This window comes from Ixodes scapularis, unplaced genomic scaffold (assembly GCF_016920785.2).
Source record: "Ixodes scapularis isolate PalLabHiFi unplaced genomic scaffold, ASM1692078v2 PGA_scaffold8__174_contigs__length_109621045, whole genome shotgun sequence".
NCBI lineage: Eukaryota > Metazoa > Arthropoda > Arachnida > Ixodida > Ixodidae > Ixodes > Ixodes scapularis.
In genome coordinates, this window is record NW_024609883.1 from 40,585,555 (window position 1) to 40,657,014 (window position 71,460).

At 46.2% G+C, this 71,460-nt stretch overlaps 2 protein-coding genes across 3 annotated transcripts; one reads left to right on the forward strand and one right to left on the reverse strand.

The window, feature by feature from the left end:
* Positions 1-5,872: 5,872 nt before the first annotated feature.
* LOC115318167 (cell growth-regulating nucleolar protein) lies at positions 5,873-32,422 on the reverse strand. Of its 2 annotated transcripts, none has more exons than XM_029977871.3 (7): positions 32,347-32,422; positions 31,669-31,812; positions 26,203-26,317; positions 22,153-22,260; positions 14,585-14,798; positions 12,456-12,559; positions 5,873-6,036 (listed from the first exon to the last, which is right to left on the reverse strand). In XM_029977871.3, exons 2-7 carry the CDS (start codon positions 31,791-31,793, stop codon positions 5,905-5,907), a joined length of 798 nt encoding a protein of 265 aa, XP_029833731.2. In that variant the 5' UTR covers positions 31,794-31,812; positions 32,347-32,422; the 3' UTR covers positions 5,873-5,904. The 2 variants fall into 2 exon arrangements, with proteins under 2 accessions (XP_029833731.2, XP_029833733.2); XM_029977873.3 differs by lacking the exon at positions 32,347-32,422 and adding an exon at positions 32,145-32,234.
* Positions 32,423-44,358: 11,936 nt separating this feature from the next.
* LOC121833375 lies at positions 44,359-50,276 on the forward strand. The gene is made up of 4 exons (XM_042286590.1): positions 44,359-44,430; positions 44,599-44,887; positions 47,867-47,980; positions 50,120-50,276. The coding sequence occupies exons 2-4, from the start codon at positions 44,599-44,601 to the stop codon at positions 50,191-50,193; spliced, it is 477 nt and encodes a 158-aa protein (XP_042142524.1). The 5' UTR covers positions 44,359-44,430; the 3' UTR covers positions 50,194-50,276.
* Positions 50,277-71,460: the final 21,184 nt, after the last annotated feature.

Consider the following 71,460-nt stretch of genomic DNA (forward strand, 5'->3'; position numbering starts at 1 on the left):
TTTCAATGGACAAAATTGCCAATGACGATAGCCTGTCATCTGCCATGGTTAGTCTTAGGTACACTCTCCGGCAATATGAAAGACCCACTGGGAGCGCGTGGCCGAGGCGGTGGCTGGCGGGGGCGCTGCGAGCCCTCCGGGCAATTCCATTCTGCTTCGAGGGGAGGACGCTCACTCGGGCTCAGATAAAGCGAAACGCGCTTATCAGTTTGTGCCGAGTGCCGAATGTGCGTCCTCCCCTCGAAGCAGAATGGAACTGCCCGGAGCGCTCGCAGCGCCCCCACCAGCCACCGCCTCGGCCACGCGCTCCCAGTGGGTCTTTCATATCGCCGGAGACTGTACGTCTTATTAAGCTTTATTTTTTAAAAACTCCTCCCAGCGGTGGCCACTGACGCTGGCAAAGGGAGGAGGATCCTCAATGACACCCATGTATAAGGGAAGTTGTCACGTAGGTGGTTGTCCAGAATGAACCGGAGGACGTCCTGGGGAGCACTGCATCCAGTGGGCAGCAGGCTGCATAGGTAGATCAGCTCCTCGCATAAATCTGTAACGTCGAAGTCTGCACTTCCTAGGTGTCTCAGAGCGCGGTCAAGGCCTTGGCACAGTTTAAGCAGTTCTGCTTTGTCAGGAAGTCGGGTGAGGTCGTAAAAGAACCCCCTGAGGCTCACGTGCCGCTCCGTCAGAGTGAAGCGTTCTTCAATCGACATCTTTACGGTGTCAATTATCTCGTAAAAAAACTCTCGCTCGAATTTTGTCTCGACATCAACCTCGTCTTGGCCATCATAACTGAATGGGCGCTTCTTCCGCCGCAGTCAAAGTGAAATATTCCCGTCGTGTTCAAAAATAGGTTGAATATGATCCACAATATCCGTAAATGATAATCGCACGTTTGTATTTTGAGCCTGGTGGCTGTATTTTTCGTTATAAACGGCCCACTCTGGCGAGCGCTCGGAGAAGGCCCAGCAGAAACCACGTGACATCCAACGCAATCGTGACGTAGGTCGTCTCAGGACGAGCATAGCTACGGCGAGGCTGACGTCGAGGGGATGGCCTAGTCGTTCCAGCCACCAAAGCGGCTGCTTTTGTACGAATTTTGAGTGACGGGTTAATCTGCTATAACCTTTTAGGGAGACAATAGCGAATTCTGCGACACACAAAAGGCATTCTCGGGGAAGAGGGGAGTTCCTTCTGCCTCTCTTCTCTCGTCGTGGCCGGAGGCGAGACAACCTCCGTCACTAGCTGTCAAGGTTCCTAGACGGGCATTACAAGCGAGGCGTTAGCGACATCGTGCTCTTTGCTAATCGTTTAATTTGTTTTAAAATTCCTTTTACGAGATTTTTTTAACAAGATATTGGTATGTTCGATGTGATGCTGTAGGGTGCCTTCATGTGCGCTTCACTTAGAGTGATGCCAACTGCCTGTTTCCCTTTCCCCCGCCGCCATTTTGTTCCTCATTCTTTCCCCGTGCGTTTAACGTGCGCCGGAAAGTGTCCTTTGTGTTTACCGGTCCCCCCATCCAAGGGGGGAAATGCTAATCCTCCCTCCGTGAGTTCCACAACGCTGCTCCGAACTTGTGGTGGCACCACCCTAGTAAAGCGCACATGAAGGCTCCCTATGATGCTGCTCCTTCGAACACATATAGACCAAAAATGAGCGCCGAAATTTCGTTGTAGTATCCCTTTAAGGTCCGTGAGCTCCCTTGGAAGAGTTCGAGCTTGATGTCGGATGTCAGGTTCTGTGTGCTGTGACTCGGCCAAACCAACAAAGGTGTCATGAAGTTCAGCTGTTTGGTGGCGGACGGGTTTCAGGCTGTTAACTCTGGATTTCCAGCGTGCGGATCCAAAGTTCGTTACACATATACTTTTCAGTCGGGTTGGAGCCTCTGGCCACAGAGGCTCACCGGATGCCGAGGAGGCGTCGGATCGTTTAGCCTACGGCTAGATACTCCACAGCCATTGGTTTTAAGGCCGAAATGCCAAACGGCGAGCGCCACTATTTTTTTCTACGTGTAAAGGGGTGTCTAAACAGGACACTACAAAAAGCACGACTCCGACAAATTGTGAAAACTGAAGCGGGCGCGTCCGCTTCAATTTTCACGATTTGCCGGAGTCGTGCGTTTTGTAATGTCCTGTTTGGACAGCCCTTAAAGGGGCGCCCTCCGCGATACGGTTGTTTTTTTGTTTTTATCCCCCAAAGGTTTGAGCCCTGCATGACCTGACAGCCCTTTCGGAGCCCCCATATAAATGGCGCCCTGTGTGGCTGCACAGGTCGCCCACCCCAAAGGCCGGTCCTGACTGGTTCCTCCAGATAGAAAGGGCGTTCGGGTGTCTTTCGATATTGTGAGGTCTATGCAGGCCGAGTGCATCTGGCACTGGCCAAATTTGCGGATGTCGCTTCAAACCGTCCAGCGACTACGCAAACCATCTGAAAATCACTTAAATGCAACAGGTCTTACATACAATTGGATACTCGTCTGCAAAGGCTTGCTGCCACTGCAGTGCACCATCGCTTGTTGATGTGAAATTCTGTACGAACTCGTAGCATGCGTCCAAAACCTGACTAAGGCCAGGTGATGGGAAAGCTCCTGCACTTGAAAGTACCCCGTGTGGTTGGTAGCAACCCCTGCTCAAATATGATCGTATGTGGCACTACTGTGTGGGATGGCCTCTGAATCTCGCGCGATTTTCATGCCATAAAAAGAAATCAAGACGACATTTGCAGTATTGAATCATTCACAACCAGCTAGAGCTTTGTAAGGAAACGGCAACTATTTTATAATAATAAAAAAACTGAGTCTTCCTCTTTGTTCCACAACACCCCGAGAGTATTCTGAAACAGTTTGAATTCAAGAGTAGTTTGGTACTACACAGTATTATGAAGCCAGTACAGTGCAAAGAAACCACAATTTGAATCCCCCTAGACAGATAATAATGCGAGCAACTATGTCTGAAAAAAGAAAAATAGAAAGATTCTTTGGCAATTGTCACTCTTGTGGCAGGCTAGTGCAAGACACCAGGGAAGGGAACCTTGAGCCAGGCCTGGAAACACACTGTAGACTATTTATAGATGTAGTGAAGGCATGTTTCTTCACTAATGCAGGCTGATGCATTATCTGGCAGGGTACACGAAATGATTTCCCGATGGGGAAACTCATTGTTGGTTGGCAAAACACCATTTCAAATTTGCAACTGCCTGTTCCTAGCCATCTTAACTTCCTTTTGTTATCGCAGGATGCATTTATATGCACAGATTCATTGAGTGAAAGTACACTGCTGCTAATTCCTGCAACGTCCAGATACTCACTTTTACAGAAAGCTTGAGACCTATTGTACAATTCGAAAATCTGCAGTTAAAGCATGAAAACAAAGATCAACTGAAGCACTTATCGAGAAGAGAGAGACAGCTCAGTTGCATCATGCTGTACACAGCAACTAAAAACACAATTTATGTGGATAAAAAACAAAAAAAGAACAGCTTTGTTGTTTTAACTTGCAGGTTGAAGGTTTGGGGAGAATATTCCATATTTTTCCATTCTTTGCCAGAAAGTTCAGAGTATTTTTTCAGTCTATATACAACTGAACAGACCTAACATCTTTTGGGAGGCTGTTGTGTGGAGTGGAGACACCGCAGAAACTTTCAAGCCTCTCTTCGGCACGCTATAGCAGTTAAACCTAGGCCACCATAGCTAGCGTAAAGATTTCAGGTTGTTGTGCCTAGCAGAAGAGCACGAGAGAACCATCGCACATCTTTTTTTTAGTGCTGTTGTGTGTGAAAGTGAAACTACCATGCCAACAAAAAGATTGAGGTACACCTAAGCACTAGTTATGAGTTGTGAATGTGAAAGCATGTACATTCTTATAATGCAATTAAATGCAAAGGTGCAAGCGAGCTGGACAATAATGACAAAAATAATCCCTGGAGAAGGGGAACAAGAAAAGGAACACGCGTGTTGGCGCGCCGACTGTCGCCGACATGGTGCTACATGTCCGGCGAATGGGATCCTGGTCGACGCGCGCTAGCCAATGGGATCGAAGCAGTGTAAAAGGTGCTGTGGCTAACCGGCGAATGGGAGCTGGCTTGACTTGGAGAAGGGTTTAAGAGCTGACAACGTCGGCTCGCTCCATGAGAGAGTTAATGCTTTCGCATTAAAAAAGTGTCTAGTTGTTTCTGGGGGCATCCTCAGTTCAACGGCTTTGCCAGAGAAGCTCCAGGGTTCGAGCAGCAGCAGGCGTTAGGCAGCGACACCTGCAGATCAGGGTTGTCTGTAGCGGTGTCTCAGTGACACATTTTGCAAAGCGTTCTGAAGCAGCGTTTGCATGGGTGCAAGCCAGTTCCTGTAGGCATTCAGAGTGCAGCATTGTTACAGCCAAAAGTCAAGTTGCAGGTGCACATGTGAAGCTGTGGTAGTTTAATGCTTTCCATAAGCAGCATCTGCAGGCGGGTTTGGGGCACACACCTATGGAGCAAGTGCTTTTACATGAATTTAAAGTTCCTCGACCCCTTACATAGGAAGTGACAGCTTGACCTGGTTGCTGCCATTTGCTGATACAAAGTCACCTTAACTGTGTTAGGGAGGAGTGTTTGTACATTCATGTGCATTTTTGTCGCCCGCTTCGTGTTTGCACAAAGATTAATATTTTTTATATGTAAACAGTATGCACAAAGTTTGAAGGATCTCTTTCAGTTAGGCCAGTGAAACCATGGTCATTCCTTGTTGACTTCAAAGGGCGATTCTCTATCTCTACTTTGTTTAGCCCCATCTGATGGAGTTGCAGGCAGCCCCTACTCAGTATTGAGCAAATTCTCCAGGCCCGTGTCTAGTTACAGTGTCTATTTTGTCTTTCATACTTGGGAAAATGATCCCTTTAAATCACCCATGGCCACTGGATCTAGCTCTGGCACGGCAATCAGCTCGCACAAAATTCTACCGGCTATTGATCTGCTGCTAAAGTAGGATTGAAAAAGATAGGAAAAGATAATGACTATCCTCAGCAGAATGCTCACTTGACCTTTTGCAAGGCATTATTTTAAAATATGCATAACTATTCTGGAGGCTTTCGAAATACGTCAGTGAGTAGACATGCGTTTTGTTTAAATCTCCTATTAGCTTAACATTCTTCCAACCCCAAGTAGGTTTCAAGCAGAACACAGTTCAAATTCATATGTGCACACAACTGGACTTGTTTTGCTCCGTTCAGCGGTGCACCTGCAGCAAAAACATTTTCTTCACTATAATTGTCTCGCTGATGTGTATGTTTCATGTCAGTCCATGCCAAAGATACATCCAGCTGCTGTGGTTCAGCCATGCCTGCAAGCTTTCATTTGTTTGGTCCACAGTATTGCAGACCTGCTGTATTAATATCACCACCCAGTTGTCTGGGTTACTTGCACAGTGGCAGTGTTGTGCATTTGTTGGTTTGCTAAGTATAGTGTATATTGGTGTTGTTTACTTGCTATATTTCTGTTGGGGGTGACACTACATCAGTACCACTTTTCTGGAAAAGGTGATGGCACTGTGGGGCAATTACAGGGGTGAGAATATTGCTGTGATTATGGGTGCATTGAGTGAGGACCCACAGACATGAGACTCTAAGGCAGGGAAGGGGTCTTTGCTCAATGCTCCCAATGATGAGCATGTATTGGGATATCCCTCCTCATAAGCTTCTCCGTTAGACTGCGAGGTTCTTGTGACATTCTTCAGTGTTTGTAACATGCCTTGTTGTTTGACTGTACACAGAGGCTACTGTGCAACATCCTTTGTAAATTCGATAGCTGCTGTTCAGATGGCTCAATAAACTGAGCAAAGTGCAATGAGGATGTTGTTTCTGGATGCCACCGATGTGACGCATGCAGTTGCAGAAAGCACACCTAGTGTGGTCAGTGTCAGTTTTAATATATATTCCCCTAAGAATGCACCAAGCGTACTTTGCCATCCATCTGCTCGAAGTATGAGGTGTTGCCCAAAACCTTGAAGAATTTCGCTTGCATTTCTTCTTCTACAAGTTGTCCACCTTGGCTGCGGTACTCGGCGAACACCTGCATAAGTAAAAGCAATCAGTTTTACATGCTCAGAAGCAGAGATTATTAGGCTGTCTGATGAGATCAGAAGCACAGGCTGTCTGAGATTTTTTTTTTTTTTTATCTATCTAATCTATTGGCATTATCTGAATGCTGGTGGCTTCCCAATTCCAAAACGTTATCTTGTATCCCCATATTCACTCTAGTAAATGAAAAAAGTCATCTTTTGCTCACTACCGAAACCGAAGCTTCGTTCTTCCTAGTTTTTCCCACCACCCAAACGTGGAGTCACCGGCAGGAAGCAAAGCGTACGGCCAACAATCAGGTACGCTTGCACCTGCCTTGTAGTGTCTAACAGTGAGACAACGGGGGTGATCATGCTATCTGAAGTTAATAATAATCCTGATTTGCACAAAGTCTGACCTTGACTTCAGGCTGAACTATGAGAAAAACACAAAAGCAATTGCGATTTCGAAAAAAATGTTTTTGCAACTCGGTACACTCGAGCTGTGGCTCGCTAGTTCCGCGAAATCGCTGGAGTAAATCCATTCTCCTTGCCTCACAAGCAAGCGATTACACTGGTAAAGAAAGGTAAAAGAGACTCACAATACATCTTTTGGCAAATTACACAAGCACCACGGACAATGTGGACACAGGTGCTGTACACGCTCGTCTTATCTGAATACATGTGCCATTTCTTTTAGATTTGCTTTAGAAAAGTTACCATGCCAGACTCTCGCACATATAACTACACTTGCAGCATGCATATGCTCCCTGGTGCTTGGGTAATTTAGCAAAACGCCCATAGACCATTTGAGAAAAGCGCTTCTGGTCATTGCCATTTTCAGCATCTGTGCATTTGGCATGTACTTTGCTTGCCTTCCAAAGCGACAACCATATGCGCCTGCTGGGCTGTGACCTAACACATGTGGACTTTGATTCCCATAAACATTGAACTGGTGTATAGGATGAAATTAACCGCATTCATTTGTACCAGGTACAGTACAGGACTGTACCATAAAATTGAAAATCCAGAACAAGGCAACAAAAAGTTCTCCAAAAGAAAACTCATATCCATGTATTTTTTCTTTTGCTCACTCTGAGTAGAATGGAATGTAATTAAACACTCCTTCACGACTGCACATGGGGAAAGAAAGTAATTCTACAGGCCAACGCACAGTTTACAAACAAGCCCTCATGAGGTGTGGGCAAACGCACAATTTCCACACGATGTGTGGGCACTGCGCAAATGCAGGAACCAGATTTGCGTGAAGTACAGCGGCTGCGCATGCGCCCTGCCAATAGTAGCGCCACCGTGGCGACACGACATCAGCGCCCGTGTGTTGGTGTATCTAAAATCTTAAGAAATTAATTCTTGGTTTTGCATAGCCTCTATAGTGGTAAATTTACACACCTCTCTCAAACAAAATTTTCAGTTCTAAAAATTTTGAACTCTATATAACATTTCTTTGCAATAGAAAAAAACAAAGATGCTTTCACCACCTGTTCCGCAAAGAAAAAATTGCATGCCAACAATTTGGCAAACGTACCAGGCAACAGCTCTACAGTATATATCAGAGCTCAACACCTGGTCTCTAAAACTCTAATACTACCAGGCATGAAGAGCAGTGTTACTAATTACTAAAGGTATAAGGATAAGTTACTAATTAACAGCTTAATATAGTAATTAGGTTAATACTCAAGTTACTTTCCCTGCAAAACATCTTGAGTAGAGTATGAGCACTTAAAAACTGTAATTCAATTACATTCAAGGACATTTCCACAGTATGTAATTGGTATGAACTTCACTGACATGGGAATACTTTACTTGCGAGCAACGGAAGCAGACGAAATAAAATCACAGTGCTATTTTATGCAGTCCCAGCAGATGGGGTGGCATCACTAGTGCATGTTACATAATAGTTTTAAGACAAATGAACAAAAAGAGGCCACATTGCTGAAAACCACACCTTTAGTAGTAATTTTATAATGCAGATCTTGGAGCATTGTTTTACTAAGCGCTGTAGATGCTATATCCGGAGTTCACATTAAACAAACTTTGGATGCATCAAGGAATGAGTGTGCGCCTTCCTCAAGTAGGTTACCCAAGCGCTGCATTTAGAGATGACTAAAGTCCAAAAAGAAGTGCACAAGACGACACACGGAAAAGCACTGCTTTCTTTCTGGCTTGTTTATAACGTTGACAAAAGTTTTTTGAGCCAAGAAAGAAAGGATAATGCACGAGAGAAACAGAAAATATGCCATCAAGTTTACACTGCTACCCAGTAGATGGCGCCAGTGTGTCCGCTCGTCCAGAGCCGTGTATTGGGAGAGTTTGGCCATACATTGCTTTGAATGGGCAAGCATCTCAGGGCCAACCACAGGCCACGATATAGCCCCTAGCGGTGATCCTGAGCTCTAAAAACGCGACTGAAAACTTGGCGCATATGAGGTTTTCGTCACGCCCATATCCAAGGGTAGAATAAACGAAAGTACGCTCCAAACCAGGGCTGACTTGCTAGAAACAGCGTCTTAGCTGAGACGAGGAAAGAGAGCACTGCCAAAGCCAGCGCACGAGCCGAGCGGGACTCCGTGTCTCAAGACGCTCGCGCGCCCCACACTTTGCACGGTTTTCTTTCAGCCAGTCTCAGCTGGGATGCTGTTCTAGCAAGCCGGCCCAGAGCAAGCTGTCACCGAGAAGCCGAGATTGAACGCTATTTCACACTTTAAATGTTGTTTCCAATATTGCGACGTCGCGGTGTGCTGATTGGTCGATGCTGTGTCGCACCTTTAGTTTACACTCTAACCGTGGGGGGAGTATTCGGCGCTGGCGGCGGCCTTTGCTCCACCCATCGGCCAAACTCTCCTAATATATGGCTCTGGGCAGTGTGCTTTGATGGGCTAGTTGGTTCATGACTAGATGGAACAGATGGAACAGCGCTCGTGTTGTCCTGTTCTTTCTGTCCTATGTTCCGCGCTGTTCCATCTAGATATGGCTCTGCTTTCATCGTCAGATATTAAGAGGTTGGAAGTGTGTGAATGGGCCTTAAGGCTCCAGGACGGCCGAATGTAGACTTTTTTTTAAAGAACAAGCAACCCGTTAGAAGAAGAAACACAACAATATCTCAAGCGGCCGGGGCACGGTTTATGCGAATGTGTGGAACTCGTAAGCCTGTGTGGCGACAGCAAACGGAACCCAAGCCTGTGTGGCCACCCCAACCATACTAATTAAACATTCCTTTTACCAATTTGAGTGTAAGCCCTTTCGATCTTCCGATATGGATTAACTACAAAGATAACATAAAGTACAGGTATCTATTTGGAATTGCAATAACATAATTATATATTTGTATACAGTGTAGACCGCATATAACGTATGTCACGGGAGTCGTGAAAATCCGCACTATAAGCGGTACCGCGCTATAACCAAAACATTAATTTTTCACGCCATAATGCATGCCATCAGACAACTTACCTTTGTAAAAGAATTTATTTTATGTTAGATGAAAAATAAAGCTTAGATTGAAGAGTCTTTATTTCATCAGACTAGTACACTTCTCTCTCAAGTGTGTCACACATTTTGAAAGAAATGAGCGACTTTTGCCTGGCGCAGCCTCTTAACGGCGTCGCGGGTTGCGGACGGACGTTGCGAGCGTTCAGGATTGCTAACCCTAATCACTTTTCTCTGGCGATGACAACGCGTGAAAATTCGTATCCTCTATACCAGTGGACGGCAACCAGCGGCCCGTGGGCCGGATCCGGCCCGCGAGGCATTATCATGCGGACCCTAGCCCCGCGTGCCCCCCCCCCCCCCCCTCCCCCAATGCGGTCAGCTAAAAAAGAAGCAAAAAAAAAAAGTCTAATTCGCTGCCCGTTGCCTGCCTTCACGAATATCTGACGAGAACCTCCAAAATGTTTTGCGACTCGCAGTTAGTAGCTTGAATGTGGATGTCCGTAGTTTGGCAAGTGCAGTTCAACACCACAAGTCTCACTGAGAGGAGTCTCTAGGTTTTTGTGGAAATGTTGTATCTCATGTCGTGTGTCGTGAAATGAAGAAACTGTTCATTTTCGATTTATGTACGTCAGTGTGAGTTCGTGCAAGTGTTCTTTTTTTAATTTTAACGCCCCCCCCCCCTTTCCCGGTGCTTGCCGTCCGGCCCGTTCCACCTTAGCTTCACGGCGACATGGCCCGCTGCGCCAAAAGGTTGCCGACCACTGCTTTATATGGTACGCACCAGTAATACCTTCAACTTGAGCACAGGCATGAAATGCTCCAAATAAGAAATCCGGGCGATGTTCGAAAACACATATGCTTAGAGAGCACCACTGTAGTCAAAGTAAACAAACACGACGACACGGGCGTTTCTGCCGTCTTGAGAGTGCCGCCACGACATCGCCGCACGAGTAGGTGGATCTTCCCTTCTAGTATGTGCTGGGTTATCATATCGACACACAACGAAAATTCACAGTCAAGGATAGCGCTTTTACGCGGAACGATGAGCTTCTACCACGCCGTCTACGTCGACGATCAAAACCGACGCTATGTTTGCGGATAGAAGCAGCCGGCCCGCGACCGGCATGCAACGAGCACGAGCACTTCTCCTCAACCTGCGATTGGTCTGTCGTTGCAGTTGTTTCCAAGGCAGCGGAGGGACGCACGCACGTGAACGACACGTGTGTGTGTCCCTCCGTCGCTATGGCAACTGAAGCCTCTCTCTTCGCTTCTCCCCGCTTCCTCGAGCAACCTCCTTGCCCCGCGAGTGCAACTTGCGGCTCGCGCCGTTATCTAGTGTCACACAGGGAAGCGTGCTCTCTGCGTCGGTCAGTCGGCGCGGTCGCCGGGCTGTTCCAAAAACCGCATTATAACCGGTATTTCCTTTCGCGCGCCTGCATTTTAGTCGGTATGTAATTACATGAAGTTCTATGGGAGGCGAACCGATGGTTTAAAAAAGCCGCGTTATACCCGGTCCTGCACTACAAGCGATTACATTGTAAGTGGTCTATACTGTACTTTAAATACTAAAGGGCTTCTAAAAAGAAGGCATCATACAAAGGAATAGTGTGCTTAAATCTGCACACAAAAAACTCTTTTCATGTAGTTGTTTCTGCCTCTGAACATAAAACTATAGAAGCTACATTAAAACTAATGGTTGTTTTAGAAAGAGAAGACAAAACTTTACAAGTAGATAAAGTTTCATTAGTTTAGAGCAAATATTAAAAAGAAAGTGCCTCCGACCCACATCTTCTTCGGAAATTGACAAGGTATTTATTGAACATGAACCATGATAGCCGAACCATCCAGAAAACTATTTGTGGTTCAAAATTAGCTTTCTCTCTGCCGAAAAACCGCCGGTCAAGACGTGGCCAGCTTGAGGCGCTCTCACTTTCTTTTGCAGGGCGCTTGCCATTCAAACTAGCATACCAAATACAGCCATGTCTCTTCCACCATGCAATTTTCCCATGCAACCTATCTTTTCCCATGCAATTTCGCCCCGTTAATATAAAAACCCTCTGTCCGGAATATGAACAGCTTTTTGGGAAGCACGAATTGGCTCAATGTGGGCATTTTCGTCTTATTATTATGGACACGAGTACCCCAGTATAAAACAAAAAGTCCTAAAACTCCCTCCACCCCCCAATCGCCCGCCCACCCTCGATGAACCTAATTGTTATAAAACAATTATCTGAGGCCGTTGTGAACAACAGACGTGACTTGCGCCAAATGTTGACTAGGGCTAGATGTGCCCTATTTTTCCCAATTTTATTAGCGCTTCTTTTTTGGATGGAGGTCGTGGTGGTACAGAGCTGGCTGAAGTCAGCAATTGCCACTTTTGAGGCTGTTCCAACTGCGGGATACTCAACTCTCAGCACTCGTCTGTACAGTATTCTGAGCACAGGCAAAAATGTTTCATGTGACACTGGTTCTCTCGGCACAAAGCTCGCACTATAACACCTTGATGCGACTCGCCCCCACTTCTGCCGGGGAGAGCACATTTTTTCTATGAAATCATGGGTAAAAAAGATATTTCTGGCACTGTTAGTGCCACCTATCGCCGAGCACAGATCTCTAGGCATTGCAGAGGTGCTTTCAACCTTCACAGCACTTTCAGAGGAAATTTCAACCTGAGCGACAAGAGAGCAAAGCGACCCAGAAAGCCGCAAAGTGGCTTACCGAGTTGCTTGTCCTCCCCTTTGCCCTCTGGTGACACAAATAGGGAAAAGCAGGAACCTCTCATTGCTGCCAGTAGAAAGTCGCCTCCTCTTAAAACTTGTGCGGCCAGCGTAAATTGAAAATTGATAACGTCACAAAAAATTTTTATTAAAAAAAAATATTTTGGCTAGCAGTTCAGAGAGGGTTATTGATGCAGTCTGCCAATATCCAGTCAAATCGAAGACTATAAAAAAAGATTGGCAGAGTTGCCTTTTAAAAAACATACCTTCTTCCTTAGCTTCTTCGGGGAGAGCTGCTGATCCTCTGCGTCTCGCAACACTGTCTTCAAGGTCTTCTTCCACTTGAACCGCTTGCTGTCAGAGTCTGCAGCTGTGATCCACAACATGTCCAGAGACACATGATCAAAACCAACTACGACCTTCTAATCTTTTTTTTTTTTAGAAACATCTCTCTTTCGTAAATTATTCTCCAGCACAATACATACAAATTAGCGGATGTTTCCTAATGTAAACAAGTTATACTTTGCAAATGGCCCTAATACTAGAGGCATATTTTCACTATGCCTCAACTCTGAGCCTGTTTATGAGGTTTGGAACAGCGTAACTGGTGCCTGCTTTTGAATCATTTTGTTTGCTCAAAAACAAAATGTTAGAATTTAAGAAAATTTTCTTTGCCTTTTGTATGCAGATGTTTGCTGTCGAATCTGTGGCTCATTAGGACCTATATCCTTGTGTTTTATTTAGAATTTTTTCGCGCCCAGAGCCCACCAGAGCTTTGCCCAGAGCACCACCAGAGCTTCGCCCCAATCAACATCATTCACCACGTGGAGATGCGGTTGTTTTTTTGTTTTTTTTTTTTTGCCCTACACGAGCACGGGAGCACATGAGCTCACGAGCAGGAGCAGGAGCACGTGAACCCGACGGCGGACGGACATACGGACATGGCTAGCCCCTAAGGAGCTTCGCCCCTAAAACAGGTTCAAAGATAGAGACATGCCCCTTTTGGGAAGAATTTTCTTCCCATTGAAGTGGTCGACGAAGGGTGCCTGTCGGCGAATTGTAAGCGATGGCTTCGCCCCAGAGAAAAAGAGAAGTCTTATCTGAATGTGTACTTATCAGACTCTTCAAACCGAGTTGTGATAAAATCATTCGGAATATGCGCTTATTGTAGGGCTTTCATTGGTCCACACAATGTAGTCTGCAAGAAAAAAGAGTCCACATGTTTTTCTACTGCCCTGAGATGAATAGGTAGTTTTATACATCTAAACACCTCTGTGCAAAATCTCACGGCGTAATTCCAACTCAAAATATAAAAAATGAAATTAATTTTGGCAAGAGAAACGCACCAAGAGCCAAGAGACATCCCGAAAGAGAAAACTGACGTCAAAACTCGCGCGCTTCGCATTCCACCATTGCACGACGGTTCGCTACCACCTAGGACTCGTTGGAAAGCTGTTTTCTTTGTCTACGTTTCGGCACCATCTAAAATGGCGTCGGCCTAGGGAAGCAGAGATATCGCAGTCTTTCCCGGGGAAGATACCACACTGGTTACCGAGCGCGGGTCACGGAGAGGACTGCTGCTATTGGCCGGAACAAGCGCCTCCTCTCCAATACTTAGTGGCCTTATCTCCCTCCTTCGCCCCCACGAACGGCGAAGGGGAGTTCGCCTGCTTGGCTTAGCTTCACATCTCTTTGGAGCCATCGTAATTGTTTGCGATTCTTAGCGACCTTTGTTTGAAGGGGTCTACGCAGGGTGCGTACAAAAAGCGGAAACGACGTGCGTGGAACAAAAGCTCGCTTGCATTGCTAGTCAGCGTTGCCCGCGGCGGACTCCCAAGAAGTTTTGCTACCAGCGGCTGCGTCGTTTTCGCCAGCTCCTGAGCCGGACACTGAAGTGGACACCACCATCGGCGGTGGTATGCCACGAGTTGACATGCATTTCTATTCGCCGGACGAAAACGCAGAATGCACGGCGCAGGAGGACAAGTGCAAGCAAGATTCAGCAGAAAAGTCCGCGACAGAACGGAAGTTTGATCGTCTGAATGTCACCCGCGAAAATGAAGTGGTCGATTCCGGTATTCAGTTTATCATTGTGGACCAGAAGGTGCTGAACACTTTCCTTTTGCACATGTTTTCCAAGTAAAGCCATTTGTTTTGAGGACAACACAGTCACCCCCCAGTGTCATAATCCGACTGTAGCTCAGCGTCTTTCTATTTTATTGAGTTCTGTGTCTTTGTTATCGGAAGAAAAGTCATCGGTTAAAACCAAACATCCTGCCACCAAGTTATGAATTTCAAAAAATTGCAGTGACTTCTCCACAATCTTTCTGGCTCTGTGTAGAGCTCAAGCTTAGCTTCCATACTCTAGAGTGACGGAATGGACGAGCACACTTACCGGGACCATTCTCTTCGTCTTGTGGCTTTGACTTCTTAGCTGGGCTTCCGTTGTCGGCGTTCTGTTTGGCACTGTTTGACACGGTTTCCTGACTGTCGTCACGTGGTCGCTTGGGCGGCTGCTCCTGCTTTGGCTGCTGTGCCTTCTGAATTGTCTGCCAGACTTCTTCTGCCAGTGCTTCACTTGATACAGACATGCTGGACTTGAGGAAATTCTGAAGAGATTAAAGAAAAAGTCTGAGAAGGTTTTACTTCTGTGTCCTCAACCCGCCTGTAACAATGGCGATGTGTTCGGGAAGAGTACAAGTGCTGCCCGTGACATAATAGTTGCTACATGAAAGTGGCACTAACAAAAATGGACAGATGTTTTTTAGACAGAAACGGGCGCCTAAGGGCGCCCGTTTCCGGCTTGAGCGGCGTCAACGTAACTGCGAGGTCACGTGACCCCCCCAAGGTCACCCCAAGGTCACGTGACTCACAAAGGTCACCCCAGGGTCACGTGACCCCCCCCCCCCCTTTCCAAAGGTCACGTGACCCCCCCCCCCCCCCCCCCCCCCGAGGTCACGTGACCCCCCAGAGCATATTCAAGAATGAGGGGAGGAGGAGGGGTCTACCCTCCCCTCAGTACCCTTCCCTCCTCCTCCTCAAGAGCTGCGCTCCAATTCGGCATTACAGGGAGTTGTAAACAGCTTTCACTTTTTTTATTCATGCACTGCACAATATTTCACCTTATGTGTGCAAGGCACCAGTAAAAATCTGTGCACAGTACCAGGCTCTCTGCTGAGGCATAGTTTAAGCACCACAAAGGACCGTGGTACCTTTTTGAAGCATGCAAACTACCATAATTACCAGGGACAGAATTTCTCCAGCTTCTTTGCCACGCCGCAAATCCTGGAGGTGCAAAATATCGACCAAGCAGCCACCCAAACTCTTAAGCTAACTGGGACAGAATTCGGTGTGGATGTTTGGTTGGTCCAAAGGTGCAAATGATTGGGAAATATAATATTTAACCCTAGGAGATGACAAGTGCTTTCTTGAGCATAAATGACATGCTTGATATCTTACAACAAAGGTGTTTCAAACACGAGGCAGAGGCAATATATTGCCACATCATTTTAGATGCTTGTTTAAGGGGCGACGTGAGTCTTTTTTAAAGTAAAAAAATGGCTAAAAATGTAATTTTTCAGAAATCACAATTTTGAAGCCCTCATGGCACAGAGTATACTCTCCCAAAATGTGAATGCTCGATTCGGTCTATAATATTTAAATAACGACAATCTGTAAGCATTGAAGAACACGATCACGGACCCGACCGGCACCGTCTCGGTCTTGTTTGAAAGCTGGTTTCCCACGCTTTGCTTCGGCGCGCCCCGAAGTGGCGTCCAAATCAAGGCGGCGACGTCATCTATGCTTTTCTGAAAGAGGTGAGCAGAGCTTGAGAAACGTTGACTGTTAAAAGCGCGCGCCCCCCCAGAAGCGCTGCTCTCCGATCGGCCGTGGCGTACACCTCCTCTCCTGGTTTCACTGGCCTGCTCTCTTGCACAGTGCTGTTAGCTTAGTGAAAAAGTCAGTAAATTTAGCGTGCTTTCAGCTGTCCAACGACAATGCTATCTTTTTGAAGTCTTGGCAACTTTTGGGTGGACTATTTTTTTGTTTTGTTTTTTATAGTTAGTTAAATTGTAGTTACTAGAGCTACCATAGACGGGTACTCGCTAAAGCCCATAAACGTGCAATTCCTGTATTAAAAAAAATTAAAAAGGGAAAACAAGTGAGTAGGATAGCTATCCGGCGGCTTCCAGGGGACAGCTCTGGATGTCAGTCATTTTTCTTCATCCTGTCGAGGGTGAGGGTGACGCAAGGCAGCGTTGGTTGACGCAAAGACGACGATATTCTCAAACCCTGAAGTCCTTCAGAACTACTTTCTTTTTCCAGGATTATCTAGCAGGTGTTCAGAAATTCCTTCGTGACCGTCACAAAAAAAAAAAAAAAGTTTTTTGAAGCGATTACTTTTGTTCGATAAGGATCAAGCAGATTTGTTCTACATGGTTAAAGTCAGCGAGCAATGTGAGGGAAATCGTAGAAGAATACAGGAGACAGGATAGACGCTGTCTATCCTGTCTCCCGTTTTCTTCTACAGTTTCCTCACGTTGCTCGCTGACTTTAACCATGTCTAATGCTTGCCAACTAGCCCAGCTCACCATCACCACTCTTCATCAAATTTGTTCCACTGAGGATGAAGACGTTTACAAAAAGGGTATGACGTCAATGCAGTCTTCCACTGTTTTGCTACTGGACCAGAATTTTTCTCGCCAATGCCTCGAGTCATTCAAGGTGTAGGCAAGCGCCTAGGGAATGGGACGGCCGGCTCCGACTGTTTACTTGACTTGTCACCACAGAAAGTAATTTAAAATATTGTGTCAAATAAAAAAAACCTTCATGTGTCTTATCCAATCAAAAAATAAAAAATTAAAAAAAAATTACAATCATCACTTAGCATCATCATCACTGGCAACTTTTAGGCCACGACTTGACGACTTCACCCAATATAAATTAACAGCACTTCTCTCGCATGCACTCAGTCGTCAGTTTTCTTTCGCTACGCCGTCCAAAATGCATGCTGCCTTTGCTCTTCTCCAGTTCCTATTTAATTATTGCTATCATTTGCTTTGTGCTTTCTAGTGCTTTTCGTGTCCCTCGTTTTCTCCTCATCTTTTGTGTAAATGTTTTGTCCCCGACTCGCTTTTCTTTTCAGCTTTTAATTTTTGTTTACATTAACCCACTTCGCATCATTGTTCTATTTCGTTTTGCTGATTTCGATGGCCAGTTTGAAAGTGAACATGCGAAAAGTGCACAGTAAATGTAGACGTGCTTGAAATAAGAACAGTACCACGTCGTTGAAAATGAGTGTCAACTTCGGTAGCACCACAAGTCATTTTACCACTTGTGAACGCGACTGCACCAACAACTTCAGTGACACCGCATTGGCACTTCACCGCTAGTGGATGAGGTCGAACCAAGCTCGAGCGCCGATCAGATTGATAAACGCAAAGAATCTGCAGAAGAAACAAAATCTTCATTGGCAAAGAAGTCGGTGACTTCGCCGAAGTTCGAGCTCCTCAACGCCAGCTTGGCAAGTGAAGATGACGATCGTGGCACAGATTATGTTAGTGATCATGAAAGTGCTGCAGAAGTGCTTCGCGTCCACATCATGCGGCAGGTATGGGATGTTCACTGTCAAACTTCCAAAGTGCGACGGGAGGCAGTACGGCCTAGCAGTGAAGCTAGTGCTCAAGTGCTCAATCTGCGAATTCACCAAACGCCACTTTTTGCCGCCATGAGTCGCCGGAGCAGCCAAGATCATGCCCTTTGGCATCAACTTGAGAGCAATGAAGGGGATCCTCAGCATAGGAAAGGAAGTGACTGCCCTCACTATCTTCTGTGCCACCCTGAACCTCTCCCACCGGGGACTTCACCACAAGACCTTTGGAAAACACATGGACACCATGGTGCAAGTCTGCCAGGTAGCAGCAAAAGTCGCAAAAACAGCAAGTGTGCAAGTGATGAAAGTCCTGACCAGAACTTCAACAACCCCATTGGAAAAGTGGACATCCTTTTTGATGGGATGCGGAAAACTCGTGGGTACAGCTCGAACATTGCAATGGAATACATTCTTGAGTTCTACTCTAGCCACGTTGTTTTCTCCAGGTACTGCTGTGGCTGGCAGAGGGCACCTCAACCAGGTGACAACGGCCATGGTGACTGGGTTATGAACCCCAAGTACCTCAAGAACATTGACTGCAACGCTGGACGAATGGAAGCCAAGACAGCCCCTATCCTGTTCAAGAGGTCTCTAGAGAAGAATGGACCACGTTACCCGACCATTCTTATTAACGGAGACAGCCGCACTTTCCACCCTTTGATGCAGGAGGGCATTTATGGCTGCCTTGAACCATGTGCACAAGCGAATGGGGGCAGCTCATCGCACCCTGGTAGAGAAGAAGAAGGTACAAAGGGAGTCTCTTGGAGGAAGAAGCTGAACCAGGCCAAAATTTAAAAAGACGTTTATAAATCTTTGTAATGCGAAATTAGAGCGGAGCTCTTGAGGAGGAGGAGGGGAGGGTATGCCTCACCTCCTCCTCTAATCCAGTTTGCCCGCTAAATTTAGCGGAGAAAATGATGTTACATGACTTAGTGTCACGTCACCTATGAACAAATTCAGTTTCTCCGCTAGATTTAGTGGAAAAATTGGTGTCACGTGACCTTAACACCAATTCAATTCCTCACAAAATATAGTGAAGAACTGAATTGATGTTGCGGTCACATGACATCAATTTTCCTGCTAAATCTAGTGGGCCGGTTATGCCGACGCCGCAAAACCTGGAAACGGGTGCCTAAGAGCTGCGCTCTAAAAAATTACAAACTACTACTATGGATACGCATTGAGGACACACAGGCACGACGTCCCAGGGATGAAAAAGAAGGTGCAGGCAACTTCGTTGCACACGACATTGACAGACGAAGCCCCAGGCCACAGTCACTGTCCTGAAGGTGACGAGATTCCTGGGCCGATTTGCTCATCTTGCGGCCGCGGACGCGGCTGCAGCCAGGAGGGATTTCTACGTCACGTGACCAGCTCCATGGGGACAAGGAAGTACCCAGCGTCCCTGCCTAATGGCGGAGAGATCCGCATCGCTTCAAGCACAAAAGCCTAATTTCGCTCGCAGAAACTGATTGCAGGGACTTTCAACTGGAGTCTAATTGACTGCCCCTTTATACTGTAGGAGCGGCAGGTAAAGTTACGGCCAGGGAGGGCAAATAGGAGCCGAAATAAAGAAAAAACCATACGAGATAAAAGCGGTAGCAGTATATTTATATACCTCCGCCGGCGCCGCGCCTCGCACCTTCTGTTGTCGTCGAGAGGTTAAAGCGCCGGTACTTGTCGTCGCGGCGTGAAAGTTACAAGTTCAAATCGCGCTAGGGACTTTTTTTTTTTTTTTTTGTATTTTGCGCGTGTTTTATTTTTTAACTGTGATCCTTTCTTGGAAATCATCCACTTGCACAACTGCGCCTTACACGGTTTTTACTGTTAGTCCCACCTGTTCAATTGAAACACCGGGAAGAAAAAACAAAAGATCAACGCAAGTTAACGCGCTAATACAATCATTTCATAATGTTCATTAAAAGGAAACCAAGCTAACAGCATCAGTATGGCTTTCACACAAACGGAGCCGAAACAAGCATCCTTTCCCCAGCATTTACAATTTTATCTGTTTTCAAATAACGCTCTTGCTACGATTCCTTTCAATAACAAAAGACGCCTATGTAGGACTAATAAAAACTGCAGTTGTAGCAATTAAAGAAAATCAAAAAAACAAGCAAAAAAAAAAAAAAGACTATACTTTGCGACAACTTTTCTTGGCAATACAGTGGAAGGTACAGGCCTGCGTCCCCTCTCCCATTTTGAGTGTACGCAGGCTCCCTTCCTCCCCCATTTCCGGGGAGAGGAGGAGAGCCCGCACACACTCAAAATGGGAGAGGGGACGCGGTCCTGTACCTTCCACTGCATTGCCAAGAAAAGTTGTCGCGGAGTATAGAAGCTATGGATACATTGATTGAGCGAAATCCTACAGGCAAGGCAGCAAGGTCAAACGTCTGAGAAAGTAGTAAAACCGAAATAAAAGAGATCATACTTTTACTTGCATGGAATGTGATAAAAAGTATATTTATACTCTTTACATTTTGTTGTGGTAATCTTTTGTAATATTAACACATTACTTGTTGAATTTTAGTTAGAATAGCAGACGATCACGGCCGCAAGATGAGCGAACCGGCCCTGGTGCTCCTACAACCGCGCACTGGCCAGCTACGAGGACCCACAAACACACAAGGACCCTCTACCAGGCTTCATTCACACAGCACTGGAGCCGATCTTTCAGAGGCTGGGCGACCAGGCCCTCTTGGAGCGCTGCAGTGATGGCATGAGGCAGAATGCCGTTGAGAGCCTACACTCAGTGACCTGGGGCCAAAACTCCAAAAGCATGCATGACTCTCTGCTGGCTGGACACAGGAGAAGTGGCGAAAAAAAAAAAAAATGTGGTCGGGTGTAGCCACGCGACTTCCAGCCATGAGCTTCCGTGCTCGTCTTTCAGTTTTGAGCAGTTGAGTTTTTTTTGCTTTATTGAAAGTATATGTGACTCTGCAGCAAAATAATGATTGGGTAGTCTCCTAACACCATATTAAGCCACCTGGCAAAAAAAAAAAATTTTTAGGGTGTGTTAGTGTTTCTTTAAGAATATCTAACCAACACTTAGACAGTTTCTGGAACTGATCAAGCACTGAACAATACCTTATAAGACATTTAAGACCTACAGAAATGGTGGCTAACACAAGGATTCTTATCATACCAGTGCAGAAAGATTAGTGTAGTAACTAATCAAATTGATTTGAGTTCCACAGGGGTAATTGAGATACTCAAAATTAACTCAAAGTATCATTTTGAAGAGCAAACAGACTATTAACTTGCTTAGATAAAAACAAAATCTCTTCCAATGTCTTTAACGAAAAACTAACTCATTGTTTCTACTGAGGCACTCAATATGAACCAAAAACCAATCAAATAATAGGGAGCCAGGTAAGCCTCTAATTTCCATGTATTTGCAATGGAAGCTCATTGGTGATGAGCTTCAACGAAAGAAGAATTTGTCTAACGATGCAAGATTAACACTATATCAGTATTAACACAGAATGTGTTATGGGCCAACTCCTAGCAGTGTCCCTAATGCAAAGTCCTGCGACACCGGAGCGTGACATGACAATTCACCAGAGTAGAAAAGTGCCGGACACAGCGCAGAAGTTCCTCATTTACAAACTGGTGTCCCTCCGATTGTGAATCCATTGCTAAACCAACCGCACCAGAAACAGAGAGTTTAAAATGACGTCACGAGGCAGCGAACGCACCCGTACATATGGAGGGAGCATTTGGAGAAAACGAGATGCGAAATAGCAGGGTCAAAGTAGCGGTGTGCGACTGCAAGAAACCAAATTTGAGTTCCACTACTGTTTGGGCACATGCTTTGGCAGCGCTTTCTTTCAGGGACGCTATTTTAAACAAGGTAATGATGGGTTCCCCCGAAAGTAAGTTTGAGCGTCGGTCACTAGGTGCAGTCCACGTGTGGAAAAGGTCCGTCCATTGGAGAAGATGCCACCCACAAAGCACACGTTAGCGAAGCGATCGCGCACTTATCATGGGCAACATACAACGCGTTCTGTGTTACCACTGCCTTTGCCATTAGAGTGCTGGAAAGGGAAAACTTTTTTTTTATATCAGATTTTGTATTTTAATATTGGACAATAAATTTAATCTTGGACAGTTTGCTGATTGGACACTATTCCAAGCATTATTCAAACTGCAACCAGTGTGATCTAAACTGCTTACATACTTTTGGGGTCCTAAGGTCAACATGCAAACTACTGTTTCACCCATTATGTCTTCTCACCTCCACAACAATGTGCAATGAATACAAGAAAGTTAATGGCATACAATCCCCAGTGCACAGAGGCGTCAGATACCTTGAAAGGCTTGGCCTTCCGTGGAATGTTGTTGAATGACTGCATGCGCTTGAAGATGTCCCTCACTCTTGGCGACATGTCTTCCCTCGTGATGAGGCCTGCAATCATCTGGAATAATGTCAAAGGGGTCACGCTGTTTCAGTAAGACAAAGATTTCAACTCCTGCTTCAGTGACAAGGAAGTTAATGATATTATCAAACAAGCAAAAAAAATTGGTAACGCCCTTTACTTGCCTGAAATGCAGTATTTAAGGAGTTATCATTTAAATTTTATTAAAACTAAAGTGGTGTATAGGTCATGCAACACAGATTTTCCCCCTACATCTAGCTGGGAAATTGAAGTGGTGTATAGGTATGTGACATTAATTTTTCCGCTATGCTTAGCAGGGAAACTGAAGGAATTTAGTCTTATGACGAAAAACTTCCCTGCTAAATTTAGCAGGGAAACTGACGGTGTGAAGTCACGCAGCAACAAGTTTCCCACCAAATTTAGCGGGAAAACTGACTTCTCCTATGTCACGTGACATCAATTTCCCCGCCAAATTTGGCTGCGAAACCGAATTGGCGTAAAGACCTTTTCACCCTCCATTGCAAGAGTGCTGCCACCTTGGAGGCACGTGACGCGGCCGCCATAAGGTGGCTTCAGCTCGTCGCTCCACTCTCCTCTCTGCACCTTGGCAAAGGTGTTGTACACATGTTTTTCATCCCATTTTACCGCGTCTCTCGCCTTACTTCTTAAGGTGTTGTCCTGTGCTAATGTATGCCATCATTATGTGCACAACTTCTGCAGTTAATTTTGTAACGTGTTTTGACTAGTTTCACTGTCAGTGTACCAGATATGTGTGAGGGGGCTAGAGGAGGCACGGGAATCAGCGTTGGCCCTGGACACATTGATTATGTAGAAGGCTCTCAGCATGAGGGCCAATTGCCCTATTACTTATGACAACTAAAGTTTCTCATTGACAGTAGCGGAAAATTCTGAATAAGTATCACAATGTATATTCACGATTGTGCATTTAGGATCTTAAGAAAGGTAACAAGAATAGTCAGCGAAAGGAGCAACTACGTGTTTTTCCTAAAGGTCCCTTGCCTCGCCTTCAATAAAAATCAAATTGCTTTGGTAAAAATGGTAACGCCAACATAAAATGATTTGTTTGTTCATTGCATTACACCAATATGTGCTAGACGTTTTTAATGATGTTTGCAATAAAAACATTTGCCTAATCTGTTTATTTATGAATTTAAAGAAACTGTACATCTGCTTGGTTCCTAAATGCAGTCATTTAAGTGCTTCAACAAATTTCTTAAGACATACGATTCAATTAATTTATTTCAATTATCACAACACAAAGATCAGTAATACCCTGGTAAAAAAACAACCATCACATGCAGGTTGAAGGTGCAGAGGGCCCGCAATATGTGAGGCTGAAAAGAAGCCGTCAACATGGAAGTCACCAGAGCGCAGCGCTGTCTATGCCAAATAGCACTTTGTGGGGCTGGCGCCGCCGAAATGTAAAAAGCAAGTCTACATCAACGAATAAAAAGTTGCCTAGACAGGTTAATGAAATGGTGCCTAGCACCCGGCTTCAGCCAAACTTGCCGGCCTAGGGAGTTCTACGGCTTACTTCCATTTCATTTGGCAAATTGTATGCCAGGCAAACATCACACTTCACTTGATAGGCCTGTCACTTATCTCATATCCTGAGTATGTCGTAAGCAAATGTCCATAAAACAGCTGGTTTATTTACTAATGCCAATATTGTGAAATGCTGTTAATAAGTGCATTTGTAGGGCTGATGGTTCAAAACATTTCCCACCCGGCCTAGAACGGACTGTCAAAATATTTCTCGAGTGCTTAATTTCTTTAAAGAACACAGTCAGAGACACTGTCACTTCTTTTTTAAATTCTCTGCATTATTATGGAGGAGTTTTCCAGTCTCTAAAGTTCACAAAAAGTTGGTGTCTGCAAAAACCAAACAGTGAATAGTGAACTTGCGACTTCATGTGTTCTTCATGATTCAGCACATTCTTATACAATACGATACAAACTTCATTTTTCACCATAAATACAAGTGGTGAATGGGAGGCCGAAGAAAAAGCTGCACAAATGCAGCTTGACGAGGCTCTGGGCCCCCCATTCAGCAGCTACGACGGAGTACAAAGTATACTGTGGTCAAAAAAGAGAAAATCAAATGAACAAAATGAATATTTGGCTGTTGGACAATTGCGCAATATCTATGTTTTTAACAAAATATTTGTTCAGAATAGACGGTAAGCCATAACTTATTTTTTGTTTTCCATAGTTTGTCCTACATTTTGGAATCTGCCAGGGCTGGTGATTTCTCGATGAATAATAATAACTTTTTTCTTTTAAATCCGACAGTTGAAGAATTACATTTGAGCACACTAATGCCGCATATTTATATGCCATCGTTAAACGATACTTATAGATTTGGTGAATATTAATAATCTTGTATGACTTGAACAGTGAATCCGTATTATGTAGGGAACGTTACCTACTATTCTTAGCACTTTTTTTTACAGTAAGTGTATTATATGCAAGTTTGAGAAAGACTTGTTACCCCAGATAAGGGTGCAGTAACATAAATGAGAATAAAATAAGGAATTGTACAAAACCTTTTTTACGCTGGATGGAAGAACGTGCCTATGCTTATTTATAATTCCTGCGGCTTTGCCTAATTTAGAGCAGATATGTTTTACGTGATTTGTCCAGAGCTTGACTTCGGAAAAAATGACTCCGAGAGTTTTTATGCTACTTACAAATTCAATGTATGAAGACCCGAAATTAAGAGGAGTGTAAACTCGGTTACTTGAGCCGCGTGGGTGAAACATTATTGCTTTTGTTTTCGAAGTATTTATAGTCAAGCAATTGGACTGAGACCATACTTTTAACTTTGAAAGAAATGTGTTAACGTTATTTATGAAAGCCTCTTCGGATATATAAAAAAAAAAAGATACTCATGTCATCCGCATAGATTATATATTTACAGTTTGAATCAATGTTCACAATATCATTAATATACAACAAAAAAAGAAGTGGTCCTAGAATACTTCCTTGGGGCACTCCAGCTGATATGGTTAATGGAATTGATTTCTCATTGTTAATTTGCACAAACTGGGTACGATATTCTAAATAAGATTTGATTAGAGCATGAGGAAGATCACGAATGGCATAAGCATATAGTTTATCTAACAAAATGGAATGATTTATACAGTCAAACGCTTTGCTGAAGTCTAAAAATATCCCAAGCGTTAAGGTTTTTTCTTCGAAATTCTTAAGTATTTCTTCTTTTTGTACCAATAACGCTGTTTCGGTTGACCTATTCTTTCGAAGTCGTCTATCTTTTTTTTTCTTCTTTCTAATGCTATGCATCTATCAATTTCTTTTTTTCTTTTCATTCCCATATTTTCCAGTAACCTGGGGTCAGCGGGATTGGCCTTAGATGATGAAACAGTTTAGTCGTGTTTCCGCTGGACCCGGTTGAAATTAACGCCGAGTATGACCAGGTGCATTCTATTCCTAAGGTGTTTGTCAAAAAGTCTGCAATTATGACTCAAAACCACTTCATAGCTTTCAAAGAGGTTGAGTACCACTGTTGTACAGACTGTGTGCCAACAATGGACACTTTTGGATCAAAACATCAAGCGAAAAGACCACCAACACAGCCGCAAGCAGGCTGAAACCGAAACCAAACAAATTGAAGCCACTCAATGGTGGAAGTGCGCCAGCCCCTCTATCCGCCAGTCATGTATTTATGGAGATGAAAGGTCTATCAGTCCCGTGACGAAGATCATATGGCATCTATTTTGCCACTAATCTAAGCTGGGAAAATGAATTGCTGTATAGATCTAATGACGTCAGGTCAGGCAACATCAATTCTCCTGCTAAATCTAGCGGGGAAACCGAACGGGTGTTTAGGTCCATGCGAGATCAATTTTCCCACTATATTTAGCAGAAAATGCATAGATGGATGGTAAACATTTTGGAATAAGCGGGTTCAAAAACTTCCTGTGTTGCACACTGCCCTACCTCAATCCACTCTTCCTGTTTTGCTTCACCTTTAAATACGGGGGACTTGACTCCCTTGCCCCCATATCTCTCTTGTTCGGTGATGCATTTGATGTGCTCCTTGTAGTCATCTCCCCTAGAAAAACAATCCAGTGAGCAAAAAAAAGTAAAATTTTATAGAATGCATCGTCAGTAGCAGGAGTTGTTCTAACACAACCGCACATTGTGTCGCAACAAAGTAGGCTTGTATTACGAGAAGCACTAAATCAGTCTTTCACTCGAATATGAAAACCCACACTGAAGTTACTATTACCATCCAATTAACTTAGAACCTTTGTACGCCCACTCTACTTAGACCCTGAAAGCTTAATTTCTCAGGAATAAAACATTTCAAACCAGGCACGTAAGCCAGGATTTTGTTTCGGGGGAGGCCCACCCATGACAAAATGCTGTATGAGGGGGAGGGGGGAGAGGAGGCCCCAGCAAAATGGAAGATTTCGGGGGGAAATCGGGCCCCATGGGCCGGACCAAACCCCCCGCCCCTACCCCCCCCCACCCCTGAAAGTAGATTGTATTTATACCATTTTACTGCAAGTACATTACGCCCAGTGTACTTGCTACTGCTACTTTACTTGAAGTACATAACCTCTCATTTACTTCATACTTTCCTTCAAGTACTTTTTAAGTGTACTGTACCTAACACTGCGGCCAACAAAATGCATGAATACATGGAGAGGAATGGTGTCTGCTAGCAGAAACAGGCCCCATTTCGAAGTTGAAAATTCCCAAAAATTTCTTCAGTCTACTTAGTCAGACAATAAGTTCTGAAACTTTAGCATCTGGCACCACCCGCTATTGCTACATTTGGGCGGACTCTGAGCATTCAGCTATGCGTAGTTAATTTTCACTTTGAGAAAAACATTGTTCTCTCTTTTCTCAAGCACCTAGCATAAGGGAACATTCAAGAGCAGCCAAAGCTGTGCATGTTGAGGTTAAGCGCAGGCTCGCGACACGTGCTGGCGAGACTCTTTTTACACCATCAAAACTTTGTTTCGCAGCAAACGATTAATTGGTGTACCCATACGTTACCCTGATGACAACATCTAAAAACCATTAATGTTGGTAAGAAGCTTACCAAAAATAATAATTTCTAATCAAATCGTCCAATTTTGATTTAGAAATGCTTGTTAGTTTGTGTTTTCCCTGGTTTTTAATTTCCTCTTGGGGGCATATTAATGCCAGCACATTATGTACCGCTGTGTAAGGTCCATTTCTTGGCTATTATTAACTTATCTTCTCCATGGGCCTCCAGCACTAAAGTTTAATGAGAAGGGCGGTACCACGGTGCCGCAACATTTGCCATTATTGGAGCAGTAGATGTCCTTGCTTTATACACAGAAACTTGGGATTCTGTGTGTAGAGAAAAGTTAAAGAGGCTTAAAATACGAGCGATGTGAACCTCACTAGTATGCACTAGGAGCTGCACGTAAGGTCAAACCTCGGAGAAGTCATGTTCAAAGAAAAATAAAAGAAAAACGCCAGCCGAAGACTATTTGAGCGAACCTGCTGTATACAACTGTAAATTTTGTGCCACTGCATTGCATGTGCAGCCGAATGGTTAGACACATCGAATTTGTATTTTGTTCCAGCCCACGAAGTTGTGTATTCAAATCTACCTAGGGATATTGTTTTTCTTTTGCTTTTTTAGCTGTTTTATTTAACCATTTTGTAAATTCTGCATAAGAATCCTGTAACTTATAACCACTACTATACCGTGTCATCAGCACTCTTTTGGTGCAGGAGTAACACAGCAATGCTAGCAGACGACAAAGTCAAGAGAGGGGCTGCTGTGTTCCCAGGTGCGAAGGGGATGAAAGCATTGAAAATTTGTTACGAGGCACGGGTGCTTCAGTACATGGTACAATAGACCTTATTCAATATTAGTGCCATCTCTCGGCGGCCACGGGTACAATCAGAGGCTCGGCACCATCTTTGAGGCTTCTCCACCGTCCCCGCCGCCCGCTGCAGTACAAAGCCTTTTCCCCGCATAGCATTTGTGCATGTTCTTGTGTTTTCTTGACCGGGTGCGCTGCTGCGAAGCTGGTCCTAAGGCGTCGTAAGAAGCTTAAAAACCGGTCTTGTCTCTCTCCGTCGTACTCGGCTGCACATGTGTGAACAAGCCTTTACATGCCGCGTTTGCAATAAAAGCTGCAAGAGGGTGACGGAAGCATTGATCATCTGTAAGCGTCTCCGCCTGCTTTCCTCCTTGCCCCGCGACAATGCAGCACATGCATGCTTGCAACCAATTGGCAAGACAGGCGTCCACCAATTAATTGCAAAGATTCCCTATGGTTTGAGATGGACCCTCTCTTCAATCGAGGCTCTCTAGAGTGGCGGCACTGCCCGGTAAATGCTGGAGGCTCATTGGCTATTGGTTATGTTAAAGAATGGGGGTAGAGCTAGATCTATTGCTATACGTCTAGCCCTTAACATGTGCTTTGCTGCTGCTATACAAGAGCATGCCCACAAATCCGGATGAAGCCTTTAAAGTGACAGCATAAATCGGCTTGCTAACGTACCGCGCTATGATTTACCACAGAGGTGCCCGAAGGTGGTAGAAGCATTGCGTGAAAATTTCAAAGAACAAACTTACCCGAGTAAAAAGTGCAAAAATGACAACTGATTTTCCCTACTTACGGAGCCCTTCTGCAATTTACGTATCCTGACTGGCGCAACAACCGAGAGATGGCGGCAACGGCCCCGGCGCAAGCTTACCGCCCGGTTGCGCCAAAAGCAGCCCATGTCTTTTAATCAAAAACGGCACATGCTCAATAAAACACATTAACTGGATACATAACAAATGAAATTGATGGCTCGTCAAGCAATTTCAGCTACATGTCATGTGCTTCTGGTGCGAAAAGGAGGTAACCTTGCACCAGGGCCGCTGCTACCATCTGTTGGTTGTTGCGCCAGTCGGGGGTGCATGGATAGCAGAGGGGCACTGTAGGTAGCGAAAATCAGTCTTTTTTTTTTTTTCATTTTCACTTAAGTAAGTTTGTACTTTAAAATTTTCATGCGAAGCTTCCACCATTTTCAGGCACCTTTATGGTAAATCCACGCACAATACGTTACTAAGTCGATCTATGCGGTTCTTTTAAACTTAGGTTTCATCCGGATTTGTGGACACACTGTGTATTGAGGCTTGGGGCTAGTAAAGCTGTTTCTACCAGCTTTTGGAAATTAAAAAAAATATTATTATTATTATCACAAAAACGAAAGAGGGATATATTGAACAAAAGAAAGCGGTTGTACAATGTATTGCCTTGCATGTTCCACTCACATCTTTGTAATTAATAGAGAGTTCATTTCAGTCGGCACTCCACGAATGGCTGCACTCTCAGACTTAATTTCAGCATCGGCACTCCACACGTGCATGCACTCGCTGCACCGAGAGAATCGAGCGTGCGCCAGAATGCAATCCTGTCATGGATCACTCAGGCAAGGCAGGCAAAGTGGAGACAACGGGGAATCGTCTGCTACTGATCTGGTACAATCTGCCATTCACACGAAGCAGAGCCAAAAATAAAGTAGATTTTCCGCTAGAAATTGTGTCGTAGGAGAGACGGGCAGAATGCGGGCTTGAATTGCGACTTTCTGCTATATCACAAGGAAGCAATCATACTTTCGCAAGTTTTTTTTTTTTTTTTTTGTAATTTTGTTATTGTACAGTTGCTGAAATATACAGACGAGTAATAAGGCTCGGGACAAACACATCAGCAGCCACGGGAATTTGCTCATAGGTGTATGAGCGAAAAGTTATTGCCGAAATATGGTTGATTGTGGACTTACGAGTGGGCATTTGTCGAAAAAGCTTGTCCACCAAAACATGTGATACGTCCAATTAGCAGCGAGAAAGCTAAACACGGTGATTTTAACCAAGGCTTGGGTAAAATTACCGTGTTTAACATTCACCTACCCCAGTTACTTTGTACCCTCATTCCTTTATTCGAGAAAGCTCTCGATCTCACTGCTCTCGTTAGGAGTGAAACCTGACACAGCTATATGCGGCCATGGATCGAAATTGAAGGTGCCGCGAAACGTATTGCTGGAGATTCCAACGGAGTAGTTTGAAAGCGTATCCTTTCAGTGGTTCACGTTTAAAAAAACTGATCAAGCTTCTGGGCAAATAGTATCAACGGCGTTATCTCCAGTGTAGTTATAAGAATTGAAAGATTGCTCTCTTTTCATTATTTATCACTGTTGTTTTGTTGTCAACTCGTGGCGGAAACATAATGTAGACATGTTGGTCGAGTTGAGGAATACCGAGACAATACCGTAATATCCCGAGAGATGGCCCACCTAAAATCGAAAGCAAATCGGGTGAAAATAAAAAGTGGGCCAACATTCGATCAAGTTGAAAAATGCTAGTTTTAGACTTTGTAACCTGCGAAAGTTGCGATTGCAGGTACCAAAGAATTAAACAAAGACGACTGTGTTTCCTAGTAAGCAACGTCAGATTATCTCCCATTGGTGCTAAGTAGCACTATTTTTGCTGAGGTCAAGATTGGGCAAGGACCTGCAGTCACTAGAAATAAAATATCTTTCAATGTTTTCGAAGAAAAAAAAAAAGTAAATCGGGCCAAAAATAGGGGTGGGTTATCTTTCGGGGGTGGGGCATCCCTTGGGATATTATGCCAAGGCGCAGGTGGGACGAGGGACGACATACATTTTCGACTAGCAACAGTACAATAAAGCCACAGCAATCTTCTTTGGAATCGCATTACATGGGGTGCGCAATTCCGGAAAATATTGTTGTGGCTCTCTTGTACCGCAGCTAGTTCAAAGAAAGTGTACATCATCCCTCGTTTCACCTGTCTTATTCTTTCGGTGTTCCCCTCCTTCCCCGTGGAAGCATACGCCATTAGTAAATCTCTCTATGAAAATCGAGTTTAAGTTATCACAAATATAAACCTTACAGCGACCGCACCGTTTCACATTCCCACCCATCACGTTGAAACGCAGTGTGCTATTTTTGGTTCGAGGTGGGTAATCTTGCTACAACATAGATGGCGACAGCATTGGTTTGTACTCGGAAAGTTCATTCGAGACCGGTTCTCCGCGCGGCACTCTGCGGGTGTGATACGTTCCTGGAGAGAACTCGCACGGCGCCAGTGCGTGTGAAACAAACTTGCTATATGCACCGGGCAGGGTTCCAGAGTGCGCCAACGTCAATTGATCATCAGCGCCGAGGCCAAACGAGGCAACACTGGGAAGGCTAAAACCGGCAGCTCCACCAGCGTGCCCTCATGAGATCACGTTATTACCAACCCCAAGTGCTGTGTTGATGCACACTAATTTTAAAAAAGTATTTCACATCATTGTTATTATTCTGTTGAGAAACAGAAAATTTAAATTTTTACGGGAGAAGCACTTGACGGTCAAGTGGATCTCAGAATGTATCGTTTGTGGGCAACCCCCAAAACTTACCAAAACTCCTTATTGCAGTCAAGACAGGTAAGGACTTCGCAGCTCCGACACTTCGTGAAGTAATGCTTCTCCACTTGGTTCTTTTTCAGAGCGTCGCCGCAGGCATTGCACGCGAAGACCACCATGGTTCCCCCGAGAAGGCCGCTACACTCCGGTGAAAATAAAACGCAAAAGAACACACGTTAATACGAATGAACGATATTTCATCGCCATATGTACACGATGGCATTGCATCTATCGTCAGCAGATGCGGCGCCGCAGGCGTTCACGGTATGGGCTATCTGTCTTTATGCGGTGCAGCGGCTCTCCCGAACCGAAATAAATAATACCAATGCGAATACAACAGTCACTGAAAGAGTGAGGAGGGCAGGGAGGAGCTTCAGTAGTCCCAGATCCAGCATAAGCTTCCTACCCTCGAAAAAGCTCCGGCGTCTAGCAGAGCGTGCACGCGCAGCCAAAGCACGGCAGAACCTCACGAGCGCGTGCTGGAGGCTGGGCGTTTGAGAGAGACGTCCTGCCATTCTCAACTTGTCAGCGGAATACAGACACGTGGGATCCCTTGATGCAAGGATTACGCTCTTTTGATCGGCAATTCAACGCCGACTTGATGGGACGGCAGCACTTTAGGTCACATATATCTTATGACAAGAGAGAAAACGGCAGTAAATCCGTCCTTACCACGCTAGCGCGATGATATTTTCAACAGACCAAAACTTGAACAGCAACTAACATTCGGAAAAGTTCAGAAAGATTCGGAGCGTTACCATGGTTGCCAAATCACGTTGATGTGTGTTTCAACTTTTCGTGATATTAAATTCACTAAATTCCACAAAGTGAACAAAATAATATTGTAATATAATATCACAGTAATAAATAGAATGTTCCGTTTTGTTTATAATATCTCAGATGTTTATCAAAAACGGTAGCCAGACATCGAAGGAAAATTGGTTTCGGTTCCAGATTACGACCCAAATAAGCATGTTTGGTGGACGCACATGGAAATACAAGCGCATGTTTTCATCGCCGTAAGAGATTGATGCCATACGTGCTGTTCGGTACAGACACATTTCGTGCCCATATTTAGTTAGTGTTCGTTTCCAAACAATGAAGTTGCGTTGGCCACCCCTACGGAGAAACGACAGTGCGACGTTTTTCTGTGGCACCGGTGACGGTACGCGGTCGAACTTGTGACGAGCAACATTCATCTCGCTCTCGCGCTTTACAGGTACAGGCATACGCAGCTCTAGAGAAGGAGACTAACCATTTCCTTGCCTGAATATATATTTATTGCGCGTTGCGCCACAGCGTTTCGCTCCGTTTTATCGATCACCGCGAAACCGCACAGAAAGCGAGACCAAATGGTTAGGGTCAACCACACCGATCAGCTCAGCTCGACCTGGGCGCGTGCCAGGGTTTAGAATGACAGTACAGTACATACCATACGTTGATATAAACAAGACGAAATCTGGTTATATGCAGTAACAGTACCTAAAAAAAATAAGACACAACTGACCGCATTCGCGAGGTTTACGACAAGGTACACGCTGCCGTCTGCAACCGTCGACGAACCTGACAAATCTGCCGAATATTCGTCTTGAAAAGTTCGGAAATTTCTGAATCTGTCCGAATCCGAATCCTGGTGATTCGTCCCATTACTATTTCCAACGCAGCGGGGAAAGTTGGGCTCGCTCCAACTCCTTGCGTCGTGAATGACACGTGCGTGCGACCTTCCGTCGCTATGGCAACTGACGGTTGCAAACCTTTGCAACGGTCGTTTCGGTTGTTCCGGTCGTTCCGGTCGCTACGGGCGCATGTGTGTGAACGGGCCTTCATTCGCGGGCACCAACGATCTCAGGATTTCCTGGGACCACCGCGGCCCAGCTACAGCACGCGTAGCCTCGAGACGCAACTTGGTGTGCACCGAGTGGTCCTCTCCTGGGAGACGATGAAAGGATGAGTCGCCGTTTGGACGAACACCAGCCTGGGCTGAACTCCTCGTCTTCGGGCAGCGTATTCTCCGGCCGGAACCACAGCTCGTGGAGCCTCGTTGGACGTCCGCGACGCCACCCAGGACGTCCGGGTGCAGTTCTCAGTGACATTAACTTCCAGCCCGCATCGCTCCGGGAGGGCTGTCGCAGCTGGGTCACAACCACAGTCCCTCTCCAGTGCACCACTCGATGGGGGGCAGTCTCATGGTGGCCAGGCGCACTGCTCAAGACCTCGTTGCCCCGGAGGCCGCCGCCAAGCCGAAGTCGACACAGTCTACTGTGAGGTGTGCGGTGGCCGCGCACCCCAGTCTCGGGCGAACTGATGGACCTCAGTGAGGACGACCCTAGGGACCAGTGGTGTGTGTTTGCGTGTGGGGGGTCTCCAGGCCAAACAAAGCGACGGTGTTCCCGAGCAGCCTAGCCGTACGTCTGAATTCCGACGTACTTCGATTTTTAGGAGAGGGGAGTATGGCGTACCGTGCATTCACGAGGGCGCCCATCAAACCACTCTGCCATCTTGGCCGCGAGGCAGCTATGTAGTTGCCTCGCCTCGGACACGATCACATGGTCGTGTCGCCGCGGGGTCGATCGGGATCTCGAATTCGGCTTTCCGAGACGCAGACAAGTGGGTGGCGACCGGATCTAGGGTAATCGCAGGACACGAGGCATGGGGGCCCTCTTGGTGTTTAGCTTTGGGCTTAACGTGCGTTTGTAAATATTTTGTGTAATGTCGCGTGTATTTGTAGTTTAGATTCAATGTTTTGTAGCGTTCTGTTTTCTTATGCCAATGAACGGGGAGCGGAATCCCGCTCCTGTGAAAGAACCAGGCTGGACTCGGTTCGTTGTCGAACTACGTGGGAAATGGCGAATCGGCGGCGGTACGCGATTTCCTACACTCTTTACAGTTACTTTCCAAAAAATAATAACCCTGGTAAAGTTACAAGTTATTTTCACTAAGCAGTAACGAGTTACAGTTACAAGTTATTGAAAAAATTAACTAGTTGCCGGTAACGCGTCGCTACAGTAACTAGTTACTGCCCAACGACTGGGTAAAACCGTCTGGGTGTATAATAGGGTGCCCGCCTGAACATAGCAGGCTGGCTCGCCAAGAACCAAATGGTGCTTCGACAACCAGACACAGAAATACAGGCGAGAATGCCGCGATTCGTTGATGTCTCGACGACCACCGTGAGAGCGGTGCTTCAACACAGACCGCAGTGCGATCTCTCCCTTGACTAACTGTGTCGCCTGAAGGCCTCCCTTTGCCTTGCAAGTTGGGATACTTAATTCCCTCGGCTTGCTCCACCGCAGGCAGTCCCTCGTTCAAGAAGGGCTTTGGTCTCGCACAGACCATCTCCTCGCCTCGTGCTTCGGCTCTCCCCGCGGAAGCAATTACACGATCCTGGTGGTTGCTTAAAGGGCCCATGAAACGATTTTTGGGTTTGGATAAATCATTTTAGATTGGGATGTTACTAATAGCACATCGTTCAGTGGACCAAAAGAAAAAAGGTAGAAAGTCAAAAGCCTGACTTTCAGTGCGAAAATTTGAAAACAGAACGGACTATTTCGTACCTCCTCCCCTTCGCAACCTCTCCGCCTTTTCACTGTGATACATCCGCGGTCCCAAGAGCGTGTCATCGGGTCTAAACTGACGTCACACGCAACCGGACCTCACTTATTCCCTTCACCCCTAAGCTGACATTGTGGTGGAAGCTACGCGCTTGCCGGACCAATCAGCCGCCTCCCTTTCATCACCTGACTTCATTCTCTGCAGCCACATTTGCCACGCTCACGTGGCAAGTGTGGCTGGCCCAACGAGCACGTAGCTTCAACAGCACTGTCAGCTTCGGAATGAACGGGGTGGGGAAAGCAACTTTTGTCTGAATTTTGAGCGACGGGCTAATCTTCTAGGGGGAGAATGGATGTGTCCGGGATTACGCAAACGAGAGTGCGAGCAAGAGGGGACTCCCCTTTTTCGTCTTCTTTAACTGTTTGGTGGAATGCGCGATTTATGAGTTAAAGGGCAACTCCGCTTCATTTTCGATGCTGAAAAAACAACGCAGTTCTCTTTAGTATCACCTAGAAAGACTACACATCAAGTTTTACGACGTAATTAAGCCTAAAAGTTTGTTAAACTGGTAAACAAAGTTTGAGATGCCTCAAGTCTCCGAAATCTGCTAATTCTAGCGGCCGATGTGCGGCGCAGAGAACAGCGCAGTCAATACCGCGTGTTGGCACAGCCAACACTGCGCCGCACGTCATAGTCTGGGACCGCTTTTTTTCTTGTTTTTTACTTTATTGAGGCGCAGCCTACAGGCGGCGCCAGCAGCGTGCATACCGATGTCCACGTTATCCAAAACGCGCATGCGCTGATGAGCGTCTGAGCGAGCGCTCCGCGCTCGTCGTCGGGAAGACCGAACCTGCTGCGTCTCGGAGCAACGTCTTGTGCTGCGATGCCTGGCATATTACGAGTGGTTTACTTAACTTCAACTACTAATGGTTCCAAAACATAACTTTAAAACAACTTGCCTTTTTCTGCGTCAAAACACTCCGCTGCCGCGGTAGTGCACACGTCGTTGGATAGCAGAGACCGTGGAGCAGACGACACGGCGCGACGACGCTTGCTCCGCCGATCCGTCCGTCCGCGCGGTCGGCGAGGTCGTGCGGTGACGTTAGTACCACGTGGGTTGTCCCAGACTATGACGACGCGGGACCAATGTTGCCAGGCGCGGGCGCAGTTTCGGTTTCGGTTCGTGATCAGGAGTAAAGAAGGATTACGAGAATTATATTTCCTTTTTTGAGAAACAAACGACGTCGAGCCGTTTATTAGTATATCTTAATGTATAATCACCAAAAACCCCGAAATTCCTGGAACTGAGCGGAGTTGTCCTTTAAGGAGGAAAGCTAAACAGGAAAAAGTTGGAAAAGCGTTTCATGACCCCTTTAAACTGCCAAGACAACCACATAAAAAAGCACAATTGCAAAAAGAAAAAAAAAGAAGCTAGAACAAGTTTTTGAGTTGTTTGGGAAACGTAAAAACTGCTCAAAACATAAGCAAAACAAAGCCGAATGGCTGAGTGGACAAAAACAGTGCACTGCCCGTTACCCCGCATGGCCAACCCGCAAGTGCCGTATGGGAGGGCCCCAGTAAAATGAACAAGCGGGGAAGTGACGAGGTCTCCCTGACTGTGCTATGCAAACCGCAAACGCAAGTTATTTTTTTTTTTTTTCTCTCTACAATATTTTGGAGGTGCCGCGTCGCCCGCGGGTTACTGACACTTTGCTATACTTCGTTATTTTTTTCGAGAATTTCGGGTGTGAAGCTTGTGCCGGAATTTGGGAGGTTGCCGGCCGAAACAAAAACAGAGCCACGTGCTTCCCCTAAGCCAAGTACGTGGCTAAGGGCAAGCTACGTACCAACGGGAACACAGAGAGGACGGGGGAGGGTGCAGGCATTTGTTCAGTAGGCCTTGAGCCAAACGCACGGGGGCTCAGCTTTCTGCCCAGTACCCCCTGGAAAATGTCAGCGGGTGCTCAAGCCCCCGGGATAACCGCCCAACGACCCCTCCGGGGCTCTAGACTCCCTTTATTTCCCGAAACTAGCTTTTTTATCTGTCCAATTATGCCATCAACCGAAAGTCGACACATCTGCTTCTCCACTGCCTTACTTACGTAGTGGGTTCAAGATCGGTTTAAGGCATTGCCTAATATTGATCTAATAATGCCGCATTTAACCGTCCTAGAGTGGCAACTCGAGCGCGGTAAGATAGGTTTCGGCATGAGTTTTCCGTACTCCCAGCATAAACCATTTGCCACGTGAATCTGCAAATCCAGAAACTGCAAGCTCCCATCTTTTTCTATTTCTAGCGTGAATTCCAATTCTGGTGCGGACTTCCTGACTATTCTTTCCAAATCTTTTCCCAGCTTTTCTTCTGCCGTACACACTAAAATATCGTCGACGTAACGTCGAACAACACCTAAGTTCTCTGGCGTTCCTCCTAGAAAACTCAACACACTGGAATCTAGAGTGTTTAAATAAATCTCCGACAGAATCGGCGCCACCGCTGACCCGATACATACACCCTCTTTTTGAATATATTTTCGTCCACTGTACTCAACCACTGTTCATTGCAAGTAATAGTCTAAAATACGTAAAAAACTGTCAACCGAAATTCCTGCTCCAGACTGAAATTTTACAAGATTTAGCCCCAGGTGGTCTTTGACCCGTTCCATCAGGAGATTCTTCTCTAAGGAATAGTATACGTTTTTTATGTCCATTGAAAAAACAACCCGACGCTCATGGTGATGTTCCCCCAAAATTTCGATTAGTTCCGCAGTGTTCCTTAGCGATAACGCGTTCGCCAACGGCACAAAAGAAAACCCCTTCTGGATGAACCCCGATACAACTTTCTGCCACGTTCCATTTTCATTGATTACAGCAAGTAATGGCATTTCCGGCTTATGATCCTTCAGAAAAAATTTGATGCCCAACTCTGAACGCTGTGCGCCTCTGATTCTAGTGACTAATTGGTCGAATTCATACTCCTTGAGCTCTTCGCAAATACCTCCCCTCAATCGCGTCAAGTTTTTGTCAACACTGGCCACAAAAAGTCGAACCGCGGTCGATTCTGGTGAAAAGTTCCAAGGTTCGTCGAACCGGTTCGGACCAGTCGAACCCCGAAAGTTCGACCTAAAAATCCGGTTCGACAAAAGTTCGCGACACCCCTAGTCTTGAAGCGAAAAATAGGGACTCTAACGTCCCTATTTTTCGCTTCATGTCTACTCCTAACCAGGCAGAGGGCTGCCGAACGTACCTTCAACGTTACTAAAACACTCAGTTGGGAAACTCGCCGTCGGAACCTGGGCCGCTGGCGTCCACCGAGACCGAGCTAAATGCGACAACAGCGCCACTCTTAATCGTTTGTCTGTACTGTGGTCACCTTGAGCTTTTTGAAAGCCTGTTTTTGCGTAAAAACAAACGGAAAAGACTCTTTTTGTATGAAATTTATTGGAGTTTAGTACAAAACGAGGGGCGCGTTATGTTTTTAAAATCTTAAGTTTGCAGGGTTTTGCGGCACAATTAATATTGTTTTGATGCAACCATGCCTCAGCGGTGCTTTCAGGTAGCGCGTCCCCGACCTAGGTGCATTTTAACTTCGGTAGTTCGACGCGGCGCGTCCGCCGGGGAGACGGAGGTGGCACCCCTGTAACCTCTTCCGCTGTGTCTGTTCTTAAAGCCAAAATAGAAGTCACGTGCAGTTCCTCGAGTGGCCGCTGCGGGAGAAATAGTGGCGTTGTGTTCGTCATTAGTTCGGTGCTTGGAGACGGATTGGGGCCACTTTTTCAAAGCTGAGTGTTTTAGTAACATTGGTTTACTTCAACCACGGGGGTAAATGTGGGTGAGGAGGAGTGGCAAATCCCGTGCGCCGACACCCGGGGTCCCGAGTGAAAGATTGCGAAAGAGAGCGACAGAACACGAGAGAAAGAAAGCAACGTTGCCAGCTGAAGGACGACAGTCGCAATGGTAAACGCGAGGACTGAAAACTCTCAGCAATATCAACAGTGATAATTTAACGTTGTAAACTAAATTCTGAGCTATTCTAACGCTTATAAAAAGCATTATAGTTTTTACGCTGCATTAACTTCCCTTCTGTCGAAATCTCGAAAATCTAGCAGTTGCGCGGTTTCGTATTCCTCAACCGCGCCCACCCGCGCCCACTAGCGCCCACCGGCGAAGCCGGGTATCTGGTTTAGTTTAGCGTTGACGCGAGGCCGTACGTCTGCGCGCTATTCAAAAGAAAGCTTCGAAAGGAACGCGAATATCTTTCATCCGGTAAGTTCGTGGATTGTTGAAGTTCATGACACTGCTCTGATGATATATTTGTGAAATCGAAGGCAGTTGGTAACCATGTGGGACCCCGAGGGTCTGCCTGCATGCTCCGCCGCTTGCGGCAGCCAGAGTGCATGGGAAAATGGCGGACCTTTTCCTCTAGAGTTAGTATGTATGATCTCTATGCCTTCAACCCCTAGTCTTCACTAGGGGTGTCGCGAACCGGCCGAGGTTCGAGTCCGACCTGGTTCGACTTTTTCGAACTTTTCGTGGAAATTTCGACGAACCTTGTATTGAGGTTCGACTCGTGTGCGCATGCGCGACAGGCTGGCCAGTTGGCTTCGGATTGGATGGTAATGGCTAATGGATGAATTAAGGGCACCGCTGGTTGGTTATTTCAGTTAATACAGTACAAAAAAAAAATAAGTTATTAACGTCTTTAGTAATTAGAAGTGGTTTCTTTTAATTCCAACTGTTCATAAAATAAAATAACCATTTGCATAAAAATAAATTCTCCAAACCTAGACATGCGTCTACAAGGTCTGGCCACACTGTCCGCAAAGTCGAACCGGTCGAATCTGGTGAAAAGGTCGAAGGTTCGTCGAACCGGTTCGACCCAGTCGAACCCCGAAAGTTCGACCTAAAAATCCGGTTCGACAAAAGTTCGCGACACCCCTAGTCTTCACAGAGAGTGGCAGAAACTTTCTAGCTGACAGAGGGCACGAGAGTCGCACCAGCAACATGGCGGCGGCCTAGGAGCGTTTTTTTGGAAGGTATATAGACATATGGCTGGTTTGACCTTTTTTTTTTTCTTACATCAAGGCAACTGTCGGCCAGTGCTACATGTGGTCACCTTATGTTTTTTAATCCAGTTCTTTCGCTCTTTGGGGTCTTGCCGAAATCTGAAGGAACTGCAGGAATCATTCTCCACGCGATGGCTACAACCAGGTACGAAGTAGAGCACTATATAGCTCCTTCGGAGCAGAGTAGCGCTGGAGTAGCGCAGAGTTTGGCCATTCATTGGTATCAATGGGGCGAAAATCTATTGGTCGAATAGTTGATTGACAGGCCGCTCGTGGCCAATCACAAGCCGCAAAACCTCCCCTAGCGGTGGTCGTGAGCCTCAAAAGTAAAGCAGGGTTCGGTAATTTCATTTTAGCGTCGCTAGAGTTAAAAAAGTTAACGCTTGGTGACTGAAAACTTGGTGCATGTGAGCTTTTCGTCATAGCCTTCTTTAATGGTAGAATAAACGAATGCGCACGCGGACACGTGCGTTGAAATAACGTAAACAAAAGTTTGTGTAGCCGCGGGAGTTCCGCCGTTCCGGTCTTGTTTGAAAAATGGGTCGTTGTTGTGCTCTGAAGTGCCGGAACAGAGCTTCCAGGGGAATTCGCTTGTTCAAGCTGCCGAAATCCCCGAGGAGACGGAAACTGTGGCTTTCAGGAATCAAGCGTGGCGCGGGGTGGAAACCTCCCGACAGAACGTACCTTTGCGAGGTGAGGTATTGTTCATTGTTAATATTGTGACGCGAGCACGGTGGGCGCGAGTGCACTGTGACAAAACCGTGTATTTTGTGATCTATTCTCTACTGCCGTGGAAGCGTCCTGTGCGCTTTCGCTTCACCGCAGAAAGACGACTGGTTCAGGCCTGTGGCGGTCGTGCGATGATGGATTTGTAAGATCGCGTATTTTGAAAGCGTGAGCCTCTCGTCAGCGGAATAACTGTACTGTGACGCGAGCGGCTGAATACACAGTTTTGACGTCTACCAAAACGTTATTCGCTTCAGGACCACTTCGAGCCCTCCCAGTTCCAGACGAGGTGCTCTGACGGCTGGAGGAGGCTAAAAGCCACAGCTGTTCCGAGCTTGTTTCTGCATTCTGAAAGTCAAGTGAGTCCGTGTAACGAGGATAAGTGAGATTTTTGTTCTTTTGGTATTTACCTAGATTATGAGAGTGAATTAAAAGCAATAATTTATCTTGTGTTAAGATGTTTTTACTGATATGATTTGAAAGAGGCACAGGTGACCTATAATACTGTGGACTTGGTAGGCTGTTGACATCTCTGTTCCATGTCAGAGACCTTTTTTTTTTTTTTTTTTTTAAATTGGAGTGGTCCTTGTGCAAGAGTGCATGAGACACCATCATTCAGTGTTGCAGCCTGACACAGCACAAAACCCCGCCTCATGGAAATGTAAGTCAAAACCCAATAACTCATATTCTGTTGCTTCTATTAAGTTAATGCATGAGGCATTCATCACTCTCAGCTGCCTTGTAATGTTATGACAGCCTCACCAGCTAAGTATCTGTCATGGTTCTTGCATGGCTTGGAGTGATCTCGTGAGGTGGGCAACACCCAATGGACCATTTGCAGAATTAGTGGTTCGAGAGTGCATGGCTAAAAGACGAGAGTTCCCTGGCCGCAGGCACGTCCACTGCGTCCCGTTGGCGTATTGTGTCGCAGTGACTTAGATAGAGCTCCCCCAAAACCACTTTTGTCCCCCTTGAGGATTATCTTTCACCCCGAGGTAAATACAAAGAAGCCTTCGTCCCTCTCCGCTCGGCCAGCATGAAGAGAGAAAGGGCGACAAATCCATTTATTCTCGAACCCATATTTCTGCAAAACGAGGATTCTCCTACCGTGTTTGCAGCAACCAGCGGCCAGGACCTGCGGAGCGACCCTGCAGGTCGGCCTGCTGACGCAGCCGCTCCCCACCACCAGCGGGGCGTGCTTCGTGAGCATCTTCCAGGGTCCTGCGTACCCCCGTGTAGCAATACCACCACGCTCTTCGCCGCAGGTGACCAGTGACAACCAGCGCGGCCAGGCCAGCTCAGCTGCCCGCGGCACCTTGGTGTCGGCACACTCCACCAGCTGGGTATGTGGTTCTTGCACGGCTTGGAGTGATCTTGTGAGTTGGGAATCACCCGATTCTCATACCGTGTTTGCAGCAACCAGCAGCCAGGACCTCTGGAGCGGCCCTGCAGGGCGGCCTGCTGACGCAGCCGCTCCCCACCACCAGCGGGGCGTGCTTCGTAAGCATCTTCCAGAGTCCTGCGTACCCCCGTGTAGCAATACCACCGCACCCTTCGCTGCAGGTGACCAGTGACAACCAGCGCAGCTGCCCTCGGCACCTTGGTGTCGGCACACTCCACCAGCTGGGTATGTGGTTCTTGCACGGCTTGGAGTGATCTTGTGAGTTGGGAATCACCCGATTCTCATACCGTGTTTGCAGCAACCAGCAGCCAGGACCTCTGGAGCGGCCCTGCAGGGCGGCCTGCTGACGCAGCCGCTCCCCACCACCAGCGGGGCGTGCTTCGTAAGCATCTTCCAGAGTCCTGCGTACCCCCGTGTAGCAATACCACCGCACCCTTCGCTGCAGGTGACCAGTGACAACCAGCGCGGCCAGGCCAGCTCAGCTGCCCGCGGCACCTTGGTGTCGGCACACTCCACCAGCTGGGTATGTGGTTCTTGCACGGCTTGGAGTGATCTTGTGAGTTGGGAATCACCCGATTCTCATACCGTGTTTGCAGCAACCAGCAGCCAGGACCTCTGGAGCGGCCCTGCAGGGCGGCCTGCTGACGCAGCCGCTCCCCACCACCAGCGGGGCGTGCTTCGTAAGCATCTTCCAGAGTCCTGCGTACCCCCGTGTAGCAATACCACCGCACCCTTCGCTGCAGGTGACCAGTGACAACCAGCGCGGCCAGGCCAGCGCAGCTGCCCTCGGCACCTTGGTGTCGGCACACTCCACCAGCTGGGTATGTGGTTCTTGCACGGCTTGGAGTGATCTTGTGAGTTGGGAATCACCCGATTCTCATACCGTGTTTGCAGCAACCAGCAGCCAGGACCTCTGGAGCGGCCCTGCAGGGCGGCCTGCTGACGCAGCCGCTCCCCACCACCAGCGGGGCGTGCTTCGTAAGCATCTTCCAGAGTCCTGCGTACCCCCGTGTAGCAATACCACCGCACCCTTCGCTGCAGGTGACCAGTGACAACCAGCGCGGCCAGGCCAGCTCAGCTGCCCGCGGCACCTTGGTGTCGGCACACTCCACCAGCTGGGTATGTGGTTCTTGCACGGCTTGGAGTGATCTTGTGAGTTGGGAATCACCCGATTCTCATACCGTGTTTGCAGCAACCAGCAGCCAGGACCTCTGGAGCGGCCCTGCAGGGCGGCCTGCTGACGCAGCCGCTCCCCACCACCAGCGGGGCGTGCTTCGTAAGCATCTTCCAGAGTCCTGCGTACCCCCGTGTAGCAATACCACCGCACCCTTCGCTGCAGGTGACCAGTGACAACCAGCGCGGCCAGGCCAGCGCAGCTGCCCTCGGCACCTTGGTGTCGGCACACTCCACCAGCTGGGTATGTGGTTCTTGCACGGCTTGGAGTGATCTTGTGAGTTGGGAATCACCCGATTCTCATACCGTGTTTGCAGCAACCAGCAGCCAGGACCTCTGGAGCGGCCCTGCAGGGCGGCCTGCTGACGCAGCCGCTCCCCACCACCAGCGGGGCGTGCTTCGTAAGCATCTTCCAGAGTCCTGCGTACCCCCGTGTAGCAATACCACCGCACCCTTCGCTGCAGGTGACCAGTGACAACCAGCGCGGCCAGGCCAGCTCAGCTGCCCGCGGCACCTTGGTGTCGGCACACTCCACCAGCTGGGTATGTGGTTCTTGCACGGCTTGGAGTGATCTTGTGAGTTGGGAATCACCCGATTCTCATACCGTGTTTGCAGCAACCAGCAGCCAGGACCTCTGGAGCGGCCCTGCAGGGCGGCCTGCTGACGCAGCCGCTCCCCACCACCAGCGGGGCGTGCTTCGTAAGCATCTTCCAGAGTCCTGCGTACCCCCGTGTAGCAATACCACCGCACCCTTCGCTGCAGGTGACCAGTGACAACCAGCGCGGCCAGGCCAGCGCAGCTGCCCTCGGCACCTTGGTGTCGGCGGCCTCCACCAGCTGGGTGTGTGTCATGGTTCTTGCACTGCTTGGAGTGATCTCATGAGGTGGGCAACACCCAATTCTTGTACCGTGTTTGTGGCAACCAGCGGCCAAGACCTCTGAGCGAACCCTACAGCCTCTTTCTCCATCATCCGTTTTACCTAAACTCACTGAAGATGTCTTTCTTCAGATGAGCCGGAAGATCAAGCAGCTGGAGAATGAGAATCATCGCTTGGTGAGGCAGGCTGCCTTACAAAAGACAAGGGAAGCGACATTCCGGTCTCACTTGCACAAGTTCTTCACTGCGGACCAACTGGCAGCTCTATCGAGATCCGGCAACAGGGGGTCCAAGTGGTCTAATGAGACGGTGAAGAAGTCGCTGCAGATGCGATTTGCATGTGGCAGCTTGGGCTACGACTTGCTACTGGAGGGGAGCTTCCCATTGCCGTCGTCTAGAACTCTGGGGCGGCGGCTTGAAGGCAAGTTTGTTGTCAGGCCACTCAAATGCTTCAAAGCTCCCTGTTGATTATTTGCAGATATAATATCCTTGTTAGTAACTGTAGTGTTTTTGTATTTTACACAATTTATTTTTAAATAAGTTGGTGTCATGGTTCCTTTTTCACTTAGTTGCAGTGTGGTATGAAGGGGTAGATTATTGATATTGTGTTGGAATGATTCTCTCATCGCAGGCATACAGCACTAGTTTGACCTCAGTATCTTGCACGCGTCGAGATGTGAATTCAAGTTTAGAGGGGGAGTGTTTCCTTCACTCCCAATTTTTGTAACCTTGCTGATGCGACCATGGAGGTAATTATGCTGACGGTGTCTAGGAGAGCACCCTGTGGTGATGATGGTCGAATGAGGCTTATGGATTCCATACGAGCACTGCATGAACACTTGACTTGGGTTCGTGACAATAAGTGCCTCGGCAAACATTTGGGCAGCTCATGACTAATCTCTGCACACGAATGGCCAAAATTAAACACTGTTTACAGCTCAGCACATGCTGCACATGTTGCCATCCCCAGCCTATGGCTATACAGAGTCCTCACGTGACGTCATTCTAGTCACCATTCCCAGGTACTAAGCGTCCCATTAATGTAGTGGAAGGTAGGTCTAATCTGCACCCCGTGATTGGCGCGGCCCTACTAGAATAAAACGTCATCATCTCACCTACCAATCGTGTGTGTCCTGTGTCCTGTGATGTCGAGATCGCTCTAGCGCTCTTATCAGTTGCTTTGGGAGTCGCGATGAGTTGGCCGCGTGCCGTTCGTTCGGTGATGTGCACAGTTTCTAAGTGCTGGCAAAGTCGCGATTGCAGCGAGTTAGCGCAGTTGAGTGCGCTTCTTAACGAGCACCGGTGTGCTGTGCAGAAGCGACACTTACAGAGAAAACACCGTGATCGTGCGTATTTCGCAGGCACTGCGATTGTGCATTGAGTGGAAGGCACACCTCCAGAGAAGAAGAGGTCACGCGCGTGTGCGACGAATGCAGGAAAACATTGTAATGTAGCGTAATGATTGTTCATGTTCCTGGTCAATATAAATGCTTACCTCAAGGCCAAAAAAAAACAAAAAAACTGGCTTTTACCATGAATCTGTGTTACTCTACAATTGAGGTTCCGTCAAGCAGTGTGCATCATTGCTCATCATTTCTTTAGTCTAAGATTTAAAACGAATATTTGGGTATAGCAAGAGGACTGACAAATCTCTCATCTACTTACAATCTCTATGTAGGGCTCAGAATTAACTGAGCCTTGGCAGTGGGTAGGCAGATACTTGAGAATAACCTAAATGAAACCAGCTAGATTTTTCTTTACAAAGTATAATCATTGCTCACATGCTGAGTTTGTGCACTAGAAAGCTATCTCTACAGGAAAAATGCTGTTGACAAGGAGAACTAAATGACAAGCTTCATTTGTTGCTTCGATTAACAACTGCAGAATTTACGCACATCCTTGAGAATGTGAACAAAACATACTCAAAATTACTCTTGTCTAACCTCATTTCAGTGGATTACTGTGTGCCCCTTGATATTAGGTGTTTTAGGTATGATAGTCTTTATATCATATCTAAAATGACTTTTTATTCATACTCGTTCACACTCATCCATCACTCAAATACTATAATGTTTTGAAAAATGTGTACTAAGGTAAGAGTGCTAAGCTAAGTTAGCATGTAGCTTAGCTTGTTTGTAGCTAGCTAAGCTAGTTACACACGACTGGAAGCTAACTTAGGTTAGCTTCCATTAAGCTAAGCTACCTTCCGCCATCTTGACATCAACACTGTCAAGATGGCGGAAGCTGAACGCAATGGCAGTATCAGAAAGGCACCGCAAGTATTCAATATGCGATTCGAAATTATTCGACCCAAGTCACTATTAGCTTCTTATTCGCTTGAAACATAAAATTTGTTATTCGCACATGCCTGGTTAAGGGAAAACTAAAGCGGTTTTGTACCTTTAAAAAACACTTGCATCATCTTCATATTGCCTCCAGTATCACGAATATTAAAATTATTTGTCAATTTGAGGCCCGGAGTAGCCATCAAAGCATTTTGACCATAGCGCTGAAGCCCCGCCCTCCCGAGGTGTAAGAAGCTAGGAGGAAATTTCTGAGAGGCAGCAGCGTCGCAACAAGGATCCTCGGAATCTCTGCAGCTATTGCAAGCTTATTTGAGTGGTCGACAAATTGTGTGCGATTCACCTCATGCTCACGATTTTCGCTCGCCTGTTTGTTTTGACGTAAGTTTAGTACACCTATAAACTTTCATAAAAGATTTAGCGGATGTTGGTCAGGCGTGAAAGATTGTAGCGGGAACTAGGCGTCTGTAGCAGATGACGCACCATTTCACGAGAATAAAAAAAGCACTGCATTGGGCAAGGCTGGTCACATGTGCCGGAACACTGCACGAGAGATGGTGCTTGAGCTTCGGTGGCCAGGTGAAAGTTCTTGACGTGACATCATGCCGAGTGAATTTTTTAAATATTTCTTTGCGTTGGGTGATACTTCTTGAGCAAATAGTGCATATTCAAATTTGCAGGATACAAATACGGAAGAATTTACCTCTAACTCATTTTTTTTGGAGAACCTCTTTAGCTTCCCTTGAAGTGTTTTCAACAAAATCAGTCAGTGGTTCACAAATCGGAGTCGGCGACACTTTTAGCAACGCCCAGCTACCAAAGTAACCATGGAGTGTACTTTACTTCAGTGCTGGCATTCATCACCTTTGCTTATGAAGTGGAACTGCCAACTTTAAGAGAGTGGCAAAAACTCATAAAAAACCAGCAAAAACCATTCGTATGGACAACAGGAATGGAAGTTAGCAGCCTTTTCTTCGTTTAGTGCCCATGCTGTTCTTTTATTGACTGAGGGGGAAGTTTCAAATCATTGATTCCTTCAGTCCAGTTTACCAAACATTGCATACACTTGATGACCTAAAGCAGTTCTGTGTTTGTAGGTGAGCACTGCCCTACGGGTCCTCAGTCACATCACGGCCACTGCCCTGCGCTTCCTGGTGGAGAATCATGGCTGGAGCACCAACTTCCTCACCACGGCTTGGTTCTTGGAACAGGTCAACAAATGGTTTGATCTTATGAGCAGCAGGCACCCAGTCCTTGCGATCAGCAGGCAAAATGAGGCCTGCTACAAGAACACCCTTGACTTTCTGGTCAAATTTAGGGATCTTTTTCTCCACCTCACTATTGGGGATGGGGCGTTCAAGCCAGTGCAGGCGGGGGTAATTCTCTCTACTAAGTCCATTCTGAACCTGCAGCAAAGTCTCATTGAGAGACATTCTTTTTCATTTGTGCTCACATCCAGATTCACGCAGGACTGCCATGAAAACTTGTTTTCGGTAGTGCGACAGGGCAACCCTATCACAACTTCTTGGAGTTTAAGATGACCTTGAAAATCATCACACACTCGCAGTACCTGAAGGCGTCCAAGGCAGGGTCCTACGAACTGGACGATGCCTCCTTTTACCTGGCTGACCTCGCAGACTTGGATGTACAACCTGCTGTGCCCACCGACATTTTTCTTGAGGAGGTAGAACTCACCATGTCACAACCTGAGGAGGATAGCTTTGACTATTACCCGGGTATGTGGTACGAAGAGTTGTAAAAAATAATGCTACATGTGACACGTGTACTGCAGCTGTTCGAGTCCCCATGGCACCTGCAAATAGCCTCCTCAGGCTAAAGAGTTATGTCCCTGACGCTCTGACCTGCCCCTCTGAAGCTGCACGCGCCCTCTTCACAATTTGTGAAAGTGTCTTTCGCAGCCTCATTGCGGATTTGATGCATGCACGGAACATCCTGGACGGCCTATCGGCGAGGATGGCTGCAGAGAGCCAATGTGTTCAGCTGCCCGACCGCCATGAAATCAAAATGAAGCTCATCAGGTGATTCTGCCATGCACGGCTGCAACTGTTCCTGCGGGAAAAAAGTCGCGAGTTGGCGGCTGGGGCAGCTGAACGCAGGGACTTCGGCAGTCGATGGCAGGACCTCGGAGAACTAATTAGTGTTTTAGATTGCCTTAGTTGATGAGACTGGTGTCCCGTTCTCATTTTTTTTTACTTTGCTTTCTTCTTTGTGTTAAGGGCAGCTTTCAATTTTTGCATTCCTTGTTTACCAAGGCACTTCTGAATTTTTTTTACTCTTGCAACGGTTGTTTGTGCGAGGCCCTTTTTCTTGTGATCTCCATGTAAGCCTACGTGAAGCCTCTGCATTTTTTTTTATGCTTGCAACACATGTTTGTGGGAAGTTTCTTGTGCTGTGCTTGTAAGCATCTGTAATTTTTTTATGCTTGCTACGGGTCTGTGAGAAGCCCATTTTCTTGTGCTGTGCCTGAGGCCTCTGAATTTTTTTACGCTTACTAGAGATGTTTGTGGGAAGCTCTTTTTCTTATGCTCTACGTGCAAGCCTGCATGAGGCCTCTGGATTTTTTTCATGCTTGCTTCAGATGTTTGTGGGAATCCTTTCTTTTTCTTGTGCTCTGCGTGTAAGTTTGCGTGAAGCATCTAAATTTTTTTCACACGTTCTTCAGCTCTTTGTGGGAAGCTTGCTTTTTCTTATGCTCTGCATGTAAGCCTGAGTGAAGTCCCAGAATATTCTTTTACTTTTACGCTTGCTTCAGATGTTTGTGGGAAGCTTTTCTTTTTATTGTGCTCTGTGCGTATGGCTGCATGAAGCCTCTGAATTTTTTTACGCTTGCTACGGTTCTTTGTGGGGAGCACTTTTTCTTCTGCTCTGCGTGTAGGCCTATGTGAAACTTTCGCTGTCATGCAAACTTGCTCTTCTGTATCATGTTTTTTTTTTCTTGTCCTTGCTGTGCACTGCTTATGTTTCACTCATCCCTTTTTGCTTCATGTGGATGTTTGTAGCCTACACTTTCCTTCCTGGTGTCTTGCATGAAAGCCTATGCAGAGACTTCCTGCCCATGTTAGCTTGTCTTTTCCCCTGTCATTCTTCTGTTCACTTTCCTCGTGTCATTCGCATACCTCGAAATATGCACTCTCTCTGTATCCTCAAGTTTATCACTTCTGCACTTGCTTAAGACATTTGCAAGCCATCCCTTTACTTCATGAGCTTTCCATGTGAGCCTTCACCGTGCAGCACCTTTACGCTTCTGGGAGCCTATGCTTTGCCTCCGACCCTTTTGGTTTATCCACTTGCCTATTTTAATTTTGCAGTTTCTGTGTTTTTTCTTGCAGAGGCACGAGACCCATGTCCCCTCCATGGTCATCGGTTGCAGCTTTTGGGTCTGTCTCATTTTATTTCATTGTAGTTGCAGACTTAATTATTGTCAGGTATCTGTGTGTTAGTTTGTTTGCAGTAGACCTAACTGCCGCCATTTCCTTTCCGTGAGTTAGTTTTTGTCAGACGCTCATACTCAGTGTAACAGGTCCAAGGGCTGGGTTTTGTTGCTGTGTCCAGGATGTTGCAAGGAGACTGCTGGCCAATGGACTTCTTCCAAAACCGACGCGCCCCATTGCAGCGAAATACCATGCAGTGCATTCTGGGAACTAGTTGGCCACTCAGTTTCGGTTTCGACTGAGCAGATTCATCTCATGCTATCACGCCGCGACCGAACGCACTGCTTGCAATTTCGATTATCTGACTTTTTTTACGAATGTACAATATACTCATTCTCGAGCGATAGAAAACGAAGGCCGGGGCACTTTTTTTGGTTCCCGAAACACCGGATATTTGAGTGCGTATGCAAACGTAGTAGGACGTGGCTTAGTCACATCATCTTTGAGTTCAATTTCAATAATTCCGTCTAGTACCATTGAACTACAAGTGAAATTCGGTCACCTGGAGCATTACACATATTTTGTTTGCCAAATGTCCGCTTCTTGTTACTTCATTGGGCGAAAAGCAAGCCGCATCTTCACAGGAGTATCAAAGTTGAGCCCAGCGTTGACGCGTAAACTTTTAAGGAAATGCAATAAATTCGACCTCACTACTGCACCAAAGTTACTATGATGTCTTCCTCGTGTCATCATATATCTCCCACTCAAATTTTATGCTGATAGACGATTAAGTTTTCGCAAATGCGGAGATGGGCTAGCTACAACGGAGGCCCTAACAAGCGTCCCCTACTCCTCGCTAAGCCTTTTTGGACGAGCTTTTACTGACGCCCAAGATCTGTGCCTGAACGGTGTGTCCGAAATTATCGCAGCATACTCAGGCAGGAAGAAAGCTAACACATGACAAATATTATGGCCATTAGCAACCGTCAAATGCACTTTGAAAAATTTCGTTCGTTTGGCGCACCGCATAGGGGTTCATACCCGTCCGGCGTACTTCTGGCGAATGGTGCAACATTTTTCACACAAGTGCTCGACTTTTGCTTTCTTAAAACGGTCTGTATGCGCGAATGTGCCTATACGATTGCAGGATAACTTTACGTGCATACGCGATGTTGAATATTAGTAAAATGCAAGTGGGTGGGGACTTCGCTTCGTGCAGTGCTGCGGGTCAGTACAGATAAGAGATAAGAAGCTTTTCAGTGGCACCTCCGAGTTTTACTTCGCATACACAGGCGTATTAAGAAAACAGTAATTGCAAAAAGTAGTATTTCTTCTATGGACGCACGGAACGAACAGACTTCCTGATCAACAACATATAATGTAAAGGCGCGAGCTTGATGTATGCATACTTATTGGTTGCTACAGCCTGTTGATTCGTACATAAGCAAGATCCCCGAGCTTCGCAGCGTCGAGATTCCCAGCACTGGCTCGTCCAGATACCTCGAAACGCTAACAAAAAGGCTCAAGTACAAAAATACAACAAGCATGTGTTATGAGAAGCTATATACGTCTCGGGCTTGTGCTAAAGCTTCGAGGTCTGGCCATTTAGGTTAGTTTATAGACCACAAATGACGCTCTCGGGACCAGAAAACATGAGATAATGGCCGTTTATAGTCCACGCTCTGTGTGTAATCTCTGGTCGACGTGTCGATCGAAACCGAAACCATGCCACTCTCCTCCCTGGCCAACTAGTTCCCAGAGTGCAACGCGCGCCGTGTTGCATGCAGGGCTTTATGGAAGTAGTCTGTTGTGTGCATGCATCAAGAATAGTTGTGTGTCAGAAGTTCCTTTATTTCGTTGTTTTTTGACTCCATACAGACCAATGTTGAAATTGTTGGTGGCTGCTTCATCCATGGAGTGCAAGGATCATACCTATTTGTTTATTAGGGAATAATTGACATGGCCATGTTATACATGTTTGTTACATGGTCACTGGAAAGTGTGGGAAAAGAGAGAAAGCCCATGGCCGTTGCACAGGGAAGCCCCCAGAAACACTGACCCCTGGTGGTGGCATGATCCAACAGTTTGCCGCACAAGCTAAATGTTCATCTTGGTTGGTGTCCCCCGTGCCTGAGTGGGGCATCCTTGCACTGCTTAAAATGCCTGCTCAGTTCCTGGTCCATAGCCTGGTTTTTTCACTTGTTAACTGCCAATCAAGTTAGTGCCCAGTGGTAATTTCATCATCTGACTAAAAATGAGTTGAGTTAAAGCGTCTGGGGCACAACTGGCCCAGGTGGTGCTTCATTGTGCCATGGTGGATTTTACCAAAGTCATGCAGTTTTCGACAGCCTGGAAGATGATCTTGGTCCCCATTGTTCTACAGCTCCCATGTTTCTTTCAAAAACAGGGCTGCTTTCTTTAAGCTTGCTAGGTCTTTCCAGGTCTACCTTTGGCTCCTGGGTCTCAGTGATGAGGTCCATGCAGCAAACTCTAGGACAAAAGTTGAACACGAGCTCTGTTGGAGATTGTCCTCCTGTGGTAGGCGGTGTGCGAGGGTACACAAGGAGCCATCTTGGCAAGTATGCGGCCAAAGAACCACCCGAGAGTTTCTTTAGACTGTCCTTGATCGTTCTGACAGCTCTCTCGGGAAGTCTGTTTGACTGTGGATAGTTAGGTGCAGTCCTTAGGTGGCCAATTCCATTCTGAGTAATGAAGTCGGTAAACAGCGTGCCGGGGAGTGGTGTTCCATTATTGGACACCAAGCAAACAGGAAGTCCTAACCAGGCGACCGTGCTCCTCAGATATTCGACTGTTGCAGTGGAGTTGGCTGGCTGCTGATGCCAGTGGTTTCTTTCAATCTTGGTAACTGTTTACCACAATTAGCACCGTTTTACCTTCGATAGGTGCAGTGCAGTCCATGTAAATTCTTGTCCATGGAGCCGTGGGTTCTGGCCAAGCTTGTGGCTCTGCTTCTGGTGGCATTAATGCAGCCTGTTGGCATATTGTTCAAGGTTGTACGGCATCAACCATTGCCTTACCTAATTGCGTTGATACCCATGCATGTGTCATGGAATTCTTGGAAGAAGGTTAACCTCCTATGGGCCTTTTGACTCCGTGGATGTTGTGTGACGACACTGGTCCAACTGCCTCTGGAGGTGTGGCACATTCAGGATCAGTTCCTCAGTGTGGTTGCGATACACCAGGAGCCTGACGCACCAGTGTCTGCTTTGCCTTGTTAAAGCCGTCGTCTTCCTTTAATACACACCTCTATTTCACATTTTTCCGGAGCAGGTGGTTGAATGGAGCCAATAGCTGAAACATTTGAGGCAGGCAGCTTGCATGCTATAGATGATGAATCCTGAGAAATAACAAAGTGCATGGCAATTCCATGGAGCAGGAACCTTCAGGTTGGCTTTCAGCTTGTTGAGATAGGTAGGTAAGTCTATCTACCTAGTGATCGAGCTGAACGACTGACTTGCTTGCATCCAAGCTCGCAGGAAAGTCCTCAGAAGTACTGGCCCTCTGGTAGCCGGACCCATCAGTGACATTGCCTTTATCTTTCGTAATTAGGTGAAAGCTTGGTAACTTACTCGGGTGGACGAATATCAGATTGCTGTCATTTCACATCATTCATGCTATCTAATTAATTAATTTTAACTTTTTTTTAGTGTCCAAATTGTGAAAATATTTTGAACTTTTCCATGGTATATACTGGTAGTTTAGTGGCTGGATATTAAAACTGAATGTGTGACAAATGTTAGAAAGAAGGTCCTGTCGGTGCCCATGCAAACGACCAGGGGCGGATCCAGACCTCCATTTTAGGGGGGGCGGTTCCTCGATGTAAAACGGCGGGGAGGGAGTGTTTATATTTTTTGTAGAGTTATCGTTTTTACTAAACTCTGTTAACATAATATAGATCTTGAGAGCTTTTGTATCGGTTTACCTGTCGGGGATGAACTCTTTGAATTAAAACCTTTCGGGTGACCACGCTAGAGGCAAGTATCTCGAAAATTGTGGTGGCACTATCCTTTCTGGAACTTGGGTTTCAGACCGACACTACAAGAGCAGTCGATTTAGGGAAGCTTAAAGACATTGCCTTGGCAAACATTCTGGTTGGAGCTAGTGCTTAACTGCTGCGGCAACGGGAAGAGCGGCTTAAATCAATGGAGCGAGTACGTTGCAAACAAGCGACAAAAATGGCTAGGCGGCTTCGACGCTGCTCGCGGCGTCAAAACACTGTTGACGCAGCGAGCGAAACGAAAGCTGTCAGGCAAGTTCGTCGGTTGTTCGCCGTATATTTGGAATGTCTAGAGCGCAGCACATGCGGCATTGCCAACCCAAACTCGTGTTTTCACGTGTTCTGGATGCAACTCGAGAGAACGAAAGAGAATAATTGTTGAATATTTATGAAAGCATGTTGCAGTTCTGCAACTATAACTTTTAAACTTAGATAAGACCTTAAACCAGCAATGGATCCTTCCAAATTATATTCAATTGCAATTCGTCTGGATATTTTCTGTGTGAAAAGAACACTTGTTTCTGGTTAGTTAGCTCATTCGTCAGGGTCGAGAGGACAGGTGCAGAGATATGATGGGGCAGAGCGGTTGTCCGGTCGGCGAATCTCAACTGGGCTAAAGGCCGATCACGACTGCAGCATGGATGTTTGGGAGTCGATGTTCACTCGAAGGGGCACAGGCACTCTCTATTTAATTTATGTATAGTCGGATCTTTGAAAAGGCTCGTTTTCCCCAAGTCCCTTAGGTAGGGAATTCGAAGCCGCAGTCGGAAACCAGCAAGCCCCGCCTGTGTTCCATTAGACACACACATATTCGCTCCTGCAAAGCCGGGCGAAAGCTCTGCCGTCAATCCACAGGAGCCGCGTTTAACTTGAAAAGTAAAGACGGCGCCAAGGGGAGACAAGGGGTAGCGGGCGCCTTTCCTAAAATATGTCCCGCCACCCTAAGTTGAAACGGCATTGTATACAAATAAATGCCTACGGCGTCGGCTTGAGGACCCCGTGAAAGCTAGGGTGCTTTCATGAGCGCACATGAAGGCTCCCTAGCGTAAGCAGCCTCCAGCCCTTAGAGTGCTCGTACCGTTTATCTTTCTTTTATTAGCTTCCCGCCACGAGAAGTCATACCGCAGGCAGTATGAAGCCCATTAGAGGAAACATCTCCCCCTTCTGGCACTCGTCGGCTTCTTTCTGTATTCCGCGCTGCGGCGCTGATCTGATCCTCAGTGAGGGATGGAGGCGAGGACGAAAGCGGGCTTATGTTTAAGCCAAGGTCGTGGGGAAGTCCGGAGCGTCTTCAGGAGAAGCTCAGACCCAGACTACACTGTACCCAGAGCATTTGCTTCCTCTCTCAGTTGAGAAGAAAAGCAATTGGTCACCTGGTTGTACAAGCTGTATCCTGCGTCGATTGCTTACGTTTTTTCTTCGAGCTGACGAAGAACCCCAAGGGGAGGGGGGGGGGGGGGGTGCCTGGCGAGGCGTTTGGGAGGGCGATCACCCCCACCGCCCCCCCCTTGGATCCGCCACTGCAAACGACACCGCTATTTTAGAACCCCATAAATTGCCGGAGCAGTATAGAAAGAGAGAACAGTGCAATTTATTAGAAACGAAAGAAGGGGTCCACCGTGCACATCGGTACTGGTTTGGTGATTGGATGAGTCAATTCAGGGACGTTCAGTGCTTGTATGAAGGCTTCCTAGAGGCCGTTTCATTCACATAATGTGATCCTTCCAAGAAAAAAAACGAGTAAACTGACCTTGTAGTATTTTTCTTCGTTGTTGAATTCATTCATTCCAGATCTCAGTTTAGTTGGTTATATTATTCATATCCTTTTCATTAAAAGTCTCTATATAGCAGCACGTGTCGGTATCATTCTATGAAGTCTGTTTGTAGACGATAGCGTGGCACCTCAACAGGACCCCGTTGAGCAAAATGACTGATCTTGTTGAGGTGAATGAAGTGCCTCATGAACGAAGGCAACAGTGAGAGTGAGAGACGCACCCACTCACGAATGTTTAAGTCCTCACAAAGAAAAATGTGTCTAACGAACTTAGCAACGCTTCTATTAGAGCCCCGTCTGTCTTCACTGACATACTCAGCAACTCTGGGAATTTCCGTGCGCAGCGCCAGTGCTCACCATTAATAAAACGCAGTCTTAAAATGTTTGAGTCGTGTATACGCTCTGTGCAGGATTATCTCTCTAGAAATTATTAACTATACGAGAAGGGCGCGAACTTCTGTCGCGATGAACAAAGAAGGTAGTGCTCCTCGGCCAGACTAGTAACTCTAGCGCAACTAACATCACCGACATAAAAAAAAAAAAAAAAAAACTAGCTTTTTAGCAACCTAGGTTTTTCAAAAAGGTTGTTTACGTTAAAACGTAGAAAACACAATCAGCAGGCCGTGTTTGGCTCGCCTCCGAGCAGCAGTTGCTGATGTTAGCTTGGAGAGACTATGCTGAGCTGTCGATGAGAAAGCTGTCGTAAAATTTCCAAAAAAATATATTTATTATTGGCACAGTTGGTTCTGTAATTGTTTACTCAGACTTCTTTTCGAGCGTGTTCTAAGAGCCATGTTAACAGGTAAAAAGAAAACTAAAAAGTTATACTTCTCTTATTTGTTTGCAGCACAGTCAACAAGCTGCAAAGAGCGGCATGAACAAAATGAACCGGAAAAGATGTCCAGCCACCAGCAAGCTGACGACTGCGCCACTTCACCATGCTGTGCCACGACGCCAAATTGTGTGCCAACGCCAAGCTGTGCCACGACGCCAAGCCACATCGCTGATGCACCAGATGAGCCTCCGAGATTTCGCTCAACGCTTTCCACCAACCAGAACCAAATGTCTGACGACGACCCGTCGTTGCCAATGCCGACTAACGACCTGGACAAGCAAGCCAGGCAAGCACGGGGTCCTTTTCAGCGTCATCTGGGCAGCTATGCCCAAACAGAAACGAATAATCGAAAGCGCAGCTTTTGTGAACACTGGTTTGCAAAGTTCAGCTGGCTTGAATACAGTCCAGCAAAAGATGCAGCCTTTTGCTTTTGTTGTCGGGCGTTTCCGCCGGGCAGTGGTATATCCAAAGCACATTTAGACCCATCCTTTGTTTCAACTGGGTTTCGAACTTGGAAGAAAGCGATAGAAAGGTTTAATCAGCATGAAAGGTCTGAGGGCCATCTTAACAGTGTTGTGTCATGGAATTGCTCCAAAGCAAACAGATCGATTGCTTCAACGCTGGATGAAAGCTTTGAACGACGAGCGTCTCAAGTTGAAGAAAAATGAAAACAAAATCGTGAGGTGCTAAAGCGCCTTACTGACATCGTTGTCTTCTCTCAAAGGGAGGAAGGCCATTCAGGGGGCACAGTGAAAATAAGGAAAGCGCAGAGCAAGGTCTATATTTAGAGATAGTTAATATCTTAAAGAAGTATGACCCCGTTTTGCGGGGCCACTTAGAGTCAGGTCCAAAGAACGCCTCCTACATCAGCAACAGAATACAAAATGACATCCTAGAGTCACTGCATGCAGCCATTTTTTCTTCGATTGTCCACCGCATAGAAGGTAAAACAGTCTCGCTCATGTGCGACGAAACAAGTGACTGCAGTCATCATGAACAACTCTCTGTTGTTATTAGGTACTTCTGCGAAATTAAGAACAGGCCTGTGGAGGTCTTCCTTACTCTCGACAGGCTTAAAAATTTAGACAGCGACTCTGTGTTTTCCACATTGCAAGCAGTTCTCAACACCATCAATGTTTCCTGGAATTCTGTGAGTTCCGTCTGCTTTGACGGGGCTTGTACTATGTCAGGGCACGTTGCTGGCGTTCAAGCAAAGTGCAAAGAGCAGAACAACAAGCTCGTTTACGTTCACTGCTATGCCCACAGCTTAAACCTGGTGCTTGTCGATGCATGCTTGTCTTGAGCAAAAAACAGAATGATGTTTGATTTCTTTGGCGTTGTGCAACTTGCGTACAACTTTATTGAAAACAGTGTTGTGCGCCATGCTGTTTTTGAGCGAATTTTCCAAACTGTCGGCACACAGCTTAAAACTTTGAAGTCTTTGTCTACAACCAGATGGGCATGTCGTGCTGAAGCAGTAAAGGCCAGTTTGCTGTGAGAGCTACAGCGAACTGTCGAGTGCAGTAAGAACGATTGTGGACTCCACAAAGCACCCGGAGACGAAAGCAAAAGGCAATGGACTCCTTTCCCAGGTGATGAGCTTTGACTTTGTCTGCAGCATGGAAATAGCTCACCCTATTCTACAGCTTATTTTGAAGGTTAGCCGAGCTCTTCAGGACCCTAAAATTAACCTTACCACTGCACTCAATGAAGTCAGGCATCTGCAAAAAGCGCTGCAAGAGATGAGGCAAGATGGGACAGTCTTTAAAAAGATGTTTGCGGAAGCTTCTTCGATCTGCGAGATGAATGAAATCGAGATTCCCGAAGTTCGAAGAAGAAAGGTATCGAAGCGATTTGACCAAAACTGGGCGAATGAATGTTTCTATGCGACAAAAGAGGAGGAATTTCGTGTCGGTGTTTTCTTTCCGATGCTTGACTCCTGTGTTCGAGGGATCGAGGAAAGGTTCACTCAAGAAACTTTTGAGCTTGTGTGTGCTCTCCAGAACCTTTTGGGCCTCTCTGTGAGCGAACGAACAAATATCTCTTATTTGTAGCTTTTTGAGGTAGATCCCGACAGCTTGGGTGCTGATATGCAACTCCTGAAGTCCCGAACCAGCGACGAAAAAACAAACAGCATGACCGCCTATGACTGGCTGGATTCACTCAAAGAAAATGGGTTGGACAAGTCAGTATTCAAGGACTTTTCTCGTGCTCTTCAACTTTTTTCCACGATTCCTGTAACCAGTTGCTCGTGCGAAAGGACATTTTCGAAGCTCGCACATGTAAAGACCAAGTTAAGATCCATGATGTCGCAGGAACGGCTTCGTTGGCTGATGCTGCCCTTTGTGGAGCAGGACCTAGCAACATCCATCAGTTTTGATAATATCTTAAAGCATTTTACGACTAAAACGCGCAAACTTTTGTTATGAATGTGTTTTAATTTCGCAGGATATGCTCTCGCATTAACCTACAATGTCGCATAATTCTACTTTATCCTTAATTGGTTGACAGCCGGCGGAAGAGGGTGCTTTACAGCCGATTCCGTCCGAACTAAGGTTCGCTTCTCACACCGATAGTATTTTTGCACAGCTCAGCTTGAATAGTACTTTTGTATAGTGTAGTAATTTTACTGTGTGTTACTGTTTTCATTTGCACCAGCCCTGTTGTTGTGTTGTTTTAAATTTTTTTTTAGAGTACCGTTTGTGAACTGAAATTGTGTATCGTCTGAGCCCTCGTGTGATTAATTTTCTTTCTGTGTTTTGTGATGGCGCTTGTGCCCTACGAGTGCAAGCTGTGGTTTCTTTATCGTGGGGGTCTCCACTTTTGTTTGGCAATAAATCGTTTTTGTTGTTAGAAAAGTTATCTCATCTTCTTATTTCTCCCACACTTCAAAGCGCATGTAAGTCCACTTTCACGCAGAGCACTCGCAAATCCAATTACTGCGGTCTACGAGGATATGGATACAATGACACGTAACAGTGGCAAGTATGACGTTTTGTGGCATTACGTCATGTTCGGTGTCACAGCTCAGATTTAATTTTTAGGTTCAAACATATTTCAAGCCTTATCATTCTCCGGGCCCCATTCGTAAACCGCAATAATTAGACTTCCAAGTAATCTGCGGGAAAGTAAACTGAAAGGTAGTTTTATAGTGACACTGAAGTAAACTTGGAAGTCATATTTCGCAGTTAAAATGTGGTGTTCTAGTGCACTCCTACTAGGGTACACTAGAACACCTTACCCCCAGAGCCTTACCCCTACGGCGTAAGGGTCTCGGTGAGACGGGGGTGAGGGGGGGGGGGGGGGCGCTGCAGTGAATTTGGCCCCCCCTAATAGGAGGACCCTGTGCACGCCTATGATCTTGCAGTATGCTTTGCATGTTATATTTCTCAATTTAGAAATGATTAAGTCTTGATATATTGATTGGAACATGTCATAGCATCAGTAAACCTAAGATGCAAGGGGACAGAGAGGAGATAAAAAAAAAAGAGGGACAACACACACACCATCCCGTTCAGTGTTGTCACTCTTTTTTTGTGTCTTCTCCTTTCGGTCTTCCTGCGCCTAAGATTTAGTAATGTTTGAAATTCACGGTCTTGTCTGTGCCGTGATATGTTACAATGTCTGCTATGTTACAAGTCAAGAGAGATGCCTAAATAGTTGCCATAGCACCCTATTTATAATGGCATGCAATAGCGTTTTAAATGTGTGGGATGTGTATGGGGGGGGGGGGGTATGTTGCCATGACGAAAATTGTATAAATTATAGGAGGCATGTTGTCTCTAAAATGTTGTGTTTTATAAACTTTACTATAACTTACCTGATGCAGCATAAAATGCCTCAAGTTAACTTCTTTGCCTTCCTTTCTGCACTTCCTTCTTCCTTCTAATGCAGCAGTAGTCACTACTAACCATTCATGTTTTTAACTTTTCGTGACGCATAACACATCATTTTGATGCATTTCTACTACCCGCCATTGTGATAGGCAAAATATTTGCCTTACTTTTTTATCTCTGCCATTCCATGTGCCATAAAATGATGAGCATGTGCTCATATCGCAATAGGTGTCCACCCCACTTTTGAAAATTTAAAAAGCGATTAAGAACATATCAAGCACCCAGGCCAGTAAACTTCTGAATGTATTGAATGAAACAAGGTGCTCCTCCGCATCAACCACATTTCCCAGTGCGCTGGTGCAGAGTGGTGAAGCTTTCCATGCTCACTCCGGTAAGAAGCAATGAAGCTTCACATGAGAGTGCCAGCATAAAGCTGGCTGGATGCAAGCGGTGCAACTGCTTTAAGAAAATAGGGGTCCCACCAGACTACAACACTGCTCCTGCACTGTTCTGACTTTCAGCGCTGGAACCTGCAAAGTGCCCATCCCATATTTTTTACAATTATCTCCAACCATTTGATGAGCGCTTTCTCAATATTTTACGGCACATAGCTTCTGGTAGGAATGCCAGTTTCTTTGTCTTAAACACCAGCTGGTGGAGTACCTGCGAAACTCTTGAAAACCCATTGACAAACTTGGGGATTATGATTCTAACCCATTGTTCATAAAGCGATTGTGGTAAGATTTGTTTGTTATGCCAAGAGCACAATAACACTGATCTTGGGAACCTGTTTTTAACCACATTTTGATATCATACATGCATAACATGCCATTTACTGCAAAATTAACAGGACACCTGAGCATGGTAAGTTATCTTGAGTATTTATCATTCTTCTGTTCTTTTTGGGATGAGTTTTGAGTGGAATCCCCTTGCTTGAATGGGAACAATATAAGGCTTAAAATTTCACTGTTAATTATTTTTCAGTAATTTTTAATACATTTTAAATACACTTTTTATTACTAATGAAAGACACAGGACTTGTTTATACTAACACTTCTTTTTACTGTAGGCTGCAAGTCTGCAAGCAAATATCAAAACTTGCCAATTTTAAATTAAGGAGTGCACAAATCATTCTTCTCTAAGAAGCTTAAAGGCTTTACTGAAGATTGGTACTCGGATAACTGACACTGCCTCACACTCTTTATAATAAAATGTCATGCTTTTGCTTTAACATTTGTGGTACACTGTTTCCCCTCTAATGTGTGGTACATGCCTTAATGCTTTCTGTAACTCTAATGGGATGTCTGTATCACCAAGTGGAGAAAGGTAATGTACTCCAAAATTTATGAAGGGGCAATAGGCTCTCAGGATTTATTGTTAAAGGTTTGCCGTTTGTCACCAGATTTTAAAAAAAAAAAAAAGTGCACAAGAAGTTGCGCCTATAATGGTAGAAGAGTGGCGTAGTGATTCCGTACGCACAATAATTAGGAGGTGCATCCACCAAGGACACGCTGTCGATATAATTGAGCATCCAAAACAACAATGTTATTCTTCTATGTATCATCATTGGTGCAATTTCCTGCACTCTTTCCAGTGCGCCATTTGACCGTTAACCAACAAAGTTGCTCTGCTCTCTCTGAAAGCATATTTTATACCTTTTGTGAGTGACTCTCGAAATAAATTTGCATACTGGTAGCTGTGTGTGTTTCTTTTTATGTACCACCACATTATAATTCGTTGGGAGTAGTTTATAATAGACTCCGTGACTAATGAAAGAGAAGTTTAGGCATACTAAGATGTGATTCTCGGTATAGTAAGCATACCTCTGTAATGCAGATTTTTTTTTTGTTAAAGCCAGGAGTGCAAGTTTTATGGAGGTGCTAATAAAACATTTGGCACGATGCATGTGTTGCTGAAAAATTATTGGCCCATTCACCTCGTTTGGACAGAAGGTAAATAAAAAATAATCACACTGACGCACTGCCAGCACATCGAAGCAAAAGTTTTGCAGCAGGTGAGTAAGGCACAGGCACAAAAAAGGTACGTGGACACAAAACTTTGTGCACAGGCCTGTGTGCCCAAACATAACTTTACATTTTAGCTCTGATATGGAAGGATTTATGCTCCGCTCATGTAAAAAGGTACTTCGCCAATTGTCTTTTTACTTGATTGCAAACAATGAGCTACAACAGCCTTTTTTGAGAAAAAATCTGAAGGGTGCAGGCGAGCTGGTGAATATTAACCATGGTGAATTAACCCGAGACTGGGGTAGAGAAGGAACATCAAAACGTAGAAGGGACAGAAAATAGAGAGGACGACGTCTCAAACTCAGCTAACTCGTTTATTTAGTCCACCTCCTAATATAGTCTAAATCTCAAAGTCATCTCCACCAACACGAAAGGACGAAGTCTATACAGATCAAGCGCCACAGCCTTCATCACACAATGCAAGAATGTTGACAATGTTTACAGGTCGACGCGATAAGGCAACATCCATCCACCCTCAAACTTGAACAGAAGTATGAACTGTGTATAGAATAGTAGTAGTGGAAGAGATCCTTTTGTTCAAGTTTGAGGGTGGATGGATGTTGCCTTATCGCGTTGACCTGTAGACGTTGTCAACGTTCTTGCATTGTGCGATGAAGGCTGTGGCGCTTGATCTGTATAGATTTCGTCCTTTTGTGTTGGTGGAGATAACCTTGAGATTGAGACTATATAAGGAGGTGGACTAAATAAATAAGTTACGCGAGTCTGAGACGTCGTCCTGTCTATTTTCTGTCCCTTCTACGTCTTGATGTTTCTTCTCTACCCGTCTCAGGTTAATTAAACATAGCCTTTTTTTGCTTCTTTGCCACATATCTTCCTGTTTTTGAAGTTATGGTTAAGAGTAGGACTGGAATACGAAGTTTCAGTCCCAAACTCTCTACTCTGGAGATCGCTTGTGAAAATCGCAACAGTACCAAAAAGCCAGATTGAGCGGTGTAGCTCGTAGAGCCTGGGATGGTACTCATTTGACCGCATAGGCAACTGCAGACAAGAAATACACCCAACTAAATGTGATGGGACTGTTTTTATTACAGCAACGAAGTGAGATACATTTTTCAGTGCTCGCTTCACCTATAAGTATCTCTTGCTGTAATTAAACTTGTAACCAATCCAGTGCAAACACACTATGACAGCCACCTGGTTCGGGCCTTCGGCCTACATGCTCTACCCCCGTCTCTCGTGAGCAAAAGAAATGACATTTCAAATTAACTGATGTCGCCCAGATGAAGTAGTGGTTCGAAAATATTTACTGACACTCAGCTTCCTCTATGCACTGGTCCAAATGAGAGTTGTCTTTCCTAAACTTTCCTTTCCAGAGTTGTCTTTGTCCTAAACGATCGAGTGACTTTATATGACGCGAATTTGGTGTAAAAGGCAACCTCCACTGGACAAAACCGCAACACCCGGGGAGCTTCATCTCAATCTAGCTTCTTTACTCCCGGTGTGGTAGCGGAGTCTGCTAAGCATACTTCCGGGGCAGAAATTATTAAAGTGGTAGAGAAATTTCAATCAAACAAGCCGCTTGTGTGGCTCAGAGGTGTAGCTTCTTTTCCGGCGCCGCTCATCGGGGCTCTGATCGATGCATCAACCACTTCGGTCCACGACGAACACTCTAGCAGCGCAGGTGGGTACAAAAGCGAGGTGCTCGCCCTCGCAGGATAGCATGATACCGCTAGCTTCCGCCGGTTGCGAGTTGCTTTTCACTACGCACTCCGACACCGGGCGGGATGTACTACAGTCCACTCTGGTGCAGAATATAAATTCTGGTACATGCAGCTTGTAAGCAAGGCGCTGCACAGAGCCGTTAGGTGACAGCGGAAATCCCGATGCCTTCTCTCTTCGATTAGGTTGGCGCTCACTCACCTGTTATTGACAAAAAAGGAAGTCTAATTTCCACGGAAGAGAGACTACCGTCTCGATTATGGGAACGTTTCTATCAGTTTGTTCGTAGCCTCAGTCACGCCGCACACAATCGGCGACCACCGTTGCTCTGTCGCCGGTTGTGTCACCCACATGGAGTTGGTGGTGTCACCGACCGCTACCGACTACACCGACTGAACGACTGAACCCAGACTGAACGCTTCACTTACACGCCTTCAATGTCGTTTTCAATGTTGTGACGTAACGGTTTGCTGATTGGTGCAAATGGCTTACATAAAGTTCAAGCTATAACCGCTTGGGGAATAATTGGCACTGGCGGCGGCCCTTGCGCCTACTTGCGCCTCCCAATGAGTAGCGCGATCTAGAACGCCGCCTCTCGGCGACTAGCGGCGAACGCCCGGAGGTTCCAACTGCGGTCAGAAATGCATGGAGAACGTGAGACAATCGCTGTTTCTTCAGTATTGTGGGGGTGTACGGAGTGGCAATTTTTTGACATAATAATGAAACATTTTAGAATAATTTGCGCTAAGTTTTGTGCCCCGCAAGGACCTGACTTTTTTTTAAAAATTGCTTGAGCGGCATCATGCAGCAGAGGACACAGCGACGTCACACCATTCACGTGACCCGCTCCGGCCAACCCGAAAAGCCCATCTCCGCTGCGAGCAAAAATCGTCTGCTTCAAACGCCATTGCCTTGGAAATTACCTTCTCAAAATTTGCACACGCATCCGATATTATTAAAACTTTGATAAAGTGTTTAGTGCTTTACTAACTTCACGGCAGACTAGTTTTGAAAAGTGTGAACTCGCCGTTCATTTTTTAATCAGCCGTGTTTTATCAATCTCCATGTATTCTCCCATAGGGCGGGCCGCCTCCTGGAACCCTGAGTACCACGTGACTCGCGCCGAGCCGCTCTGTCGGCCATGTTGTCGGCAAAACACGGGGTTCAAAGGATTGCGCTACTCTGCTCCGTAGGAGCTATATAGTGCTCTAGTACGAAGCACCCTCCCATAGCGCGAAACCGCGAACAAAATTTGGGATCTCAACCGATCGTGTGAAGTGCTTTTCTCACGAGGGCAATGCGATCTTTTAGCAGACGATTATCTCGATCGACGCCCAAACTTTCGATAAACCATATTTTGCATCGCATCCCACTATGATTTCTTATAAGTGTCTGAAACTCATTATATTTCAAACAAATGCAATATCAGAATATCGTCTTTATTCACACGATTCAAACGACAGCGCCGGTTTGACCGGCCGGACTTTGGCAGACGGCATACTTCTTGCCTACGTTACTAAAGCACTCAGTTGCGAAACTGCCATAGAGCCTTATCTCAAAAAGTGGCCCCGATCTGTCCTCGAGAACCGAGCTAATGGCGAACACAACGCCCTCATTTCTCCCGCAGCGGCCACTCGAAGAGTTCTGTACGTTACTTCTATTATACTTCTATTTTGGGTTCCATCGGCCACTTTGGAGCCGAAGCAGATACAGCGGAAGAGGTTACAGGGGTGCCACCCCCGTCTCCCCAGCGGACGCGCCGTGACGTACTGCCGAAGTTAAAATGCACCTAGGTCGGGGACGCGCTACCTGAAAGCACCGCTGAGGTATGGTTGCATCAAAACAATATTAAATGTGCCGCAAACCCTGCAACCTAAAGATTTTAAAAACATCACGCGCCCATCATTTGGTACTAAACTCCAATAAATTTCATACAAAAAGAGTCTTTTCCGTTTGTCTTTACGCAAAAACATGCTTTCTAAAAGCTCAAGGTGACCACAGTACAGACAAATGACAAAGAGTGGCGCTGTTGTCGTATTTAGCTCGGTCTCGGTGGACGCCAGCGGCCCAAGTTTCGACGGCGAGTTTCCCAACTGAGTGTTCTACGTTGCTTCTTGCATTCGTTGTCTGCTGCAGGCATCTTGAGGACCGGAAGTTGCAGTCGTAAATATTTCAGAAACAAGCGATTACCGGCACACTTCTGTCGAAACATATATGACATTCAAGCTTTCTATATCTGTGATTTTTAGAAGTTTAAATTCTACTCCAGATTTTTGAACGGTCGGGTTTTCGTAGCGAAACCTAGCCACATGTATTTGTCCATAAGAACGACCCTAGCAACGGTTTGTTTGGACCCATGACGTCACACTTACGGAGTCAATTTTAGCTTGCCTATAACTTTTAAAATAAAGCGAGATTCGAGAAGCGAAAAGTTTAATTAAGTTTCTACGTTCAGTGCGCTCAGGTTTGGTACAAATTAAATAAACAGTCAAAAAGTCGTTGCTGGGCCACTGAAGTCGATTCTGAGATCGTCCTTTTGTGGTGACAACTCAATCTAGACGCTCAAAGCATCCCAAGAAACCTAAAATCACAATCGTGCGTAGCTTATTTCCTCGTTAAAATCATGTTCAAATATCGCGACGGCCCGTTTTGGGAAGAATTTTCTTCCGAGTGAAGTGGTCGACGAAGGGCGCTTGTCGGCGAGTTGCAAGCGATGGCTTCGCCCGCGTAGAAAAAGAGGAGTCTTGTCAGAATGCGTACCTATCAGACTCTCTTCGAAACGAGTTATAATAAAATCCTTCGGAATCTGCGCGTATCGTGGGGCTTTCATTGGTTCACACAATGTAGTCTGCGAGAAAAAAGAGTCCACATGTTTTTCTCTTGCCCTGAGATGAATAGGCGGTTTTGTAACTTAACATGGGCATTCCATGTTAAACATCCCAGACGTTGCGCTCGAGCCCTTCCGGTTAAAAAAAAAAAAAAAAATTCATGGCCTTTTACCGCAATGTCCGTAGCCACGCCGTAAAATAGTTTTGGCGAAAAAATTTTTTTGATGACGTGAGCGTGGTTTTAACTTTTAAAAACAGCGTGAAAGAAGGCATCACTCAATAATTGATGAAAAATCAGCTTTCTAGTGAAACACCCAACAATATTTTTTCTTAAATTTGCACGGCTTTCGGCATACAATGTGTTTGGGCTTCTAAAGTTTTGTTTAATTTAAATATCTTTAAAAAAATTAAAAATTTTAACTTTTTTTTTAATATCTAATTGCTCCCGGGATTTAATAGAACTTTTTACCCGCTGCCCCTGCAGGTATATAATCTATAAAAAAATGTTTAAAACCGCTCAAATAAATATCTCGCAATAAACAAAAATCCTGAAGTTGCAAAAAAGTGCGTTTTGACGTATAAACAGCCGTTTATTTCACCCTAAGGTGGTCCGAGTAAAAATACAAAATATTGCCGCGCGCAGGGTCACGGACTTGTAGAAAGTTCTCGTTCATTCTTGCAGCGGACATAACTATCGTTCATCCTTGTTTTTGTTGTTCTAGAAAGTGCTTGTTCATTCCCGCCCCGAGCGCGCTACGCTCGAACCTTCTCCGCCGAATCTTCGAGATAGTGACTCACTCTAGATAAGAGGCCGCCCACGACCTTGTCGAGTCAGTCTCGCCCCAGCGTTCGACTCTGCTGCCACGCCGACTTCGACGCCCGCGACGCTCTATTATTATCTTTTGTACTCTTTTATTTTTGGCACAAGTTCGCCACATTAAACGTTTATTTATTCCTGTTTATTTCTTGTTTATTGGTCACCACCCGTGACATTTTGGTGGAGGTGCTGGGTACCCGCATGCCCGTGCAGCGCTCCCCTCCGAGTTCCCGCAGTGCAAGTCCGGACCCGGCCTCCCGAGGACCGAGCGAAGACCAGATCGAGACCCGATCCAGTCGCCGCACCCAAGGTCTACCCCCGGAACACGGACTTCTGCCACCCCGGACCAGGCAGCCAACGAGGACGACGATGGACAACCAGTCGTCGCAGAACCCGTCCGCCGCCGCCGTCATATACCTTCCCGTCGCACCCCGGACTCCGACGCCATGGCACGGGGAGGTCCACGAGGACGTTGAAGATTGGCTGCAACATTACGAACGAGTGGCCCGCCATAACCAGTGGACACCAGAGCAGTGCCTTCAGAACGTCTACTTTGCTCTGGAAGGCACGGCGCGCACCTGGTTCGAGAACCACGAAGCGTCGATCTCGATGTGGGAAGAGTTCCAGGCCGAGCTGCGACGCACCTTTGCCAACCAGCAGCGACGACGGCGTGCCGAAGAACTCCTCCAAGCAAGACACCAAGGGCCAAACGAGAGCGTCACAAGCTTTGTCGAAGACGTTCTCCGTCTCATGAACCGCGCCGACCCAAACGCTCCCGAAGAGAAAACGTTGCGGGTCCTAATGCGCGGCGTCAAAGAAAACATCTTCGGGGGCCTCGTGCGGAGCCCGCCTACGTCTGTCCAGGGTTTCATTACTGAGGCCACCAACATCGAACGTGCCCTTCACGCACGGGCCTCGCACTACCAGAGACTTCCCGGCTTCGCTGCCCTCTCGCCGTCCAGCTGCAGCATCCCGGACATCCGCGACATCATCCGGGACGTCGTCCGGGAAGAACTCAGGAAGCTGCTGCCTGCTGCCAACCAGCCGGCTTCGCTGTCGATAGCCGAAGTGGTGCGCGAAGAAGTTCAGCGCGCAATTCAACCGGAGACTCCTGCCAGCGTGGCCCCAGCCGATGAGCCGACGCTGACCTACGCCGCAGTGGCCCGAGGACCGTCGCCAACTGCTCAACACTACCCGGTGGCGCCACGACGAGACCCATCAACGCAGGCGTACCCCCGACGCAACGACGAAGTACGTCAATACGACCGCCGAGAACAGCAGGCGCCAAGGAAAACCGACGTGTGGAGGACAGCGGATCGACGACCCATCTGCTATCACTGCGGGGAGGCCGACCATATCTACCGTCGTTGTCCCTACCGGCAAATGGGCCTGCGTGGGTTCCACCCGAACGACCCACGTCCGAGGTACGGCGAACGCCCTCGCGACATCGAGGAGTACTTCCGACGTTCGCCCTCCCCAGTGTCGTCTCTCCGCCGTGAAGCCCGCTCCCCATCGCCACAACGTTCAGCCTCCCCAGCGCCACGATCCCGCCGAGAGAGCCTGTCTCCCCTGCGTCGTCGGGAAAACTGAGTGCGGCAACGCCTGGAGGTGACGTTGCCGAAAACGACGGAAGCAAACAGCCTCCAAGAACGCCGGAGCGCTCCCACTCTCTCGACGCCCCGCATTGCATCGACGCTCCTGCAAGGTTGTCCAACAACCTAAACGTTGTTATCGATGGTCAAAACGCATCGGCACTCGTTGACACCGGGGAAGACTACTCAGTATTGAGTGGGAGGCTCTCTCGCCACCTTTGAAAAGTCACGACGCCGTGGGATGGACCGCAGACACGAACCGCCGGAGGACACCTCATCATGCCTGTCGGAAGGTGCACCGCTCGCGTCGAAATTCACGGCGAGACGTGTCCTGTGAAATTCGTCATTCTACAAGACTGTTCCAGAGACGTCATTCTCGGCATGGACTTTTTGTGTGAACCCTTACAAAAACGGGTCTCAACATTCTTTTTAATTTTTTTAGACTTCTTATTGACTTTCCGCGATCCTACTGAATTCCTTTATAAACGCACTTTGTATTGACTATTGTCAAAAAACTTTCAAAAGAAAAAATATTGAATTTTTTTGTAGACTTATATATGAAAAAATTAAAAAGACCTTGTAAAGACGTTTTTCTGTAGATTATTTTCTAAAAAAATTCAAAAGGAAAAACAATAGATTTTATTTTGTAGACTTATTTATAAAAAAAAAACGTGTAACAACGTTTTTTGTAGGTCATTTTCTAAAAAAAATAATTGAAAACTTATTGACATTATTTCTTTATAATAGTTTATAAAAGGAGACATTTTTTATTTTTTTATTCAGTCTGCGGTCGTGTGCGGAGTCCGATATGACGGATGTTGTTTTTTTTTACTTTGTATTGAAAATGTGTTGACTTCTTGTTGGCTTTAATTACTTTATTTTGACTGACCTCCTGTTGAGATGGTCAACAAAAAGTTTGTTGATTTTGTGTTGAAACTTTTTTTATGATTTTCTTCTGCCTGAGTCAAAAGAAAAGCTATTGACTTTCTATTAACTCTACGTTGGATCTTTTTCTGTTGACTTCCTGTTGAAAGTGTTATCAGAAATACTGCAGACGTTCTATTTACTTCGTGTTTAAATTATTCAGTTGACTTTCTGTAGCCAGTGTCAAAAGAAAAGCTACAGACTTTCTGTTGACTTTTTATTGAACATAACACATTTTGACTAAATGTCAAAAGTCACTAAGTTTCTCAATAGTCTCTGACAAGTTGGGAACCGTAGGGAGGAGCTTCCGTTCTCCTGCCTCCAGCGCGAGCCTTCTATCCTTGACAACTCTTCGACGTCTCGCACCCCTCGAGCTCGACTGCGCAGTCAAAGCACGACAGAAGGCATGGGCCGCGTGCTGGAGGCCAGGCGTTCGAAAAACACGCCCTGCCGTTCTCACTTTGTAAATGACTATCGTTGCATTATTGACCCTATTCAACTAGTAAAGAAGAGCAAAATAACTATTTTAAAGTGGAGCAACCGCCTTGACTGGTTTCCTCCCGAGTGGTGCTATGCAGAGAAGCGATAACATTTGTTCTATGAGCTGTTTTTGTGGATGTTGTTTTAGCGACTACACGAAATTATTATTAGTTGTACCAATGCTTTTCAGTAAGAGATAGAGTCCACGAACTTCGAAACACTGTCTTTCTTTTGACAGACTTTCGAGAAGGAGACCGGAGACTTGGAAACTTAATAAGTGCTGAAGGGGGTCACCGGCCAAGTGATTACCTTCGATATGTAGGCTATATAAGGCTCTGGTGCTGTCAACAGGACTGTGTTTCTCGTGTTGAGTGCTTGATGGTGTTTGTGTTTGTTTACATTGCCTATTTGTGGGATGTGTATGTGTCAAATCGTAACGAAATTAAAAAAATATATTTAAAAATTTACTGTTTTTTTTAACGCTAATC

Excerpts from the sequence above, each read along its gene's own strand:
- LOC115318167 (XM_029977871.3), bottom strand. The coding sequence starts at position 31,793 with ATGGTGGTCTTCGCGTGCAATGCCTGCGGCGACGCTCTGAAAAAGAAC. Across the intron at positions 26,318-31,668 it reads GACTGCAATAAGGAGTTTTG|GGGAGATGACTACAAGGAGC; the intron begins GTAAGTTTTGGG and ends TTGTTTTTCTAG. Across the intron at positions 6,037-12,455 it reads CGAAGAAGCTAAGGAAGAAG|GTGTTCGCCGAGTACCGCAG; the intron begins GTATGTTTTTTA and ends TTACTTATGCAG.
- LOC121833375 (XM_042286590.1), top strand. The coding sequence starts at position 44,599 with ATGAGCCGGAAGATCAAGCAGCTGGAGAATGAGAATCATCGCTTGGTG. Across the intron at positions 44,888-47,866 it reads TCTGGGGCGGCGGCTTGAAG|GTGAGCACTGCCCTACGGGT; the intron begins GCAAGTTTGTTG and ends CTGTGTTTGTAG. Across the intron at positions 47,981-50,119 it reads CGGCTTGGTTCTTGGAACAG|AGGCACGAGACCCATGTCCC; the intron begins GTCAACAAATGG and ends TTTTTCTTGCAG.